Source organism: Lithobates pipiens, unplaced genomic scaffold, assembly GCF_037356315.1.
Source record: "Lithobates pipiens isolate NorthernLeopardFrog02 unplaced genomic scaffold, aLitPip1_a1.2 Scaffold_8, whole genome shotgun sequence".
Lineage (NCBI taxonomy): Eukaryota > Metazoa > Chordata > Amphibia > Anura > Ranidae > Lithobates > Lithobates pipiens.
Genome location: NW_027507903.1, coordinates 410608902 through 410680990, shown reverse-complemented (window position 1 = coordinate 410680990; position 72089 = coordinate 410608902). Strand labels below are relative to the sequence as shown.

General features: G+C 44.4%; 1 protein-coding gene across 1 annotated transcript; it reads left to right on the top strand.

Annotated features, from left to right (window-relative positions):
- The first annotated feature begins 13419 nt into the window (after positions 1-13419).
- On the top strand, positions 13420-67203 carry SLU7 (spliceosome associated SLU7). Its single transcript, XM_077474127.1, has 16 exons — positions 13420-13532; positions 19349-19514; positions 20379-20532; positions 20703-20783; positions 23277-23441; positions 33765-33833; positions 39947-39994; positions 43734-43865; positions 43961-44058; positions 44528-44595; positions 48501-48640; positions 51358-51519; positions 59917-60021; positions 61308-61379; positions 62034-62138; positions 66870-67203. The coding sequence occupies exons 2-16, from the start codon at positions 19363-19365 to the stop codon at positions 67047-67049; spliced, it is 1731 nt and encodes a 576-aa protein (XP_077330253.1). The 5' UTR covers positions 13420-13532; positions 19349-19362; the 3' UTR covers positions 67050-67203.
- The last annotated feature ends 4886 nt before the right edge of the window (positions 67204-72089 follow it).

The window sequence follows — 72089 nt, the reverse complement described above, 5'->3', positions numbered from 1 at the left end:
CTGCCATATAAACTGGTGGACTCGGAGGCCTTTTGCAAATTTGTGGCCATTGGAACACCACAATGGAAGGTTCCAGGAAGGAAGTATTTCTCACAGAAGGGCATCCCAGAGCTATATGGCCATGTTCAGCGGCAAGTGAATTTATCTCTGGCACACAGTGTCGGTGCCAAGATACATCTTACCACAAACACGTGGTCTAGCAAACACGGGCAGGGAAGGCATATCACTTTTACTGCCCACTGGGTGAACCTTCTGACGGCCGTCAAGCATGTAACCCGTGGCACCCATGTAGATTTGGTTTTACCACCACAGATTGCATGCAGGCCTGGCTCTTCTTCTCCTCCTCCTCCTACTCCATCCTCCTCCCTCTCCTTCTCGGCTGACTCCTCCTTTTCCGCTGCTAGCGTCTCTTCCACTGCGCCGCCCAAGCTCCCCAGAACCTATTCGACATGTCAGGTGAGGCGTTGCCATGCCGTGCTGCGTCTGTTGTGCCTGGAAGCCAAGAGCCACACTGGCCCGGCACTCCTTTCAGCTTTGCGTTCACAGGCAGATCAGTGGCTAACACCGCTCAATTTGACAGTTGGTAAAGTGGTGTGTGACAATGGTGTCAATCTGCTTAGCGCATTGAAACAGGGCAAAATTATGCACGTTCCATGCATGGCACACGTCTTAAACTTGGTCGTGCAGCGATTCGTTGTCAAATACCCTGGGGTCCAGGACATCTTGCGGCAGGCAAGGAAAATCTCGGCCCATTTCAGAAGATCTTACACGGCCATGGCTCGCCTTGCTGACATTCAGCGGCGACACAATCTGCCGGTCAGACGTCTTATTTGCGATTGCCCGACGCGATGGAACTCAACCTTCTATATGCTTGATAGGCTGCTCCAGCAGAAACGTGCAGTTAACGTCTACCTGTATGAACTCTGTGGCAGAACAGGTTCTGGGGAGCTGGGTTTTTTTTCACCGCGCCAGTGGCTGCTCATGCACGACGCATGCAGACTTCTGTGGCCATTTAAGGGAGATCACCAAACTGGTCAGTCGCAGCCATGGCGCCATCAGTGACATGGTACCTTATGCCTTCTTTATGGAGCGTGCATTGCGTCGTGTCATTGATCAAGCTGTGGAGGAGCAGGAGCGAGAAGATGAGGAAGTCGCAATGCTGGATGAATTCCCGGGGGGGCTACTCTATCTGAGACAAGTGAACAACAGCAGTCTGAAGAGGAGCCAGAGGAGGATGGTGCCGGGGCGGATGAGGAGGAGCAAGAAGAGCATGTTTTAAACCTTTCTGTGATCCCTGTTGTTGTGCGTGGATGGGGAGAGGAGAATGAAGAGGACGACATTATCCTGGATGATGAGCAGGAGCCAGGCCACCACACCGCTTCCAGTTTAGTGCAAATGGGGGCCTTCATGATCCAGTGTTTTAATAGGGACCCCCGTATAAAAAGCATAAGGGTCAAGGACCAGTACTGGGTGGCAACGTACTTAGACCCCCGGTACAAACACAAAATGGCGGAAATGTTACCGCCGTCACAGAGGGCTGGCAGAATGCAGCACTTCCAGGCCTTGCTTCGAGAAATGCTGCATTCTGCTTTTGCGTGCGCTGGCAGAGGAGCAATTCCCACTCCCAGAGAAGGAGTTGCGGGTACCAATCCAACAGCGCCTGCAAGAAGAGGCCGGTTTGAAGATGTGTTGGTGACTTTGGATATGAGGTCATTCTTTCAGCCGACCCATCGTCAGGTGTCACCCGGATCCAGCATCAGGGAACGCCTAGACCAGTGATGGCGAACCTTGGCACCCCAGATGTTTTAGAACTACATTTCCCATGATGCTTTGGCACTCTTCAGCATAGTGGAGCATCATGGGAAATGTAGTTCCAAAACATCTGGGGTGCCAAGGTTCGCCATCACTGGCCTAGACCGTCAGGTGTCTGACTACATCGGGTTAACTGCCGATGTGGATGCTCTGAGGAGTGATGAACCCCTGGACTACTGGGTGGGCAGGCTTGACCTCTGGCCAGAGCTTGCCCAATTTGCAATCGAACTGTTGGCTTGCCCCTCGTCCACTATCCTGTGCGAAAGGACGTTCAGCGCAGCAGGGGGGATCGTGACCGATAAGCGTACTCGCCTAGCTCACGACAGTGTTAACTACCTCACATTTCTAAAAATGAATGAGCCATGGATCTCGGAGGAATTCAACACATGTGACCAGTAGACCATGTATATGTCTATAAACAATTTTTTTAATCGAGCACACAGACCTTCTTTCTTCATTTGGCTCACTTCCTTGTCCAAAAAAAGCACACTGTACTATATGCCCGTACCCTCCTGTTTGAAGAGGTTGAGCGGTGTCATCTTTCTACTGGGGCTGCTTATTATGAGGGGCTCCCACCATCCCTGTGCTGTGCTGACTTCCTCCCTGGGTTGCTTATTATGAGGGGCTCCCGCCATCCCTGTGCTGTGCTAACTTCCTCCTGGGGCTGCTTATTATGAGGGGCTCCCACCATCCCTGGGCTGTACTGACTTCCTCCTGGGGCTGTACCTCTGCTGTGCATATTATGAGGGGCTCCCACCATCCCTGTGCTATGCTCATTATGAGGGGCTCCCACCATCCCTGTGCTGTGCTGACTTCCTCCTGGGGCTGCTTATTATGAGGGGCTCCCACCATCCCTGTGCTGTGCTGACTTCCTCCTGGGGCTGCTTATTATGAGGGGCTCCCACCATCCCTGTGCTTTGCTGACATCCTCCTGGGGCTGCTTATTATGAGGGGCTCTCACCATCCCTGTGCTATGTTGACATCCTCCTGGGGCTGCTTATTATGAGGGGCTCCCACCATCCCTGTGCTATGCTGACTTCCTCCTGGGGCTGCTTATTATGAGGGGCTCCCACCATCCCTGTGCTATGCTGACATCCTCCTGGGGCTGCTTATTATGAGGGGCTCCCACCATCCCTGTGCTGTGCTGACTTCGTCCTGGGGCTGTACCTCTGCTGTGCATATTATGAGGGGCTCCCACCATCCCTGTGCTATGCTCATTATGAGGGGCTCCCACCATCCCTGTGCTATGCTGACTTCCTCCTGGGGCTGCTTACGGTGCAGGTGTCAGTGCTGTATATCACGGTGCTGGTGTCAGTGCTTTATGTCACGCTGCTGATGTCAGTGCTCTCTATCACGGTGCTGGTGTCAGATCACTCTATCACGGTGCAGGTGTCATTGCTGTATGTCACGCTGCTGATGTCAGTGCTCTCTATCACGGTGCTGGTGTCAGATCACTCTATCATGGTGCAGGTGTCATTGCTGTATGTCACGCTGCTGATGTCAGTGCTCTCTATCACGGTGCTGGTGTCAGATCACTCTATCACGGTGCAGGTGTCATTGCTGTATGTCACGCTGCTGACGTCAGTGCTGTATATCACGGTGCTGGTGTCAGTGCTGTATATCACGGTGTTGGTGTCAGTGCTGTATGTATATCACAGTGCTGGTGTCAGTGCTTTATGTCACGCTGCTGATGTCAGTGCTCTCTATCACTGTGCAGGTGTCATTGCTGTATGTCACGCTGCTGATGTCAGTGCTCTCTATCACAGTGCTGGTGTCAGATCACTCTATCACGGTGCAGGTGTCATTGCTGTATGTCACGCTGCTGATGTCAGTGCTCTCTATCACGGTGCTGGTGTCAGATCACTCTATCACGGTGCAGGTGTCATTGCTGTATGTCACGCTGCTGATGTCAGTGCTGTATATCACGGTGCTGGTGTCAGTGCTTTATGTCACGCTGCTGATGTCAGTGCTCTCTATCACGGTGCAGGTGTCATTGCTGTATGTCACGCTGCTGATGTCAGTGCTCTCTATCACGGTGCTGGTGTCAGTGCTGTATATCACGGTGATGGTGTCAGTGCTTTATGTCACGCTGCTGATGTCAGTGCTCTCTATCACGGTGCTGGTGTCAGATCACTCTATCACGGTGCAGGTGTCATTGCTGTATGTCACACTGCTGATGTCAATGCTCTCTATCACGGTGCTGGTGTCAGATCACTCTATCACGGTGCAGGTGTCATTGCTGTATGTCACGCTGCTGATGTCAGTGCTCTCTATCACGGTGCTGGTGTCAGTGCTGTATATCACGGTGATGGTGTCAGTGCTTTATGTCACGCTGCTGATGTCAGTGCTCTCTATCACGGTGCTGGTGTCAGATCACTCTATCACAGTGCAGGTGCCATTGCTGTATGTCATGCTGCTGATGTCAGTGCTCTCTATCACGGTGCTGGTGTCAGATCACTCTATCATGGTGCAGGTGTCATTGCTGTATGTCACGCTGCTGGTGATCATCTCCTGCACCCTCTTCTTTGTCTACACTGACCTTCCCTCTCCTCCATTGCATTCATGCGCTCCACAGTCCTGAATTGTCAGAATTTCACATATAAAAAAAGAATGCTTGTAGTTGTCGATCCCAGATTCACCTCATACATGTGTTATGTCATTGGCCATGTGGTGGGACTATGTTTGCACAGCTAGTAATTATTTTGTGGCTGCAAATTTGACCTGTAGGTTTGCAAAGTTCACCTCCCATTGAAGTCAATGGGGCCCGCCACGAACGTTACGGTTCGCGAACTATCGGCCGCGTTTGAGAAACGTCCTGTCGGAAGTTTGTCCATCACTACTGGCCAGTAACTTCTGGCTCACTTTTCTGTCTCCTGGGTTTTGTACAAAGCTCTTAGCTTTTGTGAGTATGCATCAAATCGTTTTAATTTAAAAGTAAGGGCCCTTGCGCCCTTACTTTTGTTTGTCTAAATATTTACCACCGATCCAGTGCTGTCCTGGCTGCAGCACTGCTCTCCTTTTCCTTCTTTCATCGAAGACACTGAGAATAGCGGGAGCCATAGGATCCGACTGCTGTCAGTCAAACTCCTGTGATGAGGGCGATGGGGCTTACTGGTATTGTGTGTGTTTATGGACGCACACAGTTCAGATCGAGGTCACGTCCACACAAGTATCCCCTTAGCAGCTAGCTTGATAAGAGGGCACTCAGAAGAGGAAGGCGTGAACAGCGCCAGTGGGGACCACCACATAGCAGGTAAGGGACCACTCTGTGCAATATCATTTGCTGCGTTTATGGATGCACACAGTGTAGATCGGGAGCACATCCACACAAGTATCCCCTTGTGTGATCAGCAGTCTCGGATTCTGGGTACACCAGAACATGGGATTAGATTCTTTAGCAGTACTGGGAATACAGGATGCTAGCTGGAAAGCAAAGGATCATGTGGAGCATTGCATATTGGCTGGAATGTATGGGGTGATGGGGAGCACATAGTGCAGGCTAATGAAGTAGGCTGGAGTGCACAGGGTCTCAGGGGCATATATTGTAGGCTGGAGTTCACAGGGTTACGGGAGACTTGAGTACAAGAGGTCATAGGAACAAAGAATGCAGGCTGGAGTGCATGTAGGGTGATGTGCATGGAGTCATAGGAGCACAGGAGGGTGGCGTGCATTTGGTCACATAGGAATACAGAATTCTAGCTGGCGTGCAGGGTCACTTGGAGCACAGTAGAAACTGGAAGTCATTCAAAAGATTCACTGGAGGTACCAGGAGACAAAGGGAGGTCCAGGTGCTAGCATGTGGATGAACAACACAATGCAACCCCCCACCATGATTGGCTGTGGTGCCTGCAGAACCCCACACAAAATGAAAGATTTGACATTGGAGTATGGAGCAGGTGAGCGTGACATTCTGACAAGATCAAAAAGTATTCTTTTGCACTTATCAGAACAACAAAACACTCCCAATGATATGTTTAACAAAGCAAAAAAGCAAATAAAAGAAGATCACTGTTACGGTTTATGTACATTTTAATGCTGTTGGAACTCGTTTTAATGAACATTGGATACATGCTTTAGAAAGAACATGGAATATATTTCATGGATAAATTTAGTGATAACAAGTAAAAAAAGTTACATTTGATAAAAAGATGGTTGATGCCCAAAATGACATCATTCCTAGTAATGGAAGAACTCACATAAACTCGACTTGGATGAAACAAACATGTAACATAGCTGTGTTGAGTAAATAACATGACATTGATGAAGAGCAGCACATGACTACTTTTTTCTAAACTTTAACATTTTTTATAGTGAGTCAATCCATCACATATAACATCATATTAAATGCATAAGTGCAGTCTATATACTACCTGAGCATGTGTAACAATATTACATTTGTACATCTTCTTTAAACACCTCTTTTTGCAGCTCTGCATGAAGCTCACATGATGAAGGCAATATGCAATTTCATTAGCAGTCATAAACATTGTATAGGGGGGAAAATCAGGCATCAGGATGATAGCCTTGTTTTATTTTTTCATAAACTAACAAAATACAGCTTTCTTCAGTGAAATTTGAAAAGAAATAGTATTTTCAAACAACCCCCTTTAAGGTCCCTTTCACACTGGCGGAGTCCACCAGTGGATCCACCCATTCAGCAGGGGATCTCTCGACTGATCCCTGCTGAGTAGGTGGGTGACAGCCCGCTAATGTCCCAAACTTTTCCTCTTTGTAGCCTGCTGTTCTCAGATGGAAACGTGTCCGCTGACATCCGCCTTTTCATAGCGCATTAGATGATCCGATCAGGTCCGCCTGAAAAACTGACAGGCAGACCCGATCGTTCATTGGTGTGAAAGGAGCCTAATGCCGTGTACACATGACCGGACTTTCCGGCAGACTAGGTCCGAAGGGATTAGTCCGTCAGACAATCCGATCGTGTGTGGTTAGTCCGATCGTTTTTCGGGAAAAAAACATCTGCTGGACCTATAAATAGAACATGTTTCAAATCTATCTGATGGACTCAATTCTGACAGACTAAAATAGGGAAAACCATTTGTTTGTGTGCTGGTCCGACGGACAAAATACGACACAAGGGAAGCTAATGGCTATTAAACTTCCTTGTTTAGTCTTGTTTACGTCATCATGTTCAAAACAAATGGATTGCAGAATGGACATAGTCCGTTCGTGTGTCGCCAAGTCTGTTCGTTCGGAAAGTCCATCGGAACTCAGCCGAAAGTCTGTCGGGAAGACCGTTGGACCTAGTCTGCCGGAAAGTCCAGTTGTGTGTACACGGCATTGGTCTATAAGTAGATATTAGCCAGCACACTAAGGATCATCAATTTCGTACAAACATTTTTTATTCAAGAAAGATCACATCACAAAATGGTGTAGTGTAATGTTGGGGAGCCAGGCAGGACCCTTCGTCAGGCGATAATCATCATGAATGACTGTAAAACTGAAATCCTGGAGAGCGATGGAGTAGGTCGTGGATTGTGAGAGCTCCGCTTGCTGACTATCCTAAATACTAACCTGATCACTAAACTTGTGGATATATTTCCCTGCTTAGTCTCCTCTGGGTCCTGAGATTTGGATGGAACATTTCCCCATCCAAGAGAAACACGGCGACTGCTACTCAGCTAGGAAGGAGTGGAATACCGATGGCAAGACAAGAATCAGCAGGCCGAAGATGGCGCTGACACCTCTTCTGACTCGGTACACCACGTGACCAATACTGCCAAGGTGCTGGAGGCTATCGCTGCTTTGCATAATGCTCTTGATGATATTAAAATGGACATCTCACTTATCTGTCAGGAGCTCTCCAAGCTGAAAGACAGAGTTACTGAGACTGAAACCTGCATCGTTAGAATGGAGGACATCCTGCATCCATTATGACATATCACTGAAGAGGTGCAGAGGCAAATGCAGCAACTGCATGCACACCAAGACAACATGGAGAATCGCCTTCATTGCTGCAACCTCAGGTTAATTGGGTTCCCTGAGAAGGCAGAAGGGAATGACCCGGCGGAATTCCTTGATAATCTCCTCATTAAGGCCTATGGCAGAGATACCTTCTCCGTTATGTTTGCGGATAGAACGGGCACACCGCATACTGGCAAAACCTCTTTCTTAATTTTTGGGACAGGGATAGAATTCTACGTCTCCCTAGAGAAAAAGGCAACATCTCTGTGGGAAATGTTTACGTTGCGGTTTTCCCGGATTTTTCGAATGAGGTAGAGACGGAGATCCTAGTTTCAAGATGTCAAATGCCGCCTGCGCACCCTGCATCTCAAGTACGCAATGCTATTCTCAGCCAGGCTGCGGGTGGAAGAGGACGGTTGGGTACAATTCTTTGAGGACCCAGCCATGGCCTCTGCATGGCTGGATCAACGCGGATGCCCTGCTTAGCTGCCTGGTCGCTCTGCTGCCTCTGTGATTTCGGCTTGTATGATCACCTACCATTGTTCTTTCCGGTGTTGGAGCCCAATTGTTTGTTGAAAATGCCTCTTACTCACAGGGAGGGGAATATCTGTGCATCATACTGACCTGAATCCCTCCAAATGCTTACCCATATTGATAATAAACTGGCACACTCCTGGTGTTTCCGCTCCCTCAATACCTGTGTCCAGAGAAGACCCTGATGACAGGCAATTTCTACTCCACTACCCTGTTTTGATGTAAGTGATCCCCACGGAAAGAATTTTGTGGGGGACTGACCTCCCTCCATTACCTTACCACGCACTGTACAGAGCAACGTCGCCCCATAGTAATGTTTTTTTTTTTTTCCCTATAATGGGTGTAACGGCACCCCTAATATAAAGGGGGTTAACGCCGTTTACGATGTTCCCTCTCCTAGACACACATCCACTCGCTACCAATATCCACAGCTAAACGACCCTTTCCTATAGGAGCCGACCCCTCTGGCAAAAAGACGAGACGCACTCTGTCTCTTCTGTAGTAGGAATGACTTTATTATTGAGAAACATTGTAACTTTATACACAATTCAAGGCACATGCTTTAACATGAACAAGGGCCCAGCTCCACCCACACATCCCAAGACTCAACACCTCATCCTGACGTCTGCTAGGCTTCAAACGATCCCACCCAATACACATCTTTTCACAAAGGGTTGGCAGCCAGTCTGTCTGGCACTTTACAATACACACAAGGACAGACTTAAATGAACAATAGAAATGCAAAACAACTTAATTCCTCACAGCAATGATACTTAACCCCCATATACAGTATACATCCAATCCATATACAATGTATATACAGCCTTGAATATGGCTATCACAGACCATATCGGGGGTTTCTTTTATTCACCCTGTGTCCAAAGTGACCCCACTGTCACAATGGGGTTTAGCCTTCAGTCCCTGTTAGTAACTTTTGACTCACGTTCAGGTGTTTTAAGTCATGTACCTCCAGCCAGAACAGCCTGCTGGATGACCGCTCAACTATTTGATTTTGGGGATTGTATGCTCTCACCAGGTTAGGGGGAGGGGGGGGGGGGTTGATTTATTTATTTATTTTTCTATTTCATGTTCCACAATTGGATTGCACATAAGGATTTATGTTGGTACATTAAATATTGTTTGATACAATTCATACTGTTAAGGGTTTCTATCTGCAGCCCTACTACCGCCCTTCTGGTCCAATTGGCTAATATCGTTTCACATAGTGCCCATATCTCCAATGACCTCTGTTAAATTTTTGACATGGAATGTCCAGGGGTGAGCAATGAAGTTAAGCGTATAGCTGCCCTCGCATTCTTTAAATTACAAAAAGCAAACATTATGGTTCATGTTACGGGACACTTACAAGCTGCCCTAAAACGTCCCTGGATAGGATGGGCATATCATAGTACATACACAAATCTGTCTAGAGGGGTCTCTGTCCCCATTGCTAAATCTACTCCTTTTGAGCTGATTTCCTTACTGTCAGACCAGCAGGGCAGATATCTGTTCCTACATGGTGCACTGGATGGGTCTCCCCATTTGATACTGGCTTGTTATGTCCCATCTCCATACAGGTCGGAAGTAGTTAGGGAGGGACTAGCCTTTATGGCTCAGTGCCCAACGATCCCAGCTGTGTGGATGGGTGATTTTAACATGACCATGAGCCCTGCTCTGGGTTGTCCAGTACAGGCTGAGGCACATGCCACTGTACCGCAGCATAAACGTTTGTACCGCACACTGACTGAATTCGCACTGATTGATGTTTGGAGGTACCAAAACCCTAACACTAGAGCATATACATGTCACTCTACTAGCCACAACACAATGTCTCAAATAGATTTTATATTTGTCTCCAAGGCACTACTGCCCAAAGTGACAGGGACGGGCTTTGCTCCTAGAGCCTTATCTGACCACTCCCCCTGTTGGATGACGGCTTCACTACTAATGTCGTCTTCCACTCCCATATGGAGACTCAATCCCTATTGTTAGCTATACTGCCTGAATGCAATACTTTTGATAGGGAAATTCAGTTTTTCTTTGATGATAATAAGTTCTCCTCTACATATGATATAGTGTGGGATTCATTTAAAATACACGCACGTAGAATCATATCAACAAGAATAAATACAGAGAAGGCCAGATATTCTTTTGTAAACAGCGGGTGTTTGAACATGGGGAAAGATTAGGGAAACTGTTGGCGTACTTAGCCCACTTGGACAATAAAACTGCCAGTGGTCGTTCCCCTAATGGATTCAGATGGCACTACTCTTACTGACCCCCCCCTCCCCCCAAGTCATGGCCAAATTCAAATGTTTTTATAGTAATCTATATACCTCACAGTGCATCCACACCAAACAAGACCTTAAAGAATACCTACACAATCTACAGTTTCCCCACCTTAATGCCGAACAACTCACAATGCTAGAAGAGTCTATAACTCAGTGACATTACTGATGCCCTGTCCCAACTAACCAAATCCAAAGCACCAGGTCTTGATGGATTATCCCTAGAATTTTACACTACCTTTTCAGAAATACTCATTCCAAAACTGAAGGCCCTGTATTAATTTATTTTTGATCGGGGAATACTCCCATCCTCAATGCAGGAAGCTCAAATCATAGTGCTCCCTAAACCGAGTATCTCTTTGTTGCAAGTTGATATAAAAATATTGGCCAAAATTCTCGCTTCCCAATTAAATAAAGTCATACTCTCACTAGTCCACTCCGACCAAACCAGATTTATGCTTGGAAAAAAACACTGCTATAAACATCAGGCGATTGTTCATGAACATTCAGGCCTCTCATGAAAACTCTGGAACTCGGGTGGTGGTGGCTTTAGATACAGCCAAGGCCTTCAACTCAGTCGAATGACAGTACCTCTGGGAATGCCTTCATAGATTTGAATTTGGGCCTAACTTCATTAAATGGGTACAGCTCCTATACCAGTCACCTAAAGACCAGGTGTACATCAATGGATGGCTATCTGATCAATTCCCCCGTGAAGGGGCACACGTCAGGGCTGCCCCCTTTCCCCTCTACTGTATCCCCTGGTGGCTGAACCATTGGCCATTGCCATCAGGGCAGAGCCCAAAATATCAGGCCTTCAAATAGGTACCACTCTAGAAAAAATAGGCTTATACGCAGATGACACCATTCTTTATTTAGCTGACCAGGGACCATCTTTACAAGCCACACTGGAGATTATAGAGAATTTGGGAAAATTCTCTGGAATGCGCATTAACTGGAATAAATCCCAATTTCTTCCCTTGGACCAATTCCCTGCACCCCCCATACATCCTCAATTACCTTTAGCTAGAGTATCAATAATTACTGTAAATATTTGGGAGTGGTGGTTACAAGGAGTCTTAGGGATTATATTCCTTTTAACATAGAACCTTTATTTACCTTGATTAAAGCTAAAACGGAAGCATGGGCTAGGTTACCATTGAGCGTAATGGGGCGTATAAGTTTAAACAAGATGATTCTTCTGCCCAAGATTCTACATACTATGTGGCATGCCCCTCTCTATACCCCCCTAAAATTATATAACAAGATGGAATCTATTTTGAATTCTAGCTTGGGCTAGCCTTAAAAATCCTATGTCCATGGGAGGAACCTCCCTCCTGGATTTACAAGATTATTACTTAGCCTCTCAATTGTCCCATTTTATTATTTCAATACAACCGAGCTACAGCGTTATAGATCTCTGGTTTGCACTGGCTCCCGCCAACCAGCCTATACTCCTATCCAAGTCATTCTGCGAGGGGGGCAAACAAATCAACGATCCCCCTAGAATAATGACAGGATGTTTATACATCATCAATGAGTATAAGGATTAATCTTAAAAAGACACAACATAGGTCAGATCCACTCCCACACCCCTTTATGGCTCGATGGCCAAATGTCGGAAACTGCGCACCATCTTGGACCCTACAATTTGGGCCACATATGGCGTGATCTACCTAAACCAAGTCATGACCACTTCAGGGCCTAAAACATTCCAGTCACTTAAAGTGGTTGTAAACCCTTACAAACCACTTTGACCTACAGGTAAGCCTAGATTAAGGCTTACCTGTAGGTCCAAGAAATAAACCATGTAGGTTTAGGAGATATTTGCCCGAAAACAGGCACCGCTGTCTACAGCGCGCAGGCGCACTGAGCGCGGCATTCTCAACTACGGAGCTGCCACGCGTGTCGGCTCCCGTGTGCATGTGCGGGAGTGACGTCATCGCGGCTTCGCTGAATGACAGCGGCGGAGCTGCGAGACCCCACCAAGAAGATGGATGCAGCGGACTACAGGGGACAGCGGTGACTTCGCTGGCTCCTGTGTCAGGTAAGTGACACATAATGGACTACTATGCAATGCATAGTAGTCCATTATGCTTTGCCTTTGCAGGGAATGAAAGAGGAAGTAAACTCATCAGGGTTTACTTCCTCTTTAAAGCGGGAGTCCGCCGGGAGTTCCGCCGTTTTTGTTTTTTTAAAAGCCAGCAGCTACAAATACTGCAGCTGCTGACTTTTAAAATAAGGACACTTACCCGCCCAGCGCGCCCGCGATGTCGGCACCCTGAAGCCGATCTCTCGATCGTCTCTCGGGTGCTGCCGCCGCCATCTTGGGTATGGGAATCAGGAAGTGGAGCCTTTCGGGCTTCGTTTCCCGGTTCCCTACTGCGCATGCGCGAGTCGCGCTGCGCAATAAGGATGGTCCCGCTGCCTCTGGGATCCGTGTGTTTCCCAGCAGGCAGCGGGGGACTTTCGGAAAGGGGCGTAATCTATGATAGCTATGCCGGAAGTGGGTGCAGATACCTGTACTGTACAAGTACCTGCACCCCCCTCCCCCCTGAAAGGTGCCAATTGTGGCGCCGGAGGGGGGGAGGATTCCAATGAGCGGAAGGTCCACTTTAGGGTGGACCTCCGCTTTAAATATCCACAGCCTATATGAGAATAACTGGAAAAACGAATTAGCATTGTTTGTGTAGCTCCAGACTCATACTCAGACTTTTATGTGTATATAGAGAAGGAAGGACGCATATGTCCCGATAACACATGCAGCATCACAACAACACTATTGCCAGCCACATTCCTCCTGACTACTAGATAGACGCATCATTTCCAGCAGATCAGGGTTACGCCTACATGGGCGTGTCGAATGCGTATTCCTCCCAGTTGTTATTGGATTACCTCACTTCCGGGTTACAGTATTGCTTCCGCTTCTTCTTCCTAGGGAAAAGCGACTGGATATTGTGTCGGTGGTTGGTGTGTCCGGTGAGTTTATCGTACATAGGGGGAAATGTTTGTATATGACTGTGTAGTGTGAGGGGCATTGCCTGTACGGCTATAATTGTTTGTACGTAGGCGTGTCTTTATTTACACCAATCCTTCCTACACGAGGGGCGCACTGAGATATATAATACTCTGCTTCTGTCATCATCACATCCAATTGGCATTTACTTCCATAGCTATTTAACCTCTGGAAGAATTTACCCCCCTTCATGACTAGGCCATTTTGTTTGCGATTCGGCACTTTAACTTTACTTTAACCACTTCAGCCCTGGAAGAATTTACCCCCTTCCTGACCAGAGCACTTTTTGCGATTCGGCACTGCGTCGCTTTAACTGACAATTGCGCGGTCGTGCAAAGTGGCTCCCAAACAAAATTGATGTCCTTTTTTTCCCCCACAAATAGAGCTTTCTTTTTGTGGTATTTGATCATCTCTGCATTTTTTTTTTTTTTTTTATAAACCAAGAAAGTGCGACAATTTTGAAAAAATGCATTATTTTTTACATTTTGCTATAATAAATATCCCCAAAAATATATATTTAAAAAAAAAGTTTATTTTTTTCCTCAGTTTAGGCCAATACATTTAATATAGTGTTTACAAAATAGGAGATAGTTTTATGAATTTATTTATTTATTTTTTACTAGTAATGGCGGCAATCAGTGATTTTTATTGTGACTGCGACATTATGGCGGACACAACGGACATTCTTGACACATTTTTGGGACCATTGTCACTTATACAGCAATCAGTGCTATACAAATGCACCGATTCCTGTGTAAATGACACTAGTTGGCAGTGTAGGGGTTAAGTGTGTCCTAGGGGAGTGTTTCTAACTGTGGGGGGTGGCTGTGTATGACACGTCACTGATCTCTGCTCCCGATCACAGGGAGCAGAGATCAGTGACACTGTCACTAGGCAGAACGGGGAGATGCTTGTTTACATTAGCATCTCCCTGTTCTTCCTCCCCATGAGGCGATCGCGGCTGTCCGCCTCTTAAAGTGCAATGTACAGGTACGTGATTCTACCTGTATGAGCCCTTCTGGCGACGTATATCGATGTGAAATACTGAAGCTGCTGACTTTTGATAATCGTACACTTACCTGTCCCAGGGTCCAGCGATATGGGGGGAACGAAGCCCGCTCATCTCCCCACTCCTCTCTGTGGCGTCAGCATTGTAACTGGGGGAGCTTGGCTGTGGCTTCGCAGCCAGGCACCCACTGCACATGCGCAAGCTGCGCCGTGACTGGCCGGGCAATCATCTGGAACCTGTGACGTGTCCCAGATAATTGCTGAGAGGGTGGGGTGAGAGGGGATCTCCCTTCCGGCCCCTGGGAGGAAGTGGGAGCTGGGACTCTCTAAAAAGGTATGTCTGGGGGTCATCTCCCTTAAAGCCGAAGTTCAATTTTTAGGGCTTTAAAGATTTCTGACCCCCTGACATACTACATTTGGCTTGTCCATTTATTTGGGGGGGTTTAATTTTGACAGGTACCCAGCTCCCACTTTCGCTCACGCCGCCTAGGCGATTTCTCTCCCCCCTCCCTCCTTGCAATCGTCTGGGACACGTCACAGGTTCCAAAAGATTGCTTAGCTGTTCAGGACAAGCAGCACGGCTCGCACCTGGCTGTTACAGCCGGGTACCCACACTAGTGATGCCAGAGCGGCGGGGGGGGGGGGGGGGAGAACCCAGGCTTCAGGCGGCCGCATCACAGGACCATGGGACAGGTGAGTATGTGTTTTATTAAAAGTCAAAAGCTTTTTGTAGCTGCTGACTTTTAATAAGCACAAATGGTTGGAACCTTTTTATTCTCCCACAAATGGAGCTTTCTTTTGGTGGTATTTTACCACCTCTGCTTTTTTTTTTTTTTTTTTTTTTATTGCGCTATAAACAAAGAACAACTGACAATTTTGGGGAAGAAAAACCCCACTTTTTTACTTTGTGCTTTAAAACATCCAATACATTTTTTTTTTTTTTAAATTGATCGAGAATAATAGAGAATAAATTGATTGAGAATTTGCCAATATGTATTCTGCTACATATTTTTGGTATAAAAAAAAATCCCAATAAGCATATATTGATTGGTTTGCACAGAAGTGAGATGTTTTTATTTATTTTTTCTTACTAGTTATGTCGGCAGTCAGCGACTTACCAGCAGAGACTGCAGTATTGTGGCGGACAAATTGGACATTGACACTTTTTTTGGGGACCAGTGACATTATTACAGTGATCACTGCTAAAAGATATGCACTGTCACTGTACTAACACTGGCAGGGAAGGGGATACCTGTGTGCCAAGCTTATGTTTCCATGTAGTGGGAGATGCTTTTACTAGTGGAAGGCATGGATCGGTATTCCTGCTTTACCAAAACGCAGGATCTATGTTGCCTTCTGTACTGACAGAACAGCAATCTGCTTTGTTTACATTCTGTCAGTACAGAACGATCAGAGAGTCCCAGGGGACGTTGGGTCCGTGGGACCCGCTGATCATCTCCCGCTGTGTAAAATCACAGCAGGAGCAAGCCGCCAGCGGTGCACACCCAATACCCGGAAAGTTCAGGATCACGTTTATATTCATGATAGTGCGTGGCCACCCTGTAGCCGTAAATCTGCTATGGGGCGGTCAGCAAGTGAATCTACTTCAATGGAATCGTGTGTGTGTATGTATGTATGTATGTGTGTGTGTGTGTGTGTGTGTGTATATATATATATATATTATTTATATATTTATATTTATATTTATATTATGCATTTTCCAGCATGACATCAGACACCCCCTCCTAACAACATCAACACATAGCTTGCCATTGACCAAAAACAAAAAAAAGCGAATTGCATGGAATACTCATCAAAAAAGCGTGAAAAATGCAAAATATGTGCATAGATATACGAATCGAAAGTCTGTTTTTGGTGTGCTTTATTGAAACAGGGCACTAGCGATGGGCTCGGGCGTGTTTGGATCGAGCCCCTCAGGAAGCCGGTACTGCACACCGCCAAACGTAAACAGCCTGTGTATGTGCAGCTGCCAGTCGTGAAATGCCTCACTGCCTACGATTGGCGGTGTGCAGTGATGGCTTCCTGGCTTACTCCATCCGAACATGCCCGAGCCCATCACTACAGGGCACCAAAGATGCAGCATGCTGGACTTTTAAAAATACAGCGCAGTGATGTGAACCGTTATAAAGGATTTAAGAGTGGACTTGTTTTCATGTGTTTTTGTTGTGCTGATGAGATGCGTTGTAACATGGCTAAAGCACACTAGTGTAAACAGGGCCTATAGCATTCTGCATCGAAACTGCACATGAATGCATGTAAATGTAACCTATTAAAGAAAATAGATAGAAAAAAACTGCACTGAAAATACAATGCAGACGCATGCAGAAATGCATAGTGAGTAGAGGTCGACCGATATATCAGCCAGCTGATATATCGGCTGATATTTGCCCTTTTTTAAGATCTCGTTATCGGCCGATTGTTATGCAAAAATCGACCAATTAACCTCCCTTCCCCACACTCCACTGACAGTTTCACACACTGAGCGGCTCTGTGCTCAGTGTGTGAAATTGAATTTCAACTGAATGCAGAGAGAGGTGCTGTCAGAATTCAGCGTGATGTCGGGGGTAGGCGGGACCCAGATATCAAACACCAGTCAATGGGATGAAATCTGGATGAGCCGCTACGTGTATGTGGCCCCGCCCACTTTCTTAAGCAGCCCAATCATTGGCTGGTGTTTGGTAGCTGCAGGGCCCCACCCACCCTCAACATCACTCAGAATTCTGACAGCTGGTCTCTGTATTCAGTTACATATAGTGAAACTGACAAATCGGCTCAGTGTGAAACCTGCCAGTGCCACCTGCCAAAAAAAGAAAAATTAGCTTAAAATATCAGCTGCAAAAATCGGCATCATAAATCGGCCATCGGCCGGGCCGATTTCTAAATATCGCCATTGGCCAGCGAAAAACCCATATTGATCGACCTCTAATAATGAATGCAGAGTTTATGGTGTAAATGATCACTTCGTTAAAGCAGAGCTTTACCCAAAAGGGGAAGTTCGAATTTTTTCCTCAAATTCAGCTAGCCAATCAGGGGAGAGAGGGGGTGGGGCCAGGTCGGAAACGCCGTGTCTGAATGGACACATGGAGCTGTGACTCGGCGCGGGTGCCCCCATAGCAAGCTGCTTGCTGTAGGGGCACTGAACAGGAGGGAGGGGCCAGGATCACAGAAGAGAGATTCGAAAAGAGGAGGATCTGGGCTGCTTTGTGCAAATCCACTGCTACAGAGCAGGTAAGTATGACATGTTTTATTATTATAGGGAAAAAAACAAGAAAAAAACAATCACTTTAAGCAGACAATAGTTGAGTTAAATTTTTTATTTTTTTTCAACCCACTGGTTGTAAAAAAAAAAAAAAAAAAAATTGATTTCAACCATCCACACATTTGATGTGGATGGGGGAATCCTCCTGAGCCTTTGTGTTCTGACAGTGGGGAGATTTCTCAGTCTTCAGAATGCTGATCAGCGTTGCCGGTTATAGCCAGCAGCACGTTAGAGTGGCGACATCCGACAGGGCGTTTGTACAGAAGTTGATCAGTAGATGGACTTCTTCTGTACAAACAGCCTGCCCCATACATGGATCGAAATCCCACTGGTCCCTGTTCAGTTGGTTGAATTTTGTTCCATGTATGGCCGACTTAACATCTAATCTGTTTATAAAGGTTAGTTCTTTAATGACACGTGAAAAAAATCCATATATGCACATTACAGCTTTTTCTGTACATTAAATCACTGTCCTCCTTTTAAGAAAAATGACCCTTACTTTTGATGCTGCTTCTACAGTGAGCAACCACCTCTTCGTCCTGTCTAGATATCAGGACAGACCGGCCATTGGATGTGTGGCCTCAGCACTTATGAACAAGTACCCAGCTACAAGAACCCAATTTGCTTAACTGGTACACAAATCGCCAAGTAAATCACCAAGAGTACAACCTTATGGGACTGATGCACAAATCAGAACACAGTCCGTTTACCCTTCGGAGATTGGAGCAACTGCCTGCTTGTCATTGATTTGAACAGGTTGCCTGCATGCAGTTGCGCAAACAAGAAAAAACAGCCCTTGGCGGGGATGTACAGATTACTATGTCTGTGTGAATGAGGCATAAATGAGGCTGAAAGTGCCAATAATGACTGACAATAAATTCATATTCCTTTAAATTCATGATAATAAGTCGAATATAATATAATTATATATATATATATGTGTGTGTGTGTGTTTATTAAATAAAATATAATAATTTTTATTTATTTTTTTAAACAAATTTTTGGCCAAGTGCATCCTGTGTTATCGGCACCAAAATTTCCATTTGATGCACCTCTTTGTATGCATTCGTAGAATACAAAGCTGCCTATAAATTGCTGAGTACTGCTCAGCCTGACTCTATTTTGTTCCCTGTGTATGAGAAGGGAAGTTCTCTTCTCACAGCCAGAATACAGTGTTGTGTACTGTATGTAGCTGAAGCTACATGCGCTTCATACAGTGCTGAGAAGAGCGGCATCAATTAGCAAAGGAAATAGTTTAGTTACGTGCAAATTGACTTTAATCCTAAACTAGAAAAAAACTGTTTGGGTTGGAAGTATGCTTTGAATGCTAGGCGACTAATCAGATATGTAGAAAGGATTAGAACATAAAGGCATTTTTGGAGCAGATCATTTTGCAGAGTGTGATACCGAGAGTCATATGCTGACTTGAAGTTCTGTTGGGTTAGATAATGCCATTCATGTTGTCCTGTTCCATGTTTTGTTTTATTTTAGACAATTACCCCAAAATGTCGGGTGGCACAGTCATTGCTGTGCCAGGTGAATCTTCTGGCATGGAAGAGCCAAAAAAGATGACGAGGGAGGACTGGAGAAAGAAAAAGGAACTAGAAGAACAGCGTAAGTTGGGTAATGCCCCGGCTGAAGTGGATGAAGAGGGAAAGTAAGTATTGTTAAAAATGAAAACTTTTTTTAGTACCTTTTTATACCTTGAAATGGATAATTTTCCCTTAAACCTAAAAAGCACATGTGTGTGCAGCTCAGTATGCTGAGCTGTAAACATCATCCACAAGTCCTATGTAAAATAAAGAGTGTACAGTTTAGTTTTATTCCACGTCTGGTATTCAGAGGCACTGATGACGTAGCCAGTGCTTCATAGCCTCCCCCCTTGGAATACTATACATCAGGCATATGCAATTAGCGGACCTCCAGCTGTTGCAGAACTACAAGTCTCATGAGGCCTAGCAAGACTCTGACAGCCACAAGCATGACACCCAGAGGCAGAGGCATGATGGGACTTGTAGTTTTGCAACAGCTGGAGGTCCGCTAATTGCATATCCCTGCTATACATCATCAGTGCCTTCCTGGGTGATTTCATTTATAAACTGTGAGATCTCATGTAAAAACACAGTTTTAAAATATTCTGCCCGATCTTGTACAGTACATGTGCGAGATCTGGTTCAGACTAAAGAAGCAAGTAATTATAAGTAACCTTGATTTTTCTACAGAGATTTCTTTAGTGTTCTTTTGTTTACAAAATAAGCGATGGAGGGTGTTTTAAGTGATAATAGAAAAAATAATTAAAAATTGACACCGTCTTTCAATCATCCTTGTTTAAAAAGAAACATTGATTTTGCTCTTCATGCTTATGGCTTACAATAAAATGTATTGGTGCAAGACTACTGTCTGTACTGTATATGTAACCTTGCCATCTCATGTGCTGGATATGCTTTATTGACCTTTATCTTGATAAAATTGGTTCTACAAAATAAGTCTTTATTTTTATTTTTTTATTTTATGTTTTCAGGGACATTAATCCTCACATCCCTCAGTATATTTCCTCAGTCCCCTGGTATGTGGATCCTTCCAAAAGGCCCACTTTAAAGCACCAGAGGCCTCAGGATGAGAAGCAGACAGAGTTCTCGCAAATGGGAGAATGGTTCAAGAAAGGTGTTAAGGAGGTAAATGGAAAGTATTCTTTAATTTTATAATACACACAATATGGTGTAATATCTGAACAAATTATATAATGTGTATATATATATATATATATATATATATATATATATATATATATATATATATATATATATATATATATATTATAATTTTTTTTTTTTTTTTTTTGAAGGGGTCAATTGCAACAAAATATCGTCAGGGAGCTTGTGAGAACTGTGGCGCTATGACGCATAAGAAGAAAGACTGCTTTGAGGTTAGTGCCTTATTTTGCATGTATTACATTATTTGGATTAATTATGAGGATTTGTGCTATTTCTGTTTATAGATCAGGGGTGCTAAACTCTTTGAAGAGCAAGGGTCACTTAAGTGGTTTGGTAACCAGTCACAGGCCACACTGAAATACAATGGTTCTGAATTTAAACAATTTTCTGTTCAACCTTTTTAATGGTGTTATAAAGAAGAACATGAAGAATACTCCAATGTAAAGTGTGATATACAATGTACATAGATGAAAAATCATCAGTACAAAGCTTTCACGATTATATGCATCGTGAAAATGGAGGCACAGGGCCTTCAGAGCATATAAAAACCAATGGTAGTGGAATCAACAACAAAACTATTGCAAAAGTCATCAACAGTATTGAAGCAGTATCCCCTAAAATCACATTACCGGTTGTCTAAGGTAAGGAGTTTGGAGGAAAGAAAGAAAAGGTAAAGTGTAGGAGAGCAAGAGAGAGGCCAGCAGCTCCGGGCAGACACAGGACTCGGGATATAACAACTGCTAAGGATGGGAACTGGTAGGAAATGGTCCACTCAGGGTTGCCAGATTTTAAGATGTTTAGGAATTTTGTCTTGGATACTACATTTTATTGGGTATTTCTATGCTTGGCTTCAACTATATAGAGTTTAGGGGACTTCCAAGCTCATGCTATGGATTGTTTAGCTGCCGTCATGACCTGCAAAATAAGACTGAACCTGAATTTTAACAATAATCAAGATAATCATTTTCTGTGGGACCAATCCCTGTTGAATGTTTACACACTGTTTAATCACAAAAAAAGAGTGGATGACACTAGTGTGAACACTGACTGTTTACTTTTTACAAGGACTCTGTCTATTTAAAGTGTTTGCAGGAGGAAAATGGAAAGGATCAATTCCTGTATATGCTGCCCATCCCCACCGTCCCTCTTGTCTAAGTGTGAAACAGAATGTGAAAGGGTGGTAGCATGGGCCGGGGTCACCATTGCAACCCCTGATGCTTCCCTAGTGGTTGGGGGTGTGGTAAGAACAGGTCACCCCCCAAACTGCAAATTTAAACAAGCCTTTGCTGTCCTGAGCCCCCCTATAAGGCTGCTTTCACACTGATGTTTTGTGGGTTGCCATAGACTTCAGTTATATCTTGCGGGTGTGGTGCACTTTCTGGACACGTGCCAAACCTGCAGGATATAATGAAGCTCTGTGGCTCAGTGCAGTTAACCCGCGGTTCAGTGTGAAAGCAGCCTAATAGTTGTTAACTCATTTGGAGTTAACAGCTATTAGGCTGCTTTCACACTGATCCGCGGGTTAACTGCACATAATATGCCCATCGCAAAAGCACTGCATATGTGTTGTTTAATACACTGACCTTCTTTTCCTTTTCCAGCTTTTGCTGGTATCTCTGTCCAGGCTGCTAGAAAGGTCCCAGGTCAAGTCCAGTTGGTATTCCTCCACCTGCGACAGGAGTTGGCGCTACAGAGAAAGCATCAGTTTATTCCGCTCCTGTTCGCTCCGCGTCCATCTGCTTCCTCCGCTGGCTCAATGCGCTGTTGATGCTCTGGGATAGGGTGGGGGGGTCGGCAACCTGTTGATCGCTATCTGGGCTTGCCAAGTCGTCATACCAGAGCATGGGGCATGCGCTTCCCTGATTTTAGGTTGCGGGCCACAGGTTTAACACCCCTGTCTTAGATGTTCCACTGTTGACTTATGGCAAATATGTAGTGTGCTGCAAAGCAGATGCTGGAGAAAGTGACTGTAAAATCTAAATTACTGTCACTTTCATGTCATCTGGCCATGTTTGGTATAGGACATTTTGGGAAACTTTTAGCTTCAATCAAACTTCACTCATTGGTACTTCCATGCAAGTCGGATATATTCCATTCAAATGGCTTAAAGCGTACTGTATCTAAATGATAACAGTGAATTTCTATTGCTCCCTTTTTGTATTCTAAATCTACCATTGAAAGTGATCGGCTTAAAAATGTGCTGATCTTGCTTAAATCCAGTGAGCTCGTACATTCCAGTGCACTCTGCAGTGTTATCCGTGTGTTTTTGGCCTGCCCAGTTCATGTCTGTTAACTCAGGACATCTTCCATCTAAATTATGGAGATGGGCATTTGGTCTTAACACACTTCCTGTCTTAGGGAGTAAACTCTACTTCACCATAGTTACAGTACTTGAGTGTTGTCGTCACCATAGGGTAGGAAATGTTACTGGCAAGATAACCGAGTAAAAACATAGGGGCAAAGAAGCCTGTAAATAGAAAAACGATTGCAGCCACCACAGCTAAGGACTGGTAAGCGGCAATATTACATTTTTGTTCTTCAGTTTCAATACACTTTTAGAAGTCTGCAGTTAAAATGACTGTATAAGAAGTTGTGTATGTTCAATCGCTGAAAAGGTTTATTCATGACATGACAACTTCTTTTACCAGAAAGTTTATTTATTGTGAGTTCTTGTCAGTTTGAGGGATGTTTTGTTCGCTTTGCAGAGACCTCGTAAAGTTGGAGCAAGATTTAATGGTATAAATATAGCTGCAGATGAGTATGAGCAACCAGAGCTTGCATTGGATTATGATGGGAAGAGAGACCGGTGGAATGGCTATAACCCAGAAGAACACCAGAAGATTGTAGAAGAACATTCCAAAGTGGACTTGGTATGTCATTATTGATTTTCATACACTAAAGGGGGATGTTTAAAAAAAAAAAAACAATGTTATTTAACATTAAGCATTTTTATAAGCAGTTTCAGCAGCTTGTTTAACCCTTTCACCGCCAGAGTAGTTTTTGCCTTTTTTGCACACATTTGAAAAAATATTTTAGGCCCAAAGATTACATAAAACCCCCAAAGCATTATTTTCTGAAAGACTCCCTAAAGAATAATAGTGGTAGTTGCAATTTGTTTATGTCACACGATACTAGCACAACAGTTTATGAAACACAAGTTGATTTTGGGGCACACAAATGCAATAAATTACCCAATTTTGTTGGTAAAATATAAGGTTGTGCCAAGTAAACAGCCAACGTGCCAAACCCTAAAATTGTTTGTGCCCGTGAAAATGACGACAAACTTCAGCACCCTATATTTTCCATAGACGACACTTTAAAAGTACCAGTCATCAGTTTGGCAATAACCGTGAATAATGGGACTAGAACAACTCTGGTGTTTGGGGTGATATGTAATGTGTAGAGCAATGGACTTTTTCTTTATTGTACATCACGGGACACAGAGCAACCATAGTAATGACTATATGAGTTATACGCCACATACTGGTGGATGGACACTGGCAGATAGTCAAACAGAAAGTCCACCCCTGTATAACCCATCCTACACAGAAAAGACCTCAGTTTTTTTTTCACTAGTGTCTGTAAGGTGGAATGGTCACTGATGTGATACATGTGCTCTTGGAGCATTCTTGGAGGTCTGCACGGTTCTATTTAGAATCATGGACTTCATTTGGATCCATTCGAAAAAGCTGTCAGCCAAAATGGATGGTACCGGGGCCTCATTGGAAGGAGAGAAGAATCCTTGAGGTTTGTCTGTAATGCGGGCTTATGGCACTGGACCCTGCATAATGGAACCCTGTGCAGTGTTTGTTCTGGCCAAGGTGCTTTCCTGCAGGGTGCAGTACAGGTCCAGGTGAGTGGACCCCACATTAAGGGTGACCCAGTCCCTGAAGGTCTTTTATGACAGCTCACTGTGATGGGAGAAGATTGGACTTCTGTTATGTTCAAAGTCCTGGAGCGGGAATGGTAAGTCCTGCAGTTTTGCTGTTTCTTTTTTTTTTTAAAAAGAGAGAAATCTGACTGTCTATTCTCCCTGGGGGCAGTGTGCTGTTTAACCACATGCCGATATACGTTGGCAGAATGGCACAGACAGGCAAATGGGCGTACAGGTATGTCCATTTAAATTTGCCGCCGTGCCACCGCGTGTCCAAATGATCGGGACCTCCGTGAGTCTGATCGCGGGTCCTGTGGACTCGACCCCGCAATCGCATCACGGGGAGGAAGAAGGGGGAGATGCTAATGTAAACACTCATCTCCCCGTTCTGCCTAGTGATAGTGTCACTGATCTCTGCTCCCTGTGATTGGAGCAGAGATCAGTGCCCTGTCATACGCAGCCACGCCCCAGGGCTCACTTAACCCCTACACTGCTACCTAGTGGTTAACCCCTTCACTGCCAGTGTCATTTACACAGGAATCGGTGCATTTGTATAGCACTGATTGCTGTATAAATGACAATGGTCCCAAAAAATGTGTCAAAAATGTCCGATGTGTCCACCATAATGTCAGTCACTATGAAAATCGCTGAATGCCGCCATTACTAATAAAAAAAAATTCATAAAAATGGCATAAAACTATCCCCTATTTTGTAATCGCTATAACTTTTGCGCAAACCAATCGCTTATTGCAATTTTTTTTGTTTTGTTTTTTACCAAAAATATGTAGAATATGTATCGGCCTAAATAGGAAAAAAAAAATTTTTATATATTTTTGGGGGATATTTATTATAGCAAAATGTAAAAAATAATGCGTTTTTTTTTTTTTTTTTTTTTTTTTTTTTTTTTTTAAAAGCAGTCCGGCGGTTTCCATTTTCACTGTGGGCGTTTGAAGCCCACAGGCATTTACTTCCTGGATGCGATGACGCTGAGCTCCCAGCATCCACCGCTCCATCTCGCACATGCTCATTGAGTGTCCTCTTTGTTTTCCTTCCTTATGCCTCGTGTGCTATAGTGGTAATGGCTGATAGAGCTGCCTGCCCACTTTCAAAATGGCAATTTCGGCTTGACTGTGTCCCCCACGGATTCCTGGGAAATAGCTAAAAAAGTTCCCAGGGACCATTTTTTTTTTTTTTTTTTTTTTTTTTAAAAGCAGTCCGGCGGTTTCCATTTTCACTGTGGGCGTTTGAAGCCCACAGGCATTTACTTCCTGGATGCGATGACGCTGAGCTCCCAGCATCCACCGCTCCATCTCGCACATGCTCATTGAGTGTCCTCTTTGTTTTCCTTCCTTATGCCTCGTGTGCTATAGTGGTAATGGCTGATAGAGCTGCCTGCCCACTTTCAAAATGGCAATTTCGGCTTGACTGTGTCCCCCACGGATTCCTGGGAAATAGCTAAAAAAGTTCCCAGGGACCATTTTTTTTTTTTTTTTTTTTAAAAGCAGTCCGGCGGTTTCCATTTTCACTGTGGGCGTTTGAAGCCCACAGGCATTTACTTCCTGGATGCGATGACGCTGAGCTCCCAGCATCCACCGCTCCATCTCGCACATGCTCATTGAGTGTCCTCTTTGTTTTCCTTCCTTATGCCTCGTGTGCTATAGTGGTAATGGCTGATAGAGCTGCCTGCCCACTTTCAAAATGGCAATTTCGGCTTGACTGTGTCCCCCACGGATTCCTGGGAAATAGCTAAAAAAGTTCCCAGGGACCATTGCGAAGCCGATAAACATGCCTACTCCCACGGGAGGAGAGCCCGGAAGTCAGCATAAACATTAAAAATAAAAGGTAAATACTGCATATTATTTTATTTCAATGGTCATAACTGCATCTATGTTCCAAAGCCATTTGAATAAGATGAACTTGCAATTTTCTGTACAAAACCGCTTTAAGAGCCATGTGGTCGACAGCTTCCGCAGGGCCTCTTGAGACATAACAGCAGCGCATAGATACTAGTGAAGTGTGAGTACTTGCTATGGGAGAAATGTGTGGCCATACAAGTCATGATTATATATTGCATAGTTACTGCTTAATTCGGGGGGGCAGTGCATTTTAAAGTGTTGGGCCTCCAGAATACTGTGCATTTGGCACACAAAATGGTATGAGGCCTGATGCAGTTGAACAGGTGCATACTTGCAAACTTCAGAATAATGTGCATTTGGTTTGCAGAAGCTTACTTTTAGGCTGAAGCAGGAAAAGGCTGCATGGCATGCATATGTGCTAAACTAGTAAAAACTAGTATGGGGCCAAGTGCAGTTGGACAGGTGCAGCATAGTATACATGCTTGCAAGCTTGTTGCCTAAACGCATGCTTGAATAAACAAGTTTTGCATAGATGTTGCATACATATATACGGCATGAGCACGTGTTTGGAAGACCATGAGCATCGGTGTACTTGAAGGAGTTGTGTCTCCAGTATAGAATGCATTGGGTCTGCAGGAGCTTAGTTTTGGGCTCCCTTTTCACACTTGTGCGATTTGAAAGTTGTGCATTTTGGCCGCAACTTTTAATGCAATTTTGCAGTGACGTGAAGCAGTGCCTTTGTAGTCTTGAGGTCTATGGTCCTCACGTTGTTTTGGATTGGAGTGGTGGAGGGGCTGCTTTAAGGTCGCCGCGACTTGAAGTTGCATTGATGTGAAGGGTACTCATTGGAAATCATGGGGTTCTAATTGTCAGGGACCTTGCAGTCCCAAGTCATAGGATGGGTTGCACAGGTGTGGAAGAGGTCTTAGGCTGTTGAAGCAGCATAGAAGCTGCATTGGATCCCTAAGTACTTGGATAATCTTGACTATAACTAGTATGGGACCAGGTGCAGCATAGCATACATGCTTGCTTGCTCACTTGCATAGAACATAAGCCTCCATAGGCACATGTTCGCAGAGGGCCCCGCCGTGTGGTCCTTGCACAAGGGGGCAGCACCCAGCATGCAGCCTTCCAAGGCTGGCTGTGACAGGACGTTTGGAAATTTAAATAATTACTGCACTAACCCCAAAAAAAATGTGAGGAAGAAGCAGCTACATACTAATGTGACAAACATAAAATGGATACAAGTGCTAAATAATGTAGTGCTAACAAATATACTCAAATATTGTGATATATATGTGAAAAAAATACCAAAAAAGGACAGTGATAATGAGAAAAAACTCAAAAGTCCATCTGTAAAAAATAAATAAAAAAAAATGACAATGTAAATGCTCTTACCAGAACAGGTGGACTCTAATGTCTGCAACACAGGGTCTAACAGGCAGAGTGCCACAGACGGCAAGTGTGTGGCACTCACGATGGTCCAAACATCCACAGCGGGATCCGGAAGGACTGTGGTTAACCTCCGAGTGGAATTCCAAATGATAACCGTCACAGCTAGATATAGGTGATTGGCTCAAAAAGGACAGCACATCCATTCACATACAGATAATATGTGGTAAAAAGGAAAATAGCTTCCACATGGTGTAGGTCAAAAAAGGTTATTTATTTCTAAAAACCGGCATACAAATAAAAAAAGTGATCACGTATAAAGGCAATGTGGAGAGTAGTAAACCAGGCCCTGTGTGTTTCGACCAATGGGTCTTCGACAGGGGCATATGTCACCTCTCCCACACTCCCGCCAGTATATAAACTATACTAAATTAAAATTTACATACAAGACCAATCAGAATGCGTGACCCCTAAAGACCTTTGATTGGAGTAAAGATGGTCATCTGACCTATGAAATCCAAGCCTCACTATGGGGTCCAATGATAAGAAAAAGACTATAAAAATTACATAACTTGAGTATACAATAAAATGTGAAAAAATTTGTTGTGCTAAAAAGCAAGATAAATCTAAATAAAACAAAAATAGCTGCTAACACAAATATTGCTGGAAACAATATATAAAGATATATGGACAATGATATAGCGCTCTATCTAAAACAAACATAATATATAAAAAAGTTCATAAACAAAAATATAATGAATGGCTTCAAAATGCGATATCCTCAGATATGGTGATCACATCCAAAGGCAGAAGAAGGAATAGTCATGATCCATTTCATACGCAGAGGAGGAGGGGAACCGTCACCAACACCCAAATACACTGACTCTTACCATAAATGTGCAGATAAAAACGCATGTAGTAAATCACCAAGGGGGAGGCAGTTTTCTATGCTGATTTCCCTTCGTCTACAGGAGCGCAATCATCACAATGGCAGTCGTCCAATGGGAAAAGAGGATTCCTACTTCCGTTTAGTAGGCACTTCACTTCCCAGGAACTGCTTAAATCTCCAGACCAACAATCCTCCCAAAAACCATAGAAAACATAAAACAAAATGGCCTCATTGCGCAGGTTTACTGATAAACCAATAATCTTTTATTCTCTAAAACCGTAGTTGAACTCACATTTAAGATGAGGTATACAAGCATCGAATGACAATCGGCTACAGATGAAAAGAACGAATGAAGACCACTCCCGTGCTCCTTCTGATGTCACAAGGTCCCAAAATACGCCCGACGTTTCGCCACCAACGTGCGTCCTCAGGGGCATGACCGTGACAGAAGAAGGAGAGCTATAAATACAGATAACTATCAAACAATTAGTGGCCTACCTTGTTTCAGGTGTCAATCTGTGGCTGCAATGTGCAACCCATTAGAAATCACCGCCGTCCCGCCATGTTGCCAGCCCATTCAATTGCATTCTAACAGGGGGAAGGTAAACTAGGTAACCACTTCCGGTGCGCCGTGCGTGTCAAAACACCGGAACTTCCGGTCTAAAGATGTGCTCCAGCGGAAAGAAAAAACCCCAAAGGAAAACGAAAAAAAAATAAAACGGTGTCCTGCATAGGAAAAAAAAAACAAACGGACTATATTAGTCCACCCAACGACTGCCTCAGGGCATCCAGCTCCTGAGGTGACCCCGTCAGGTCACTCAGCATACCCGGAAGTGAAGTGCATCACACGGCGCATCACTTCCGGTGTATACATGCGTTCCACCTCTCAGAGCCACCACATGGATGACAGACTTCCGGTCCTGCGCAGAACACTCAGCAGTGAGGGAACAATTCCCTCAATGCTAATGCGCTCTGCAGGAGTAGAAACTGCCCATAAACAAGCAGTCCACAACGAAAATGCCCAATGCAACCGGCCCACACAGAAGCAAACGCACAAATCTGAATGGAAACGCCCACACCCCCCTTACCATGACCAAAGCCAGGGCACAATGCAGCATCCAATGGCCACACAAAAACGGAGAACTGCTTAACCAAAGCAGCAGTATGAACCAAACAAAAAAAATTTTTTTTTTTTATACAATAAAATGGTAACCCGGAAATGTGTATTCATATACTCGCATCACATGGCAAACAAGGCATATAACTTCTTGTGAAAAAATGGGTCTTGAGGGTCACATGACATTCACACAACACTCAGCACATGATCCATGAAGGTCACATAACCGGGACCGACTACATATGAGCTGAATGAAAAGGGGAACAAACCTACTAAAATGGAAAACCTTTGTAGCAATACAAAATATCATAGACACGTGGGTATAGAATAATCGAACAGACCAAAAATGACCCAGTCATCGGAACCTAAAAATGTAAAGACTCTCTGCGTCACGGGACCGCGACCGGAAGTGACAGTCGCGTGACCGGAAGTGGGTCATATCCGAAAGTGGTCACAGACACCGGAGATGACCCATGAACACATGTCCAAACAAAGTCACATGACGATGAATGCTCAGTGACACGGGAACACTTGTCCAAATAAACTCTCCTGTCGTCGTCCCCTCCGCAGCCTCTGACCTCTCCTGTCGTCGTCCCCTCCGCAGCCTCTGACCTCTCCTGTCGTCCCCCCCTCCGCAGCCTCTGACCTCTCCTGTCGTCCCCCCCTCCGCAGCCTCTGACCTCTCCTGTCGTCCCCCCCTCCGCAGCCTCTGACCTCTCCTGTCGTCGTCCCCTCCGCAGCCTCTGACCTCTCCTGTCGTCGTCCCCTCCGCAGCCTCTGACCTCTCCTGTCGTCGTCCCCTCCGCAGCCTCTGACCTCTCCTGTCGTCGTCCCCTCCGCAGCCTCTGACCTCTCCTGTCGTCGTCCCCTCCGCAGCCTCTGACCATCTATTGTCGTCGTCCCCTCCGCAGCCTCTGACCATCTATTGTCGTCGTCCCCTCCGCAGCCTCTGACCATCTATTGTCGTCGTCCCCTCCGCAGCCTCTGACCATCTATTGTCGTCGTCCCCTCCGCAGCCTCTGACCATCTATTGTCGTCGTCCCCTCCGCAGCCTCTGACCATCTATTGTCGTCGTCCCCTCCGCAGCCTCTGACCATCTATTGTCGTCGTCCCCTCCGCAGCCTCTGACCATCTATTGTCTTATATCACATCTGCAGTCTGGAGAGGAGTCAAGAGTGGGAGTGCCGCCAGTATGAGGGTCATGGGAGAAGTCAGACATGTATGGACTGTGGAGAGGAAACTATGGAATAAAACCAGAGCCACCAAGCTGGAGCCGACTGACTGAGCCCTGCACGGTGGACCTGAGAGGAGGTCCGTGACAGCGCTGCCAGGCCAGTCTGAGGGGGGGTCAATACAATATTGTAAGGGGGCATTGATTTAAAGGTTTTCCCCTTATGAGTAAACCCCCTTACCTTAGGAGCAAGTGTTGCAGCTGCTCTTAACACTGCAGCCCCTATGTATATCACCCAGGAGGTTTTTTCTTCAACTATTTTAAGCTTGGAGCAAAAAATGTATGCTTTATTTGCATTCCAGACTGGGGCTAAGCATAGCAGGTCTCCGTCCATTGCTCATGACCCGCATACTGAGGAACAAGGAGCAAGAGATGATGCATTTCTTTCAAACGACCAGGAAGAGGCTAATGTCTCCTCTTCTGAAGAACCTGATATGGATATGTCAGGTTCACAGGAAGGGTTATTGGTACAATCTCTCACTAGGTTGGTCCGCTCCACATTTTTACTGCCGGAAGCGCAGTCAGCCGATGAGTCCACTTCTGCTTTGGGTTCACTAAAGCCTCTCCAATCTGATCATTCTTTTTCTATCCATTCATGGCTAAGGAAGCTTATGTATTCTGAATGGGAGCACCCAGATAAACAATTTTCTCTTATATTCACCGACCGACACGGCTCCTCTTTGTAACTAAATGGGTTGTATAGCCTGCCATTATGAGAAACTAGGCAAAATTGTTACACAATACACAGAACTTTAATCCCGCCCCTGGGGGCGGACCCTGTGCTATCAACCCTTCCCACTACTCCTAGTAGCTTCAGTTTTTTTATTTTGCCTAGCAAGGAGAATGACCTAGGAAACCCTGCGGGCCTCTCGGTCCATATTTTTACTGCAGGTTTGCTGCTTTTTGCGCAAGATGAGAGATCCTGAGATCTTCTATCAACTGCTGGCTGGGTGACAGGCTGGCTAATTATATCCTTGTAGTCTCCCCAGTCCGGCCATCGAGCGTGAGCAGGCCGCAGCTACGGCTCGGCAGGCCATGACATACCTCATGCATGACATTTACCAGATTCTATCAAGTAGATGTAAAAGGTCAGGAGGATATCGTCTTTGGGCGCAGTGTACTGCAGGTTGCATTATAGGTCCTCTAGTCTCTTGGTGCACTACTTTTGTTGTGTCTCCCTCCCTTCAGTTGCCATTGCTATGGAACATCCCACATTAGTAACTACTATGGCTCTGTGATGTACGATAAGAAATTAGGATTATTATAACAGCTTGCCTGTTAAATCTTTTTCTTTTGAGGTACATCACGGGACACAGAGGTCCCTCCCCTTTGGTATACAAGTGTATTACTTGGCTACAAAACTGAGGTACTCCCAGTAGTGGGAGGGGTTATATAGGGAGTGCACTTTTTGTCTTGGGGCGTGCCAGTGTCCATCATCTGAAAGTGGCCTGTAACCCACATAGTAACTACTATGGCTCTGTGTCCCGTGATGTACCTCAAAGAAAAGGATTTTACAAGTAAGCTGTTAAAAAAAACAAAATTAGGATTTTTTTTTTTTTTTTATGGCATCGGGACAAAAAATCCCCTATGTGATGTATTATTGATGATGGGTTCTCTTTAAAAAGACATTAGGGGTCTAAAAGACCAGAAGTTTACTGATCTCGCTCCCTTCTACCCAGTGGCTCCTGCCATGCTGGTTTGGTCGTCTGCTGATAGACGTGTGGAGCTCAGGAAACATTACGGGGACGTAGGTGGACACACAGTAAATGGGGTGTGCAGAAGCAATGCAGTGGCTGCACAGCTGGCAGGTCACTCTCGCCTGACAGCAGGTAGTCTGCTTGACAGATTTTAAACATGCAGCTGGCAGGAGTGTGTGTAAACCACCACCACCACCCCCCACCACCACTCAATCGCTACTGAGCAGCTTCTTTATCCCTTAATCTTTGCCTATGTCCCGGTTTAGGCTGGTGTCATGACTGTTGCCTAGGTTTCCTGTTTCAGGGTGGCTGCATTCTTTTGCAACATGTTATGGAACCACCTTTGCATGCAGAGACTACAATTGTCTCCCTACACTGTGTGCATTAATAGAAGCACAAACCCCAATAGCCTAGGATGGCAGGGCACTCCATTCCTCCTCCCCACCCCCTTCTCTGAGCTAAGATACTGGCTTATGCTAACTCTGTCCTGTGAAGACTGAAAGTTTATTAGGGAAACAGCACAGAGAAAGCAAGGTCCAGCAGCTATGAAAGTTGTAATCTACATATACTGGGGTAGGAACTTCGTTTACTAGGAAATGTTTTTTTATTTATTTTTTTGTGTGCTCTGTGTGTTCAGCTTAAAAAAAGCTGAGAGTTTAACACTACAGTCTATTATTTATTATTAATTTTTTTTTCTCTGAAAATATATATTTGGTAAAAATGTGCACAATTCAGCAGTGAAAAAAAATGCAACTACCTTTCTAAAAATTCTGTTGGAGTTTTAAGTAATTGTGAAACTAAAAATGCATTTTGAAATAGAAACGTGGTCCATCAAGCCTGCCCCCCTTCCCCCTTTTATTTATTTATTTTTAATTTAAGTATAGATCGCTTAATGTTGGCTGACTCATTACCTCTGCCAGAAATCTGTTCTAGGCATCGGCTACTATTTTGTTAAAATAATGCTTTCTAAGGTTAGTTTTAAACACACACACACACACACACACACACACACCTGTCCATGTGTGTGAAAAATGAAAAGGGGGGGGCGGGGAAATAAGGTCCGTCAGTGAAATAGGTAAACGTTAACCACTCATCATGATGAATATCAGATTTTACTGAAACTATATGTCCTTCTAGGCAAAACGTACATTGAAGGCTCAGAAACTTCAAGAGGAGCTGGCCTCGGGAAAGCTTTCAGAACAAGTGGTGAGTATTTTATGATGGGCTGGTCATATGTGTGATGTGCCACCAATAAGCTTAAACCTATGACTGCACATCACCTGTGACTTTTTCATATATTGTGTATAAGTACAAAGTTGATTTGTTTGCTAACAGTGAGGATGTTTTAACAGTATGAAAGTATGTCAGGTTCAGCAGGGTCTTAAGTTATTTGTATCCATTTATTTATTACCTCCTCCTTCCTTTTATTATCTGAAAGTCCTAATTACATAGTTAGGCTTCATGCACACGAGACGCAGATGCAAACGCTGCTGGACACATGTTGAAACCGGCGTTTAGAAACGCGCGTTTTGCCGCGATTTTTACCGCGTTTACCGTGTTTGCGTCTAGAAGCGTTTAGTTAAGCTAACATCATAGACCCTCCCCAGCTCAAAAATTAACTATTTCAGCAATTTTGTGAGACCAGAGTGAGTAGCAGCAGCTGTGAGAGCTGCAGTGTACTTGTATTTAGCGTGTCACTTGCCACGGCACCTGCCACAAGTTGTGGATTGTCCACTTGCCACGTCACTTGCCACATCACCTGCCACGTCACTTGCCATGTCATCTGCCACAAGTTGTGGATTGTCCAACTGCCACGTCACCTGCCACAAGTTGTGGATTGTCCACTTGCCACGTGACTTGCCACATCACCTGCCACGTCACTTGCCACGTCACCTGCCACAAGTTTTGGATTGTCCACTTGCCACGTCACTTGCCACGTCACTTGCCACAAGTTGGGGATTGTCCACTTGCCACATCACCTGCCACAAGTTGTGGATTGTCCACTTGCCACGTCACTTGCCACATCACCTGCCACGTCACTTGCCACGAGATGTGGATTGTCCACTTTCCACGTCATCTGCCATGCCACCTGCCACAAGCTGTGGACTGTCCACTTGCCATGTCACCAGCCACATCACCTGCCACAAGTTGTGGATTGTCCACTTGCCACGTGACTTGCCACATCACCTGCCACGTCACTTGCCACATCACCTGCCACAAGTTGTGGATTGTCTACTTGCCACGTCACTTGCCACATCACCTGCCACGTCACTTGCCACGTCACCTGCCACAAGTTGTGGATTGTCCACTTGCCACGTGACTTGCCACATCACCTGCCACGTCACTTGCCACGTCACCTGCCACAAGTTTTGGATTGTCCACTTGCCACGTCACTTGCCACAAGTTGGGGATTGTCCACTTGCCACATCACCTGCCACAAGTTGTGGATTGTCCACTTGCCACGTCACTTGCCACATCACCTGCCACGTCACTTGCCACGAGATGTGGATTGTCCACTTTCCACGTCATCTGCCATGCCACCTGCCACAAGCTGTGGATTGTCCACTTGCCACGTCACCAGCCACATCACCTGCCACAAGTTGTGGATTGTCCACTTTCCACGTGACTTGCCACATCACCTGCCACGTCACCTGCCACATCACCTGCCACAAGTTGTGGATTGTCTACTTGCCACGTCACCTGCCACATCACCTGCCACGTCGCCTGCCACGTCACCTGCCACAAGTTGTGGATTGTCCACTTGCCACGTCACTTGCCACGTCACCTGCCACAAGTTTTGGATTGTCCACTTGCCACGTCACTTGCCACGTCAGCTGCCACGTAACTTGCCACAAGATGTGGATTGTCCACTTGTCACATCACCTGCCACATCACCTGCCACATCACCTGCCACATCACTTGCCACATCACCTGCCACAAGTTGTGAATTGTCCACTTGCCACGTCACTTGCCACATCACCTGCCACGTCACTTGCCACGAGATGTGGATTGTCCACTTGCCACGTCACTTGCCACGTCACCTGCCACGTCACTTGCCACGTCACCTGCCACAAGTTTTGGATTTTCCACTTGCCACGTCACTTGCCACGTCAGCTGCCACGTCACTTGCCACAAGATGTGGATTGTCCACTTGTCACATCACCTGCCACATCACCTGCCACAAGTTGTGGATTGTCCACTTGCCACGTCCCCTGCCACGTCACCTGCCACAAGTGGATTGTCCACTTGCCACATCACTTGCCACATCACCTGGCACAAGTTGTGGATTGTCCACTTGCCACGTCCCTTGCCACGTCACCTGCCACAAGTGGATTGTCCACTTGCCACGTCACCTGCCACAAGTTGTGGATTGTCCACTTGCCACGTCACTTGCCACGTCACTTGCCACAAGATGTGAATTGTCCACTTGTCACATCACCTGCCACATCACTTGCCACATTACCTGCCACGTCACCTGCCACAAGTTGTGGATTGTCCACTTGCCACGTCACTTGCCACATCACCTGCCACGTCACTTGCCACGAGATGTGGATTGTCCACTTGCCACGTCACTTGCCACGTCACTTGCCACGTCACTTGCCACGTCACTTGCCACGTCACCTGCCACGTCACTTGCCACGTCACCTGCCACAAGTTTTGGATTGTCCACTTGCCACGTCACTTGCCACGTCAGCTGCCACGTCACTTGCCACAAGATGTGGATTGTCCACTTGTTACATCACCTGCCACATCACTTGCCACATCACCTGCCACAAGTTGTGGATTGCCCACTTGCCACGTCCCTTGCCACGTCCCCTGCCACGTCACCTGCCACAAGTGGATTGTCCACTTGCCACATCACCTGCCACAAGTTGTGGATTGTCCACTTGCCACATCCCTTGCCACGTCCCCTGCCACGTCACCTGCCACAAGTGGATTGTCCACTTGCCACATCACTTGCCACATCACCTGCCACAAGTTGTGGATTGTCCACTTGCCACGTCACCAGCCACATCACCTGCCACAAGTTGTGGATTGTCCACTTTCCACGTGACTTGCCACATCACCTGCCACGTCACTTGCCACATCACCTGCCACAAGTTGTGGATTGTCTACTTGCCACGTCACCTGCCACATCACCTGCCACGTCGCCTGCCACGTCACCTGCCACAAGTTGTGGATTGTCCACTTGCCACGTCACTTGCCACGTCACCTGCCACAAGTTTTGGATTGTCCACTTGCCACGTCACTTGCCACGTCAGCTGCCACGTAACTTGCCACAAGATGTGGATTGTCCACTTGTCACATCACCTGCCACATCACCTGCCACATCACTTGCCACATCACCTGCCACGTCACCTGCCACAAGTTGTGAATTGTCCACTTGCCACGTCACTTGCCACATCACCTGCCACGTCACTTGCCACGAGATGTGGATTGTCCACTTGCCACGTCACCTGCCACGTCACTTGCCACGTCACCTGCCACAAGTTTTGGATTTTCCACTTGCCACGTCACTTGCCACGTCAGCTGCCACGTCACTTGCCACAAGATGTGGATTGTCCACTTGTCACATCACCTGCCACATCACCTGCCACAAGTTGTGGATTGTCCACTTGCCACGTCCCCTGCCACGTCACCTGCCACAAGTGGATTGTCCACTTGCCACATCACTTGCCACATCACCTGGCACAAGTTGTGGATTGTCCACTTGCCACGTCCCTTGCCACGTCACCTGCCACAAGTGGATTGTCCACTTGCCACGTCACCTGCCACGTCACCTGCCACAAGTTGTGGATTGTCCACTTGCCACGTCACTTGCCACAAGATGTGAATTGTCCACTTGTCACATCACCTGCCACATCACTTGCCACATTACCTGCCACGTCACCTGCCACAAGTTGTGGATTGTCCACTTGCCACGTCACTTGCCACATCACCTGCCACGTCACTTGCCACGAGATGTGGATTGTCCACTTGCCACGTCACTTGCCACGTCACTTGCCACGTCACTTGCCACGTCACTTGCCACGTCACTTGCCACGTCACTTGCCACGTCACCTGCCACGTCACTTGCCACGTCACCTGCCACAAGTTTTGGATTGTCCACTTGCCACGTCACTTGCCACGTCAGCTGCCACGTCACTTGCCACAAGATGTGGATTGTCCACTTGTTACATCACCTGCCACATCACTTGCCACATCACCTGCCACAAGTTGTGGATTGCCCACTTGCCACGTCCCTTGCCACGTCCCCTGCCACGTCACCTGCCACAAGTGGATTGTCCACTTGCCACATCACCTGCCACAAGTTGTGGATTGTCCACTTGCCACATCCCTTGCCACGTCCCCTGCCACGTCACCTGCCACAAGTGGATTGTCCACTTGCCACATCACCTGCCACAAGTTGTGGATTGTCCACTTGCCACGTCACCTGACACAAGTTGTGGATTGTCCACTCGCCACGTCACTTGCCACATCCCCTGCCACAAGTGGATTGTCCACTTGCCACGTCACTTGCCACGTCACATGCCACAAGTTATGGATTGTCCACTTGCCACGTCACATGCCAGTCACCTGCCACAAGTTGTTGATTTTCCACTTGCCACGTCACCTGCCAGGTCACTTGCCGCGTCACCTGCCAGGTCACTTGCCACGTCACCTGCCACAAGTTGTGGATTGTCCACTTTCCACGTCACTTGCCACTTCACCTGCCACGTCACTTGCCACAAGTTGTGGATTGTCCACTTGCCACATCACTTGCCACCTGCCATGTCACTTGCCACAAGTTGTGGATTGTCCACTTGCCACGTCACTTGCCACCTGCCATGTCACTTGCCACAAGTTGTGGATTGTCCACTTGCAATTGCAATTGTTTAAAATATTTTTCTAATGGTTTTTCATCATTTGCAATCATTTTTGAGATTTTTAATGTAAAAAAAAAGGTCACCTTTAAAAACGCATATAAACGCAAACGCAGCTAGACGCGGTAGCGGCGTTTTGCCGCGTTTTACCGCGTTTTGCCGCGTTTTGCGTCTGAAACGTGGAAAGTTTTGTTTCTGAACGCATTTTTTTGCTTCTGGAAAAACGAGACTAAACGCAACTGCATAAAAACGGAAAAAAACGAGACTGTGTGCATGGACACATAGGATAACATTGAATGAGTTCAGGGGCAGTTGAAAAAACTGTCCAACTGCATCTGAACGCGCGTTTAACTGCGTCTCGTGTGCATGGGGCCTTAGTCTGGTTAAAAAAAGACACGCGTCCACCCAGTTCAACCAATAAAGTCGCTAATCTATTAGTCAGGTTTTTTTTTTTTTTTTTTTTTTTTTATCTATTTTTAGGAAGAAAGGTTTGAATTTCTATCAAGTTTTTATTGCAGTCTGACTCTTCTGGGAAAATGTAACCTCACTTCCTTTTACTAGGACAAGAAATTAGGGGAAATAGGAATCAGAAAGACACAGTAAATACCGTACAGAGATTCTAACCTTTTTACTAAATATTTGGTTGCTCTCTCTACATCGGAGAGCTTTCCACCACCTCCATGTCTAGAATTCAGGGTATCACAAGGACAGAAGTGAGTGGAATTCTCTTCAATGGACACACAGATGGCAGTACTGTATAAACGTAACCCTTCCCCCTTCTGTCAAAAACTAGCTAGAGTTGGGCTTTAATGTTATCCAGGTTTTCAGTTAGTTGTATGTGTGGGGTGTGTGTGACAAATTTAAAAGATCTACACTTTAATGTTTTTACTTATTTCTCTGACAGTAGCAAATAATTACACCTTTTGAATCAATTTTTTACTATGTATTATCACACCTGTATTCCACCATACACCATAGGTCTCAATTATCATGATGTTGAAATGTGTGTATTACACTCTGAAAGGTGGTGAATCTTCTTATAGATGCAGTGTGCGGGTGAAAGTCCTATTCTGTTGACCTTTTCCACCAATTAGGTTTTTCTGAACACATAGATGTCCTTTATAACATTGCTGTCTACAGGCTGGTTTATTAGACAGTTTAACTAAAAGAATTGCTGTGGTGTCTTGGACATCTCTTGGGTCCTGGTAAAAAATGTATTCATGGATCGTGGCTGTCAGTGGCATATACCCTTCAAAAGTGATGATCCTGGATTCTTCTGCATGCACAGCAACATAAGAGGTCATCTAGACTCACAAGTCATAAGGGTCATGGCTGAAACCTCTTTTACCCCTATAAATACTATCTTGTTTACTTGCCTCAATAGGGTAATGGTCTGACTCTTCACTAAGCTGTACTCTGTTTCCTTTTTCACCCATCTTACTTTCTTTACTCCAGAGCTCACCAAGACACCAGTGGGGAGAAGAGGAACAGAATGCTCAAACCGTAAGCTTTTTTTTTTTTTTTCCCCCTCCTTGGATATGTATACTTTGACCATGTCACAATCATATTAAACTTGCATTATCTTTATGGCGCACATAGCCCCATGAAGGATGTATTTTAACTTCAAGGAAAAGTTACATAATGAAGAGTTATTGCACGAGCAACAGATCTTTCAGCTTTTGAGCAGATCTGACAAGATTCCTGCTTTTGGCTTCCTGCCATATGGTAGAAGGTACCGAAGTATCAAAACCAGGACTGTCAGACTGCTCAACAGTTTTTTTTATTTTTTTATTATTTCCCCCCCCCCCCCCCCCCCCAGGCTGTGAGAGCCCTCCAATCCTCTTTGAAACCTCTTCTGCAACCTATAAATTGTTACCAGGAACGTCTCACGTCCCCTCCTTTTTAATCTTGAATATGCATTAGACACTTGTGAGCGGCACAGTGGTGTAGTGGTTAGCACTCTCACCTAGCAGTAAGAAGGTCACTGGTTCATATCCCCACCACGACACTACCTGCTTGGAGCTTGCATGTTCTCCCTGTGCCTGCGTGGGTTTCCTCCGGGTACTCCAGTTTCCTCCCACAATCCAAAGACATGCAGGTAGGTTAATTGGCTTCTGTCCAAAATTGGCCTTAGTATATGAATGGGGACCTTGGATTGTGGGCTCATTGAGGGTAGGGACTGATATGAGTGTCCAATGTACAGGGATAAGCACAATTGTAGCCACTCACTCAGGTTGAACTGGATGGACTGGTGTCTTTATTCAACCTTGCTAACTATGAAACTATAACTATGAAACTTTTATAAACACTTGCTGCTACAAAGACTTTTAGAAACACATAGTATATGTACAGTTAGGTGGTTCCCAGATGTGTATAGGTTTTCTTTTATTGGTGTTTTTATTCTCTGTATATATTATATATATTTATTTAGTTATGTTTAATTTGTATGTAGCACCGTGGCCCTGTGAGATACATTTCGTTCTACTGTATGTTCTTACGTGTAGTAGAATGACAATAAAGTTTGACTTGACTTTACTTTCTGTGCCTTGTAGAGCTGAGATCTCTCCCCTGGGGTCTCTGCTGTGCTTGCTTGCACATTGAATGTGGGGAACTCTGTCGGAGAAATCTCACTTTTGAATTGGGCAAGATACTGGAAACAAGTTGATGATTTAGTCTGGTAGAATCCACTTACTTTATATCTGAAATACTCACCTTTTAAAAAATCCTAGACTGATGTTTGGATCCTGAGATAGCAATTTGGAATCCTACTCCTCAAGAAAAAAGGGGAATGAAAAGATGTCTGGCAGCAGCCCATATGAGATGTCACATGAACTGGGGCAGCCAATACCACCCTAACCAGCAATTGTACCACACCTGAAAATTGGTGTGGGGCAGGTGTACATCATTTCCCCACCGAATGAGACACAGGTCTCAAAATATCCCCGCAGATATCTCCCTGTGCCGGTCCGGGCCACGGGTGATGTCAGTTCTGGTGCGGCACACAGGTCGACGTAATTTCTGATGTGGCCGGGCACAAACGTCACCTCCTTCTCTTACATTCAGGGATAGGTACCCTTAATATTGGGCTTAGGAGCAGATATATATAATATATATGCAAATATTAGACTTTAAATGTATTTGCACTGAAAAGCGTGCTGTTTACAATCACTTCCAAACAGTCTCATCTCCTGCTTATGACTATTAAATTGAATATGAATTTGTAATCCTATTGATAGTGTGCCTGTTTTTGTATTGGCACCTGAGCAGTGTGGCCAAAATTGTGTTTGGCATAGTTTTATTTGTTGTCTTTCCTTTATGCTACTCCAAACATCCTATTTAAAGTAGCACTTCGGCTTTGTCAGGTTTTAATTGCGATGTGCACTTGTAGAGGAGGGTTTCTCTTTATTTTCTGACTGTGATTCCAAGGACAGGAAGTTAGAGAATATTTACTACATGTACAGTACATTGTTCTGCCAATAAATATGCCTCACTGTGCCCAGAAAGTACTGTACATGTAGTCAGTGCTATGCACGGGGCCCCACCCCCCTCTCCAAGCTCCGCTCTATCTCTCCCTCCCAGCAAGTCTCCGCCCGCTTGAGTCCATAATTTTTCTCGACCGCTAAATAAATATCCTGCGCATGCGCTGTTAATAGCAGCTTGCGTCCATAATTTTTCTCGACCGGTAAACAAATATTCCACGCATGCGCGATTCAGGGGCATGTTAGTGGGGTGGGCGGGGCTGCTGCTGATGTTCTAACCATCTGTCCAGCTCCGCCCGCCCGCAAGTCTCCGCCCGCTTGAGTCCATAATTTTTCTCCACCACTAAAGAAATATCCTGCACATGTGCTGTTAATAGCATTGAAGTGGCGCATGCGTGGTAAAGGGCCGCCGTCAGCTGTTTCAGTGACGGAGCCGCACCGGAGTGACGGGGTTAGTTTTTTTTTTTCATGGGTCGCAGAAAAATTTACAACAAATCTAACCTAATAACTAACTACTATCTATTAGATAGTAGTTAGTTATTTAATCCTATCTAAACCTTTCCACTTGCTCGGCACAGCCACATTGTTTATTTAAATAAAAGGTATAACACTATCTCCCCCAATAAAATGCAGCTTATTACAAGCATATCCCTGATGATTTAGGCGTCATCCCGGGACTCATCACAGCGGTCTGTTTGGAGGAACTTTGATCGGTGGTGAGCTTGGCGCAAATCATCAGTGATATGCTGACTATGTTTTTATGTTTGTAATAAGCTGCGTTTTATTGGGGGAGGGGGGGGGAGAGATAGTGTTACTCCATCATTGGTGTTTTATTCTGCAGTTTGAGTTTTAAGGCCCCTTTCACACGGACGATCCGTTCAGGTCCGCCTGTCAGCTTTTTCAGGTGGACCTGAACGGATGCTCCATAGAGGTCTATGAAACGTCGTATGTCAGCGGTGACACGTCCGCTGACATCCGCTCCGATCCGAAAAAGTGTGACGGAGGAAAAAGCTATTTTTCCATCCGTCATTGGATCGGGTGACGACAGATACTACGGTCCGTCGTCGCCTGATCTCCCATAGGGGAGAGCGGCGCTGTGACAGGTCCGTCCCTGCGCAGTGTGCAGAGACAAACCTGTCATCTTCCTGCTCAGCGGAGATCGATACGGCGATCTCTGCTGAGCAAGCGGATATCCACGGGGCGGATCAGCACTAATCCGCCCTGTGTGAAAGGACCCTTGCACTCAGTTTTTTCATTATTACTTTTAAATAAATGGAAAAATGGCATATTACGTGTTTTTTATTTATTTAATTTTTTTTATATAATTTTATCCGATTAATCGATTATGAAAATAATCGTTAGTTGCAGCCCTAGTTGTGTCTCCACTTTGAGAAATACAGCTTTCATAGCATTTTGTAATAGTAGAAATTCTGTATATTTCAATGCTGGGATACCCAAAACGTGCCAGTGTGTACAAGCTTCTCTTTAGTTGGTTGTAAGCAACTTAAAAAGTTGAGATAACGCAGTCATAGTATCGGGGAAAAGGGACAGAATCCAGGGCGGAGTGCAGGAAAAGATTATATGGCTAGATGGTGGTATCTTAAAAAAATGATTTTGAGTGGAGCTTCTGTTTTAGATTCCTGTATATCTAAAAAGAGTTATATAATCAAATGTAAGAGTAATATGACTCCAAATGTTAGATACTCCGTATATCCATGATGTTGATAGCTTGGTCCTAATAATTTTTCTATCACACTTTTTAGGACAGAGACCGCAACAGTGAAGATGAGGATGAAGATAAATACGCAGATGATATTGATATGCCAGGACAGAACTTTGATTCTAAGAGACGAATTACAGTCAGAAACCTGCGTATTCGTGAAGATACTGCCAAGGTAAAATCTGAGCGTTTCGAAAACTGAGCAGCAACCCTGTTTTATTTGTATGCTTTAGTATTTTGATCTTAATATTTTTGCTTGTATCCCTGTAGTACTTAAGAAATCTGAATCCAAACTCTGCATACTACGATCCCAAAACCAGAGCCATGAGGGAAAATCCATATTCTGATGCAGGAAAGAATCCAGATGAGTATGTGAAGAGATTAAATTGTGTACTAAAGATTTAGCCTGTCAGAGGTTATTGAGCTTTTGGTCACACCACTGAGCTGCTGCACACTGTGTGTTTGGAAAACTGTACATTGATTTTTAATGTGCTATTGCACATTGCACTTTTAGGCTAGTAAAACAGAAATTTAAGTTTTTTTTGGATTTTCTGCCATGAATGCAAGACAAATCTTTCTTTTTTTACAGGAAGAATGCAGATTAAAATTTTAGAGCAGATCATGTTTACAATGTTCTTCGGCATACGTTAAAAACTTGAAATCTGCAATAAGCCTCAGGAGTGTTTTATAGACCAAAATCGTATTTATATTGTTGAGCTGCAATTTAGCTGGGAAATGTATAAAGGACAAGTTGTTGGTTTTATTTAACAGTTTTTTTTATTTATATTTTTTTTTGTCATTTTTTCTCTTATTGGTAAACCTGAACTTTCTCTGCAGGGTCAGCTATGCTGGTGATAATTTTGTACGTTATACTGGAGACACAATTTCTATGGCACAAACTCAACGTAAGTAAAGTTTCTATTTCAGTCATTATTCTAATTTAGAATTATGCATGTTAGGGCTCATGTTGACGAGTATTGTTTTTCTGCTTTGATATGTGTTTAGAAGGCACCTCAAATGCAGGTTAGCAAAATCCCTTTAACTTTAATTACAGTGGTTGTAAACCCGTCATGGATTTTGAACTAAGCATATACACTATATTGCCAAAAGTATTGTGACACCTTCCTTTACATGAACATGAACTTTAATAACATCCCAGTCTTAGCCCTTGTACACACGGTCGGAGATTCAGACAACCAAATCCGTCGGAGTAATTCCGACGGATTCATTACGGAAGAGGTCCGGAAGTGATGTTGCATACACACGGTCGGACTAAGTTGTCGGAAAATCTGATTGTACATAACGTGATGACGTTATTTCGTTACGACGGGACTACATTCAGGCTAGTAGCCAATAGCTTTGGTCTAGGAATTTCATCTGAGCATGCGTGGCACTTTGTTCGTCGGAGTAGGCTACACATGATCGGAGTATGTCCGATCAGAGCATTTTGTCTGAAAATTTTACCGGCAAGTTAGAAAAGTTGGTCTGTCGGATATTCAGACGGAAACAGTCCGATGGAGACCACACACAGTCGGAATATCCGACAAAATGGTCCGATAGGAAACATTCCATCGGAATCTCCGACCGCGTGTAAAGGGCTAAGCCCGTAGGGTTTAATATTGAGTTGGCCCACTCTTTGCAGCTAAAACAGCTTCAACTCTTCTGGGCAGGCTGTCTACAATTTTTAGGAGTGTGTCTATGGGAATGTTTGACCAGTCTTCCAGAAGCACGTTTTGAGGTCACTGTGCATGCCAGTCAAGTTTTTCCATCCAAAACTCACTCATCCATGTCTTTATGGACCTTGCTTTGTGCACTGGTGTTCGTAGTCATCCCCAAACGGTTCCCACAAAGTTAGGATGATGAAATTGAAATTGTCTAAAATGTCTTGGTATGCTGACACCTTCATTGGAACTAACACCCTCACACCATAATCCACCCCCCCTCCTCCACCAAATTATTTTGACCAGTGCACAAGGCAAGGTCCATAAAGACATGGATGAGCGAGTTTGGGTTGGAGGAACTTGAGTGGCCTGCACAGAGTCCTGACCTCAACCTGATAGAACACCTTTGGGATGAATAAGAGCAGAGACTGCAAGCCATGCCTTCTCATCCACATCAGTGCCTGACCTCACAAATGCACTTCTGGAAGAATGGACAAGCATTTCTATTGACACTCTTAAACCTTGTTGACAGCATTCCTAGAAGAGTTGAAGCTGTTATAGCTGCAACGGGTGGGCCAACATAATATACAACCCTACTGACTAAAGCCCAATACACACTATTAGATTTTCTGCAGAATTTTGTCCTCAGATTTACCAGAACCATATAATATGAGTTCAATTTGTATGCAATCAGGCAGGTCCTTGCACTACATGATTTTGTTAAATCTGAAGACAAAAATCTGCAGAAAAGCTAATAGTGTCTATGGGGCTTTAGATTGGGATGCCGTTTTAAAGTACATGTGCGTGTAAAGGCACGTGTCCTAATACTTTTGGCAATATAATGTATATCTGTAGTTTTTACTTATCTGTCTGCAAAGCTCTAAGTGTTGCGTCTCTCTGGTGATTTGTTCCTCAGCTATCGGCATGAGTCACTTCTGAGATGTTTTCCCGACCCATGAGATAAATTTGTGTCGGAAGGGGAAGCCCAGAACGGAGCTAGACTATTCACAACACAGTGCTGCTGTATGTGAAGGAGGTTGTGTGCCGTTCCTCCAATTAGCTCTCACACAGTGTAACTGCAGTCTCCCTGCCCCCTCTTCTGTGCTGAGACAGACGAAGCATGCGCAGTAGGGAACCGGGAAATGAAGCCGAAAGGCTCCACTTCCTGATTCCCATACCCAAGATGGCGGCGGCAGCACCCGAGAGACGATCGAGAGATCGGCTTCGGGTGCCGACATCGCGGGCGCGCTGGGCGGGTAAGTGTCATTATTTTAAAAGTCTGCAGCTGCAGTATTTGTAGCTGCTGGCTTTTAAAAATAACAAAAAACGGCGGACTCCCACTTTAACAAAATCTGCACTTCTGGAAGGGTGTAGAGAGGGGAAGAGTGCAGATAAACTAATAAAACCTACGTAGGAGGATTTGTTTAACCCCTTCCCGCCGAGCGTACGCAGATCTGCGTACTCGTCTTCCGGGGGTATACCGGGATGATGATGCCCGCACCTGCAGGCATCATCCCGGTACCGTTTTTTCCAGCGGGCAATTGCCTATCCAGCCATAACAACCGATGTGGCTAAAAGCCGCTCGGCTGTTATGCCGGAGGAGACGTCCCCCCCCCCCCCCCCCCCCTCCCGCCGCTGTTACCGGTGCTCCCCCTGATCGGGAGCACCGATTCCACATCCGATGCCTCCGGCTGCTGGGGAGGAACTGGAACGAAGCCGTAATCGCCTTCGTTACAGTATCCTACTAGTAAACACGGAAGCGACGTCATGACGCCATTTCCCGTTTACTCGGCTGCCAATGCCAATACATTTAAGTGTGAAGGAGGGATGGGGGTCTTTTAGACCCCCCATCCCTCCATAAAGAGTACCTGTCACCACCTATTACTGTCACAAGGGATGTTTACATTCCTTGTGACAGCAATAAAAGTGATCAAATTTTTTTTTTTTTTTTTTTTTTAAACAATTTAGTCATTTAAAAAAATAAAATAAAATTTTTTAAAGCGCCCGCCATCCCCATTCTAGCACTAGACCTCCTCTGTAACGCTAACCTGGTAAACTTGCCGCGTCGCCTATTGAGATTTTTAGGTACCATACTTTGTCGTCAATCCACGATTGCGTGCAATTATAAATTGTGTGACATGTTTGGTATCTATTTACTCGGCATAACATTATCTTTCACATTATGCAAAAAAATTGGGCTAATTTTACTGTTTCGTTTTTGTTTTTTGTTTTTTAATTCCTAAAAGTGTCCCTTTTCCCCAAAAGTTGCGTTTAAAACACCCTTGCGCAAATACTGTGTGACATAAAATATTGCAACAATCGCCGTTTTATTCTCTAGAGTCTCTGCTAAAAAAATATATATAATGTTTGGGGGTTCCAAGTAATTTTCTAGCAAAAAATATGGATTTTAACTTGTAAACACCAAATTCCAAAAATAGGCTTAGTCATGAAAGGGTCTCTATCAGGTGAGGTTGTTCACTTTGTATGTGTGAGGGTTCACAACCACTTTAAGCTGTATGCCTGGCAGTTCAAAGGTGGCATTTGACCTGCTTTGCATCGGGCAATGTCTCTTTGGATGAAGAAAGTCCTTTTGAGGTGCATTTGAGCCGCAGGCAAAGCAGGTCAAACACAATCTTTTGCCAAATATTGCATTTTCCGTTCAAACACATGCTTTTGCGTTTGATTCACAAATGCAGCTTGTGAAGAGATTGCCCATCAACGTCGGCCCTTACTGAAGATTAGAGGTATTGCGCCTTTTCTTATGGTGACAGCCATTTGGACAAAACTTGCCTATTGGTAGTGCCTCTTTATCGTAGCAGGAAGGAATCGCTGCTATTTATACTGCTTAAAAGACTGACAAGCATGCATGTCATCAGTAAAAAAAAAAAAACTGAAGACTCACTTTATACTTGTGTATTGCCTGTGTTATGCCAAGTGAATAGAAACAAGTCAATATAAAGTAGGTGTCATCCCAGTTTGGCTGCAAAAGGGAAAATACAGAAATTTCTCTATCCATCTCTATTTCTGATCTTACTAAAATGAGGAATAAATGATATATAGTAAATCTTGTTCTTGACAACATTTAATAGGCGCAATAGGTAATGGCTATAGTTGCTATTTATTTATGACAATGTTTTCTTCTTTTGCAGTGTTTGCCTGGGAAGCCTATGAAAAAGGTTCAGAGGTCCACCTTCAGGCTGATCCCACCAAACTGGAAGTTTTATGCAAATCCTTTAAAGAAAGGAAAGAGGACTTTAAAGAAGACCAGAAAAAGAGCATCCTGGAAAAAGTATGTTGTTTATATGGATGATGCTGAAAGAGCAGTATTTGTTATTGAGAAGAGATGTGTATAAATAAAAAAAAAAAAAAAAAAAAAATATATATATATATATATATATATATTAGGGGTGTTGAAAATGATCGATGCATCGCGATTCTGCCCTTCCTGATTCGGCAATGATGCAGGGAGCCAGAGTAATCGATTATGCATGATGTCATTTCGGCTCCTCCCCCTTCCCCCCCATAGCAGTGTCTTTGCACCGATCGGCTGCAGCCTAGCTCTGTTCCTCGGCTAATGGATGATTTAACCTTAGCATGCTGCCCCCACCCAGGCTCTCCCCCCTCCTCAGGATTCGTAGCTGTGGACACGGGACACCCCTCATCTCCCCAATGGGCGGGCGCAGAGCCGCACGGAACTGCGAGACAGATCACAAGCTGTCATCACATCCGTGGGATAGCAGTGACGGAACAATCAGGGTTTGCCGAAGTCTAACTTGAGACTGAGCCCTGGAGATCCTGCACTGTGGGGGAGCCATGCAGTGACAGTTTGAGAAAACAGACTGATTTCTCCCATCTGTAGGACAGGAGAATCAGCCTGTACATTTAGGGGCTGGTGAGTGCAGCTGAGCAGAGTGTCTCTGACACTCGTCTCACACAGCCCAGAGAAGTTTACCCCCCCCTCTCAGCAACGGAGATGAACCATGTATTGATTACAGCTGCCCCTCCTCCTCCTCCTCTCTCCCCCTGTGTCTGCCCGGTCGTCCACTCTCCTATCCCGAGCTATCGGCTTTGAAGGAGAGAGAGGAGGAGGGGAGGTGTGCACGGGAGATATGAAGAACAGTCAGCAGATACGCATTCCAAGCTGTGTGAACTTCCAGCCTCGTCCCTAAATGAGTAAGAACTGCAATTTGCATTAAACATTGATCACTGAACTGTCCCTTTCTCTCCCTATCTGTCTCCCTCCCCCGCTCTGTTCTTTCAAGATCCAGTAAGCACTAAGGCACTTATGCAGCCCATATATTGATTGCTTTTTTTTGTTTGGTCACTACACTGTAACAAAAAAAATGTCCTTGACAGTGCTGGTCTTGGCGCCCATTGCAGGAGCAGCGCAATAGAACCCAATGCTGGCTACTTGGCGCATCAAGTCTGCAGTCTCTGATCATCTCCTGTACTATTTCTGCAGTCTCTGATCATCTCCTGTACTATGTCTGCAGTCTCTGATCATCTCCTGTACTATGTCTGCAGTCTCTGATCATCTCCTGTACTATGTCTGCAGTCTCTGATCATCTCCTGTACTATGTCTGCAGTCCCTGATCATCTCCTGTACTAGGTCTGCAGTCTATGACCATCTCCTCTAGTATTTTCTTTGGGGGGAGCTTGGAACTCCTCTAAGTTGTCTGCTGGGTTTAGACTTTGCTGCATGCAGGGAGTGTTGTCTTATTTTTTTTAAGAGCATATAAAATAAGAAAATTAAGTTCTGCTTGAATTTGAATTTTGAATTTGAATTTTTCATGAAAACCGCACGCAGTAATCGGGATGCATCGCGGAATCGAATCGTTAACATGATAATCGTAATCGAATCGTGAGGCCGGTGAAGATGCGCACCTCTAATATACATATATATATATATATATATATATATATATATATATATATATATATATATATATATATACACACACATGCGCACACACACATTTTACTGTTTATTGGGGTGTTCATAACAGACCTTACAAATAATTACAAAGGAATCTGATGTACTGCAAAAGTTGTGCATGAGAAGTTCGATTCACTTGTTCTTAGCTAAAGCACTAGATCATTCACAGGACAATATTTTGATACATTTTGCAGTTTTAGTAATTGGATCAGTTTGATAGCAAAGCCCTAACTTTTTAACTGAATTACTAAAAAGTGCATTTTATTACAGAAAATGTATTGAAATGGAAATAAAGTAGCCTAAAGCAGTGTTGCCAACTACCCATTATTTTACGGACAGTAAGGGAAAAAAAAAAGTGTATCCTTTTGATGTTCAAGGATGGAAACGAGCACCTGTAAAATGTTTCTCTGCTGGTTAAAACCTACAGCAGCTCGTGCAGTTCCAAAACAAGTTGATTCTAGATTGGCTGGCTGAGCTGGGGCATACGTGCATCCTGAATTGTAAGCTGTTGTGCGTGATTTATTTATTTATTTATTTTTTTTAAATCTGAATTCATTTGCTCTCTCCCCCTCCAATGATACCACATATGGTGGGACATTTTTTCTTCTACCACTTTTAGTGCCATATTTTACTGCGGCACACTTGTGCTTCACCCCTCATTTTGCTGCAGCACATTAAACGTGCTGCACAAATGGGCACTATTTTGTTGCAGCATATGCATCACGATAAATACTCCATTTGACTTGCAGCATGCTGCTTGTAACCCTACTCCACCTCAAATCTTAGGCTCAGTAAAGTAAAAAAAATTCCAAGGTATAATAATCCGTGTAACAGAACATAAAATAAATAGGCTAAAAATTTGATCTCAATAATGGGTTCAGGATACCCAAGTAACCATTTAATTGTGCTAAGTTTTTTATACACTCACTGTTCGACTTTATAGTAGGCCTTGTTGTCATATTTAAGATTGTTGGTAAAAATGTGTTTCATAAACTTTGTTTTATTTATTTTTTGTCAGTAAAAAGATTTGGCCACCCTGACCTGAGATAACTTTCTCTTTGTTTTTACAGTACGGAGGTCAGGAACACCTTGATGCTCCACCTGTGGAGCTGCTTCTGGCACAGACTGAGGACTATGTGGAATATTCCAGACATGGCACTGTTATAAAGGGACAGGAGAAAGCAGTAGTGCGTTCCAAATATGAGGAGGATGTTCTCATCAATAATCACACAGTAAGTGTCTGTAGCCCTCATCATACATCACACTATAGTGTTTATAAAAAAAATACCACCTCTTGGATTTGTCTAGAAATAGTGAAAAATTCTAATTTCAATTGTGATAATGAGACTGGGTCGTTATTTTGGTAGAACATGGGGTCTTGCATGTCCATGCTTGTGTGGTAATACTGTTGAACTCTGTGCATTATCTTGTTCATTAAAAAAATAACTGAATTCCATATACACTGTTGTAAATTACATCTACTGGATCACTGCAGTCTCTAGTGTGCTATATAATGCACACTGCACTATATGCTGCATACCCCAGACCCTATACACTGTATATGCACTGCACCCAGACATCTGCATGCTCTCTATTGCATTGTACAATCCTACTACAAAGCTTGTTGGGAATTTTACACTCATTGACCAGTTGGGCTCAATTTTTGCTATTTTATTTTTTTAAACCATTGTAAATAAATTGATAGCGGTTATGACGGTGGAGACCACCGTGAGGGGTGAAGATTGGGTCTGTTGGTTTTACCACAGAAATCCCTGCAGCGGGAAAAGTAAGTGGAGATTTCTAAAGAATTTTTAAGTTTCTTATGAATTGTCTCCTTTAAAAAGTAAATGTAGTCAAGCCTAAAAGTCACCACTGGGGGGCTGTATAGAGCACATACTTTGTCATGCTTTCCTCAAAGATCACGCTGTGTCAGCAGAAGATGCAGATTCCCTCCAGCTAGCAGCCCAGGCCCCCGGTAAGATTGAGGGGGATTTTCTTCCAAAAAAAACACCCCCCACCTGGACAAGCTCTCTCCCTGAATAGGGGGAAGCCAGAATGATCGGTGACGCCTCTCCATTTTTTTACCGCACCTGAGCGGCGGTTTGTCACCAGGTTGGAATTCCTATTAAAGAACACTTTTATTTTTTTTTCTCTGGCAGGTTCAGTAACTCAGCCTGCACTGGCAGCATTTGGTGTATGTCAACCCTTGAGAGACCAGTTTAGGCAGGTGCTCAAGGTTATGCCTGATCAGCAGGCCCAAGATTTGGCCGAGCTACCAGGAGCGTTATGTTTTGTAATAGACGCTATGAGAGATTCTGTTCTCCAGGCCTCACGCCTTCCACTTGGGCTGGTGCATATGTGTAGAATACTATGGTTAGAAAATTGGTCAGCCGAAGTGCCATGCAAAAAGCTCCTGACTTTCCTTTTCGCAGGGAACGGCTGTTTGGGGATGATCTGGATAAATACTTCCAAAGAATTTCTAATGGGAAAAGTACCCTTTTGCCATTTAGGAAAAGTAGTAAGCGTATTTCATTTTAACGAGCCTCTTCTCCAGTGCCAAGAGCATCAGCCTCCAGGCAGTCACGGCAGCCTCCACCACCATATTCAAGAGGTAAACAGGGTCAACCCCAGGGACAAAAGAAGTACTGGGGAAGGAAACCTACAAAACAAAATACTAAAGCCTCCTTATGAAAGGGCGCCCCCTGCTCACTCACTTCTGCAGTTCTCAAGGGTCTGGCAGAAAGAGTGTCAAGACAAATGGGTGGCTTCCTCAGTAACTCTAGGGTACAACCTAGAGTTCAGAGAGTCCCCGTCTCCTCGTTTTCTCAGATCAAGCGTTCCCAGAGGCCAGAGAAAAAAGTCTCTCTTTCAAGCATTGGTCCATCTTTTGTCTCAAAAGGTGATATCGGTGGTCCCCATGGAAGAGCAGGGATTGGGGTTTCATTCAAACCTTTTCACGGTACCAAAACCAAATTGAGATGTCAGACCTATTCTAGATCTCAAAGATCTAAACCAGTTTTTGAATATCCGCTCTTTTTGCATGGAGTCAGTCCGATCAGTAGTCTCGATCCTTCAAGGTGGAAAACTTCTGGCGTTAATCGACATCAAGGATGCATACCTCCATGTGCCTATTTTTTCCCCCTCACCAGAAATCTCTACATTTGGAGATATAAAATTTTCAGTTTTTAGATCTGCCTTTTGGTCTAGCTACTGCACTGCGAGTATTTTACAAAGGTTCTGGCCCCTCCTCTAGGCAGATTAAGAGCTCAAAGTATAACTATTTTAGCTTACCTAGACAATCTGCTCTTGATAGATCAGTCGGTAGCCCACTTAGACCAATGTATGGTCACCACAGTCAACTACCTGGAATACCTAGGTTGGATTCTCAACCTAGAGAAATCTTACTTAAAAACCATCAAGGAGATTGAAATACTTGGGTCTGATCATAGATACAGCCCAGAAGAGGATATTCTTACCCCAAGCGGAGATCAGTGCCATAAGGCAACTGATTCGGGAAGTCAAGGCAAAGAAGAATCCTTCTATTGGACTTTGCATGAGGTTGTTGGGAAAGATGGTAACTTCATTCAAGGCCGTTCGTTATGCTCAGTTTCAGTCGAGACTGCTGCAAAACAGTATCCTATCGGCTTGGAACAAGAAGGTCCAAGCTCTAGATTTCCCAATGTTTTTGTCTCCAAAGGTGCGCCAGAGCCTCAGTTGATAACCAAGAATCTGCAGAATGGAGAATCCTTCCTACCAGTTACCTGGAAAGTGGTAACAGGTGCCAGTCTTTCGGGTTATGGAGCAGTCCTGGAAGAGGCGACTGTCCAAGGGAAGTGGTCCAGATCAGAAATTACCTTGCCCATCAATATTCTAGAGTTTCGGGCAGTGCGCTTGGCCCTGAGGGCCTGGACGTTCAGGTTACGGAAATTATCCTGTCAGGATCCAATCCGTAAATGCCACAGCAGTGGCCTATATCAATCACCAAGGGTGTACCAGAAGTTGTGCGGCCCAGAGAGAGGTGAATAATATCCTATCTTGGGCAGAAAACAATGTACCTTGCCTATCAGCAGTCTTCATTCCAGCGATAGAGAATTGGCAGGCAGACTGCTTGAGTCACCAGCAGTTATTCCCGGGAGAATGGTCTCTTCACCCCAAAATCTTCTGGACAATATGTGAAAGATCAACAACTTTGTGTCAAGAACAAAAGATCTGCTAGCTTGTGGAACAGATGCCTTGGTATTCCCATGGAATCAGTTTTCACTGATTATGCATTCCCTCCTGTTCTGCTGCTTCCACGACTTTTTCGCAGGATCAAGCAGGAAGGGAAGTTGGTGATTCTTGTGGCCCAGGAGATCTTGGTATGCAGAGATCATAAAGATGGTGGTAGGGGACCCATGGACCCTACTACCACATCCAGACCTTCTCTCATAAGGTCCGGTATTCCATCCTACCTTACAAATGCTAAATTTAACGGTTTGGCTAGTGAGACCCACATTCTGAAGAAGCGTGGGCTGTCAGGTTCAGTGTTATCTACCTTTTGTTAATGCAAGGAAGCCGGCCTCCAGAATCATATATATTATAGAGTCTGGAAGGCATATGCCTCCTGGTGTGAATCTTGGGGTTGGCACCCCAGGAAGTATGTCATAGGTAGAATCCTTGACTTTCTGCAAATGGGGTTAGAAATGAAGTTGGCCTTAAGTACTATCAAAGGCCAGGTCTCTGCCTTATCGATTTTATTTCAGTGACCACTTGCTTCGCATTCTTTTGGTTTTTAGCTTTATTCAAGGGGTAACTCGGCTTAACCCTCCAGTTAAAGCACCCCTGAACCCTTGGGAGTTGAATTTAGTTCTGTCGGCATTACAGAAATGGCCTTTTGAGCTGATACGACAGATTCCCTTGGTCCTTTTGACAAGGAAACAAGTTTTCTGGTAGCCATATCTTCTGTAAGTTGGCTGCTCTTTCTTGAAAAGAGCCATATTTAATTATTCCCAAGATAAGGTAGTATTGCGTCCTCATCCTAACTCTCTACTGAAGGTAGTGTCAAGTTTTCATTTAAACCAGGATATTGTTCTACCAGAACCCGGTTCTACGGAAGAAAAGTCACTACATTCTCTTAATGTGGTGAGAGCAGTCAAAGTCTAATTGAAGGCGAATGCTCAGATTCGAAAAAGGTATATTTTGTTTGTATTGCCCGAAGGTCCTAAAACAGGACCGGCAGCATTGAAATCTACTATTTCTAAATGGATTCCACAAGTAATTGTTCAAGCTTATGGTTTAAAGGGGAAGATTCCACCATTTTCAAATCAAAGTGCACTCCACAAGGGCTGTTAGTGCTTCACGGGCAGTGCATCACCAAGCCTCCATGGCTCAAATCTGCAAGGCCACAGCTTGGTCTTCAGTCCATACATTTACCAGATTCTATCAGGTGGATGTAAAAAGTCATGAGGATATGGCCTTTGGGTGCAGTGTGGGGTGCAGTGTGCTGCAGGCAGCAGTATAAGGCTCCTGCCCACTATTCAGTGCCACCGTGTCTCCAGTTCTGTGAGCCCAAATAAGATAGCAAGGGGCAGAGCTGTGGAGGCTGTATTCTGATGGGGGGACAGAGCTGGGAGGTTAAAGCGGGAGTCTGCCGGGACTCCGCGTTTTTTTTTTTTTTTTTAAAGTCAGCAGCTACAAATACTGCGGCTGCTGACTTTTAAAATAGTGACACTTACCTGTCCAGCGCGCCCGCGATGTCGGCACCCGAAGCCGATCTCTCGATCGTCTCTCGGGTGCTGCCGCCGCCATCTTGGGTATGGGAATCAGGAAGTGGAGCCTTTCGGCTTCATTTCCCGGTTCCCCTTCACATTACACAGCCCCCTCCATCTCTGGGCCCCTTCACATTACACAGCACCCTGCATCTCTGCCAGTTTCCCATCTTAAAGCGGAGGTCCACCCTAAAGTGGACCTTCCGCTCATCGGAAACCCTCCCCCCCCCCCTCCGGCGCCACAATTGGCACCTTTCAGGGGGGAGGGGGGTGCAGGTACCTGTACAGCACAGGTATCTGCACCCACTTCCGGGATAGCTCTCTGCGGAAAGGGGCGTAGATTACACCCCTTTCCGAAAGTCCCCCGCTGCCCCCGATGGACCCACTGCCTCTGGGATCTGTGTGTTTCCCAGCAGATTTTTTTTTATAACAGCTTACGTGTAAAATCCTTTTCTTTGAAGTACATCAGGGGACATAGTGCCATAGTAATTTACTATGTGGGTTATAGGCCACCTTCAGGTGATGGACACTGGCACACCCTAAGACAGGAAGTCCACTCCCTATACAACCCTTCCCACTACTGGGAGTACATCAGTTTTTGTAGCAAAGAAATACATGTGTATACCAGAAAGAGGGGAGGGACCTCTGTGTCCCGTGATGTACTTCAAAGAAAATAATTTTACAGGTAAGCTGTTAAAAAAAATAATCCTATTTTCTTAATCATACATCACGGACACAGAGCCATAATAATTACTATGTGGGATGTCCCAGAGCAATTCCAACTGAAGGGAGGGAGACACAACAAAAGTAGGGCACCCACCCCCCTGCATCTCTGGGCCCCTTCACATTACACAGCACCCTGCATCTCTGCCAGTTTCCCCATCTTAAAGCGGAGGTCCACCCTAAAGTGGACCTTCCGCTCATCAGAACCCTCCCCCCCCTCCGACGCCACAATTAGCACCTTTCAGGGGGGAGGGGGGTGCAGGTACCTGTACAGCACAGGTATCTGCACCCACTTCCGGGATAGCTCTCTGCGGAAAGGGGCGTAGATTACGCCCCTTTCCGAAAGTCCCCCGCTGCCCCCGATGGACCCACTGCCTCTGGGATCTGTGTGTTTCCCAGCAGGCAGCGGGGGACTTTTGGAAAGGGGCATAATCTACGCCCCTTTCCGCAGAGAGCTATCCCGGAAGTGGGTGCAGATACCTGTGCTGTACAGGTACCTGCACCCCCCTCCCCCCTGAAAGGTGCCAATTGTGGCGTCGGAGGGGCGGGAGGGTTCTGATGAGCGGAAGGTCCACTTTAGGGTGGACCTCCGCTTTAAGATGGGGAAACTGGCAGAGATGCAGGGTGCTGTGTAATGTGAAGGGGCCCAGAGATGCAGGGGGGTGGGTGCCCTACTTTTGTTGTGTCTCCCTCCCTTCAGTTGGAATTGCTCTGGGACATCCCACATAGTAATTATTATGGCTCTGTGTCCGTGATGTATGATTAAGAAAATAGGATTATTTTTTTTAACAGCTTACCTGTAAAATTATTTTCTTTGAAGTACATCACGGGACACAGGGGTCCCTCCTCTCTTTCTGGTATATACATGTATTTCTTTGCTACAAAAACTGATGTACTCCCAGTAGTGGGAAGGGTTGTATAGGGAGTGGACTTCCTGTCTTAGGGTGTGCCAGTGTCCATCACCTGAAGGTGGCCTATAACCCACATAGTAATTACTATGGCACTGTGTCCCGTGATGTACTTCAAAGAAAAGGATTTTACACGTAAGCTGTTCTAAAAAAAAATCCTATTTTTTTTATTAAAGGGGTTGCAAAGGTTAGTTTTTTAAATGACAAACCTGTCATATTTGCCGCCTCCTGTGCAAGAGTTTTTTGCACAGCGTGGCCCCTATTCTCCTCTTCTGGCTTTCCACAGGGGTACTTCTGGCTCCTCCTCTTCTCGAGTGCCTCCACAGAGGGCCACATTCCATGGGGGCACTCGTGCGGCCACGCTTCCGAGTCCTGCTTCTGCGTCCATTGACCCAGACAGCAGGACTCTGCCCCAGCTCCCATGTCACTAGATTTGATTGACAGTAGCGGGAGCCAATGGCTCCTGCTGCTATCAATTTATCCAATGAGGCCCCGAGATAGCTTGTCCCTGTTGCTGGAACGATCGGGTTCAGGTAAGTAAAAGGGGGGAGGGCTTTGGGGGGGCTGTTGCACTACAGAAGGTTTTTCACCTTAATGCATAGACTGCATTAGGATGAAAAACCTTGAGGGTTTTGCAACCCCTTTTAAAGAATTGTCACTACCTGCCTAAGTGGAGCTGCCTGTGGCAGTAATAATGCTGTATGTGAATTGAATGTGTTTTTTCTGTGATGCATGCATACAATGGATTTAAAAAGTATACACACCCCTGGGTGAAGTAAAAATAGAAAACTAAAATGTGGTTGCATAAGTGTGCATGCCCTCTTTTTAAACTGGGGATGTAGCTGTGTTCAGAATTGAGCAATCGCATTCAAAGGCATGTTAAATAGGAGTCGGTACACACCTGCCATCATTTTAAAGTGCCTCTGATTACCCCCAAGTTCAGCTGTTCTAGTAGGACTTGCCTGACATTTTCTTAGTCACATCCTGCAACAAAGGCCATGGTCCGCAGAGAGTTTTGAAAGCATCAGAGGGATCTCATTGTTAAAAGGTATCAGGAGAAGGGTACAAAATAATTTCCAATGCATTAGCTATACCATTGAACACAGTGAAGACAGACAGTCATTATGAAGTGGAGAAAATATGGCACATCAGTGACATTGCAAAGAACTGGACGTTTCTCCAAAATTGATGAAAAGATAAGAAGAAAACTGGTCAAGGAGGCTGCCAAGAGGCCTACAGCAACATTAAAGGAGCTGTGGGAATATCTGGCAAGTACTGGCTGTGTGTTACATGTGACAAAAATCTCCCCTATTCTTCATATGTCTGGGCTATGGGGTAAAGTGGCAAGACTTGAGAAAAACACCCAGGTCCAGCTAAATTTTGCAAAAACACACCTGAAGTCTCCAAAAAGCATGTGGAAAATGTGTTATTGTCTGATAAAACCAACTTTTTGCCCATAATTCCAAAAGATATGTTTGGTGCAAAAACACTGCACATCACCAAAAGAACACCATACCCACAGTGAAGCATGGTGGTGGCAGCATCATGCTTTGGGGCTGTTTTTCTTGAGCTGGAACAGGGTCTTGGTCAAGGTAGAGGGAATTATACACAGTTCAAAATACCAGTCAATATTGGCACAGAACCTTCAGGCTTCTGGCAGAAAGCTGAACATGAAGAGGAACTTTATCTTTCAGCATGACAACAACCCAAAGCATACATCCAAATCAACAAAGGGGTGGCTTCACCAGAAGGAGATTAAAGTTTTGCAATGGCCCACACCTGAATTTGATATGAAAATCTGTGGGGTGATCTGAAGAGGGCCTTGCAATGTGACAGATTTGCAGTGTTTTTGCAAAGAAGAGTGGGCAAATATTGCCAAGTCAAGATATGCCATGCTGATAGACTCATACCCAAAAAACACTGAGTGCTGTAATAAAATCAAAAGGTGCTTCAACAAAGAATTTGTTTAAGGGTGTGCAAACTTATGCAACCATATTAAAGATTTAAGTTTGTTGTTCAACTGAGTTATACAGTTTTTAGGTCACATTAAAGGTGGAAAAAGTTCTGAAATTTATCTTTGCTCTTCTTTTTTTTTTAACATTACAGAAACCTGACATTTTAACGGGTGTGTAGACTTGTATCCACTGTATTTATTATAGTGCTTAAATGTCTGGGTTATTCAGTTGTTTTGAACTAGTACATTTGAAGGGAGTTTTGATTTTCTTTTTCTTTTTGTTCTTGTTCTTTCTAGTGTATTTGGGGCTCATATTGGAAAGATGGAAGATGGGGATACAAATGTTGTCACTCATTTGTTAAGATGTCTTATTGCACTGGAGAAGACGGGAAAGATCTCAGTGTGAGTATCTGTATTGTATGGTTGTTTTTACAGATGTGTTTTCTACTGGAAACGTGTGACCTTCCACTTTAGGGTCATTTGTAAAGTAACTCTAACCTGAAAAAAAAATATCATTATTATTATTGTATTGTCATGTTACACCAAGGGTAGGGAACCTCGGCTCTCCAGCTGTTTTAAAACTACAAATCCCCTCATGCCTCTGCCTCTAGGAGTCATGTCTGTGATTGTTATGGTCTTGCAGTGTCTCTAGGAGTCATGTCTGTGATTGTTAGGGTCTTGCATTGACTCATGGGACTTGTAGTTTCAAATTGGCTGGAGAGCCGAGGTTCCCTACCCCTGTGCTACACTGTACCCAAATTAAATTTTTATCATTTTGTTCGCACAAATAGAGCTTTCTTTTGGTGGTATTTATTCACGACTCCGTTTTTTCTTTTTTTGTGAAAAAAAGCGGCAATTTGGAAAAAAACTATATTTTCTTTATTCTATTTTAAAAGAAATCAAAATCTAATTTTGTCATAAATTTAAGCCAAAATGTATTCTGCTACATGTTTTTGGTAAAGAAAAAAACTCAGTTTTAAGTGTATAATAATTGGCTTGTGTGATCACGGACATATGTACGCAAATGATCATGTACAGATGTGCGCAGGTGATCACGGACATATGTGTGCAAATGGTCATTGGGACATATGATTTTACTGTTATATGTGGGAGACGTGTGTTTTGGGAATCATTACTATGTGGGGAGATGTGTTTTACTTGTGTGGTGACACTAAACTGGTGATCAGTGAGTGAAAAGCTGTAAAAAACAGCTCATACTCGCTGATCACCAGCTGGCTGCAGAGATCCGCTCTCCTCTCCTCACCGACAACTTCCGTGTGAGGAAAGGAGAGCTGATCGCCTAGCAACTGGCTCTTTGTTTACATCACATGACGGCTGTCATGTGAGCAGGAGGGTGAATCACAGAGCCCTACCGCCGATCAAAGATGGTAGCCATGTCTGGGTGACACGAGCGCATCGGGATCGCGTGCGAGCGATCACGCTCCTGAGGGACGTTCCTGAATGTCCACTCAGAAGGAGAGAGCGCCCACCCGGCCGTACATATGTAGTGGCCGGGTGGGAATTGGTTAACAAACATTTGTGTTGCCGTGCAAGTATGTTTTTTGGTTCATTGACACCAAAAACGAATGTCAACATGTGCACAAGTGTCATTGGGCCCTCAAAATGGAAAAGATAGCATGTTATTTAGGAGAAATGTCTGATCTTGTATTATCTGCTGGCTCTCCTAGAATACTGATCTTTGTGAAGAGGATTTGAAAGAACTAGAAGAGGAGATGTCTAAACCAAAGACCCTAGTGGAGGTAAGTGTAAAATGACAAAGGCCATTGTGACGCTTTTTCACTGTATTGAGTGAAAGCCAACATTGTCCTTTTAATTACTCTGATTGGGAAGTAAGCAACACCCATCCAGGCTTGAAATGTCCCAGATAGGTGTTTTTTTATTTTTTGTTTTGTTTTTTCCCCAACAAAGCATAAAGAACAAGCCAGAACATGAGGGGGACTCTATGGATTCCCCTTTATTGCAGCTTTATGTACTGCAAAATTATAGTCTTTAAAATGCTGGACCCAAAATAGTTACTTTTGCTAGGGCTGCTGACACTGGCTGCCAAATCTTTGTTTTTAAGCATTTCATACATTCCATGTGCACACATTTCACAGGCAGTAGAAAAAAAATACAGCTCAGCTGCTTTGCACTCACAGCTGTTACCTAGGCATGTAGAAAAAATCTGATACTGTAATTTAAGTTTAATGGAAAAGAGAATTCCCACTCTGCTCTTGAAGCATTTTGGGATTTTCGGGACAAACATTTGAACAGATGTCCGTGGATATTGTTCAGATTTTCCTATACCTGGCAAAAAAAAATCTTCTAAGTAACATGTATAATCGCACACATAGGTTGGACTTAAGTCTTTTTTTCAACCTCACTTACTATGTAACTCCTATCATTGTCCACAGATTCATCAGGAAAAGATGAAAAAGAAAAAGAAGAAAAAGCACCGTAAGAGTGGAGATTCCGACAGTGAGAATGATGAGAAAAAGAAGCAGGAAAAGCTAAAGAAGGTAGATGCAGAGTTTATATCTAATACAGTCTACAATCTGAAATGCAATTGTTTGTGTGTGTGTGTGTGTGTGTGTGTGTGTGTTCCTTAGAATATTTATGAAGAATTGTCTACTGGGAAAAGAAAGCGCTTTATAAACAAGCTGTAGCAAAGACCAAATATATGCTTGCCCTCTAGTGGTAGCATTATACATTTTCATGCATAGCATAGTTATTTATCATCCATTGAGAGACATAGGAATTCTTAGGTTATACCTCTGCTTACAGGAGAAATGGACACTATAAACCCAGGGGTACTTAACCTTTTGAAAAGCGAGGGACACTTATTTGATAACTGGCTGGGGGCCACAATGAAATTAAATGGTTCAGAATTAAAAAAGTTTTATTTTGAATAGCACAATGAAGATTTAAAACCACAATCAGGATAATCATTTTCTCTGTTGAATGTTTACCCAGTGTGTAATCAGGCACAAAATGATCAGCTGCTGTTTACCTTCACTGCAGGTGAGCTGCACTTGGCCATATTGACCTAAAGTGGTAGTAAAGTCACAAACAAAACAAAACAAAAAATCCCCTGCAATTTATAATGGGCTAGCATGCATCGCCTATGATGAAACTCTTGCCTTAAATTAAAGCCCTTCAGTGGCACGCTATTGGTGCTTACAGGGCTTCCATCTTTACTCGGCCATCCTTACGGGTTTCGGGGGCTCATTCTAGCGCATGGGAGGCATGGCCATGCACAGCACTTTGAAGGGATGGCATGCTGTCCCTCCAGAATGCAGTGCACATGCGCCAGTGACATCACCGGCTGCAGAAGTAGTGACTATCTCCTAAACTATGCATGTTTAGGAGATATTCCTTATACCTACAAGTAAGCTTTGAATGAATGAATGAAATACTTGTATAGCGCACAATGCGAACTGAATCGCCGCTTTGTTATGTTATAAGTTTACCTGTAGGTACAAGTGAGGTGTTTACTACAGCTTTAAAAGCTGTGTTGCTAAGGGCATGCTCAAGGACCTTGTGTTTTATTTCTATCACCAAGTGACAGAACATTGGACGTTACCTGATTGATCCTTTTGGCACTCCAGGTGTTGGATTTTTAAGTGCTAAGGACTTGATGTACCACCAAATATTAAAGGGTTTCACTCTTTGATTTAAAAAAAAAAAAGACATTTTCTTTATTAAAAAATAAAGATAACAAAGTTAAATATAGACACATTCCGGCAGCATTCAGAAAAAGAAATCTACAGGAAAAACAAAACATTTTTCACAACAGGATTACACCAAGCATTGGCATAAAGAAAAGACGGGAACATATAGAATTATAGCATCAAAGGGCACATTCTTGCCCTCAGTTTAATGTAACCTGGGTATAACCTTTGAGTCAGACCAAAATAACCATACACGAGCTACAGTCAAGACCATATATGGATCAGGTTGGGCAACCAGGACGCTGCAATAGCCGCATCTGTATAGGGCATCCCCTATGTTGAAAAACATATCTTTCAAATATAAGGGTATTTCCCATATGCGTCACCCGGCCTTAACTGGTGTGAGGGGGGGATCGGAGGACTTCCAGAGGAGAACTGGTTTTTGAGCCTGGAAGAGGGCACAATTAAATGCTACCCGTGTGGGTTCCTCTGGGATGGTATAACTTAAGTTGCCCAAAAGACCACATTTAGGCTCGAGTTTGGAACACCCTGTTAAGGGTACCCAGGACCTTCGTCCAATAATGGTGCAATTTGGGACACCTCCCGAGGACATGAATCAGGTCACCCTTGTCCTGTTTGCACCTGTAACAGAGAGGATCTGCCAGGATTCCCATGCTGTGAAGGTGGACAGGCGTGTAATGGGATCTCAAAACTATATAAAGCTAGGATAGTTTTTGTGAGAAAATTAAGGAGCTAGTAACCACTGCCTGCAACACATCCTCCCATTGGTCCCCTGAAAGCTGACCAAGGCCCCCCTCCCATTTCCCATGGGCCTTGGAGGGATAGCCATCCAGATAAGTACTCAATAACATACTATAACACTAGGAAATAAGATCCTTGGCATGGATAACTGATGGCATTAAATGCAAAATTGAGGTTGGCGATGAGGTCCACACCTTATCCGCTCCCTGAGCTCTAATGGCATGTTGTAATTGCAGGTAGTAAAACTTCATATATGCGGGAAGGGAAAATCTCTCCTGGAGAACTGAGAAAAGGAGCAAGGAAAGAGTTTCACTCTTAAAAATTGTCAATTGACAAAAATTGTCCATTGCTTGTGATTGTACTGTGACAATGGCGTACATGTGGGCAGGTAGCTGTCATTTTTGCATTCCATCTGTGCTGGTTTTCTGAAAGCTTCTTGGTTTTACTATTGCATGGTTCTTCTGACAGTACTAGTTAAGATACTGGACTATGAAATTCTTCTCAACCTTCCTGCAAGGTTTAGGAAAGTCAGCCACATTCTTAGACAAGCATTTTGTGGCATGCATTTGAGCCTCCACTTTCAAGAGTGGGGAGACACTTGGACAAATTGCATCCCTAAAACGTAGGTGCATTAGCTGGTATCCCCGGGGCTAAAATCTGGTCTGGAGTTCTGCTCCCTGTTCCTTCTTTGGTATCGCTCCACCAGCCTTCTTGTGTCACCCCATAGATTAGTAGATCCTCTATCAATGCCTCTCAGATCTTCTAGATCATGATGTCCTGGTCCCAGTTCCTTTTCTCCAGCATATTCACCATTCCCATACACGGTTATATTGGAAAGCAAAAAGAAAAACAATAAAGCATAATCCAATTTGCTCCAGCGGGGGGAAAAATTCTTCCTGATCCCCCTGGAGGCAATTGGATATTCCCTGTATCAACGACCCCTTGTGTCATTCAGCTTGTCTTTTTAAAAACAATCTACCGAGCTGGCCAGAACAACTTCTTGAGGGAGCCTGTTCCACATTTTAAAAGCTCTTGCTGTGAAGAAGTGTTTCCGTAGTTGGAGGTTAAATCTATTTCCTTCCAGAAGCAAAGAGCTCTCTCTTGTCTTCTGTAATGACCTGAAGGTAACACCACCGAGTTCACTATATGGACCACTAATATATGTATACATGTTTTTCATAACCCCCTTAATTTATTCTCTCCAGAAAAGGCGATTCTTCGTTCTTCATGCTTCTTATCAGTTAGGTTGCCCTTCTCTGCAATTTCTCCAGTTCCCCAATATCCTTTTTTGTGAACTGGTGCCCAAAACTGAACTGAATATTCCAGATGAGGTCTTAATATTGATTTCTACAGGGGCAAAATGATATCTCTTTGTAGTCCATACCTCTTTTAGGGCTCATGCACACAGCTCTTAAATATCGCCTCTTTTACAGGCGTGGTTTTTTTTTTTCTCCATATATTTTTTAGCCTGTACTGGCTGAAAAAAAAAAATGGGCGCCTGCTATGACTCCTGAAGGAGCCAACATACGGGTACATCGATTTTGCGGGAACTAACCACTTTGCTAAGGTATATGTGCATGAGCCAGCCGGCAAGTGGTTAAAAAGAGACTCCCTTCTATTGCTCTTGGCCTCCTCCAGATCTCCAAATACATTTTTTCCCCTGGTGTAAGCTGACTGTTAGAGGATGGCTGTGTTCATTCATAGTGGTATGTAGGAGTACAGCCACCTTCTCTTGCTCACGCCTGCAATGTACTATGGTCTAAGGGTTTTGTAGCAGGCTTAGAGCAATTCCCATGACCACAACAAACTAGAGTGTGGGGACGGGGGAAATCGGAGGTTCAGGAGCTCACATGGATGTTTTCAAGAAGGGAGAAAAACACCAAAAGAAACAGTTTCTTGAAAAATAGATCCCATAGCCATTAAGTAGTGAATGTGTGTGAATTATTTTTGGGAATAAAAGTATAGTACATGGGTCACCTTTTTGCCTGTAATTAACATTTTTAAGACTTTATCTTATCAGCAGACTAAGCAGCTAGCCTATTTTTTTCTTTGATAAAATACTTATGCCTTTTACTAGGAAACTAATAGGATAAGCACAGTGGACAGCATTTATTAGCTGTGAATTTTACAAGGCGTATTTCAATTAGTAGTCTGTATTATTTCAGCTCGCTCCCTTCAGTTCTCAGTCAAACAATATTTATTGTGCCAGCATTTCCCAAACCTTAGTCTGTCTTTTTCAACACCACCTTCAAAACTTCTGTAGGGTCTTTGTAGCTTGACATCTGGCCTGCCCAGATCATCCTTCCTCTGTCAGTTACTGGAGGGCCTTCCCATTATTTCTATCCCAAGATAACCCATATATTATGCAGTCTGGAGGTGTGTCTGCTTCTCTAGGCTCTAAGTATCCTGTATAGAGCGAAGATATTATAGGTGTAATGTGCTCCCGCTAATACTTGCCATTGGCAGCCATCATGAAAACAAACATTTTTGAGGACAACACATTTTATAGTGCTGGAAATCTGGCATTGGTAATTTTGAATGTGGGACTTCTGGCAGCAGGAACAATTTAACTGTCCTAACTTAACCTAAGCCCTTACAATAAAGTCCTGCTGTTTACTCGTCTTGAACCAGGAGTCTGAGCAGGGAACATATAGAGCATTGGAATCTTGGTTTTAGGCAAAGCAGATATGTACAAGGAGTACTGTAAGAATCCAGAGTACAAGTAATGGTACACATTTTTTCCCAAACCTATATGAAAATGTCCAATGACTATGTATAACATTGCAGTGTTTCTATAACTTTCATTTTTAAATGCAGGCTTTGAATGCGGAAGAGACACGTCTAAAGCAGGTACAGGAGATGTTGCAGATGGATGAGAGGAAGAGAGCATACAACAGTATTTATGAGACACGGGAACCCACAGAGGAAGAGATGGAGGCATACAGAATGAAACGCCAAAGGCCAGATGATCCAATGGCCCCCTTCCTGGGGCAATAGTGAAGGGCGTCTTTGCATGTTTTGTACAATTTTTATTGTAAGGAAATAAATCTGTTTTGTTACAAAACATCATAGAAATGTGCAATACATCTATTGATTATACTGTGTATAGTTGTAAATTTTGTTTTCAATAAATAGTCATATTTACACTTAACTGTTTTTTTTGTTTTTTCTTTTATGAGGTAATTAACTGCCTTTTAATTCTTGTGGAGCACTGAACTAAACATTTTAAAATATTTTACTGGACACAGGCTGAGTATTCATAGACTAGTATTCATGGGTTATAGAGACACACTTCCAGGCGATTGAACACCAGCAAACCTTTGAGGGCACACCCTCTGGGTGCCTCCCCTATAATGTTACACCAGTCTGTCAGTGTTTCGTTTTTTGCTAGTGTCCTAAGGTGATGGACCCCCTCATCCCTTACAGAGAAATCATTATTGGCTTAACTAGTTTATTAATCAACTCTTCAATCCATTTGCAGTCTTCCAAAACCACAATAGAACCAGTGCATCTGGATTGGTGCAACTGTGGTAAAGCCCTGGGAGCCATGGGAATGGCATGTTATTTTGCTTTAGGTACTGGATCCTGCACGAGTGCTGACTTTGGCACTTAGTGCAACATCTGTAGACAGCCGAAGGGGTCTATACAGGTCCAGGGCCATCCCTATGGAACCCAGATTCCGAGGACCCCTTTAGGGGGTATGCTCACCAGAATGGGCGATGCCTTATCTGTCCACAACACTGGACCATACATAGTCACCCTATACCTCTAACCCTTACTGTAAAAACAGGATATGCTTGTATGTATCCACTTTATTAAAATTCAACCACTCAGAGCTTAGTGTAAGGAGGAGTACCAGGTATAACCTCATACCACTGGTCACATACCTTACGACCACTTTTTGCCTAGAGCCCTTATAAGTTACTAAATTGCTTCTCGCCACCTTTTCACGACAAGCACTTCGCTACAAAACAGTCTATACCTGGGTTGCTGAATACTTCTTCTGGACATGCTTGCCCTATATTCTGCACCCTATGCCATGAGTATCCCTCACAGAATGTCCTCTCCCTTAACTATAGCAACAAAAAGGAGCCACAGCAAAATCTCAGGCAAACATTCGCTCTGCCAAAGGCCTGCAAAGCACTCAATCTCAGAATGCTGAGGCTTCCCTTGCACCAGAGCAGGACTCAATATTGCCACTGGTCTCTGCATCTAATGCTAGTTCCATTTCAGGCACCCAGCAAACGACCTGTCTGACAAATGCAGATTTTCCTGCATCTATGTCAAAATTCCTTGGAAAACCAGCAGCTTCAATACAGCTGTCCAGAGCGCCATAATACCAACTCCAGCTCCTCTGTCTTTATTTGAATTGACCTCAATATGCCCATCCTAGAGGAAGTGACTATAAAAGGGAACCAAGAAGACAAGGGACAATGTTGGAGGAAGTTGCAGGGGATTTCTCCCCCCACTCCTTTACTCATTAAGCTGCTGCTTCATGTAACATGCTTGCTAAGGTGGATAATGCTCAATTCTGCTGTGCACAGAAACCTTGACATTGTTGCGCTTGATTCTCTCTGTACACAAAGCAGATTTACAATACTAAGAGACCTGCTAATTATGCATAGGTATTCTTCGTTCATGATCAAATAGAATGGGCAATTTATGATGATTGGATCCCTCCAGAAGAGAATTTCAGTCCTCCAAAAATCTTTGCTGAACTCAATCCAGTGAAAGAGTTAAATAAAAAGTGTTCTTTTCCAGTAGCTGATCTTGCTGTCTCAGTCTTAAACAAACATACCTCTAGCTGTACCCACTGAAGATGTCCCTTCATGCAAAGATTCTGCAGATAGACTATCTGAGGTGCACTTAAAGATTCTTTACTCTTGAAGGCTCAGCTTTGCAGCTGGTTTTCACTGCAATTTCAGAATGTCAGACGCAGCTAACTGGATTAGAACAGTGAACACAAACCTGTATTCCAGGACCATGCCTTAAAGTGAAATTGGTTTAACAATCTGAAAAAAGTTACATTCCTGGCATGTGTCAGGAATGTAACTGTCACATTGGTTGTGCTCTCATCAAACTGTCAAACCCATCCAATGACTGGTGTCTTAACTGATCACATGTTCAGCATCATGGCAGTTGAAGATCAAACAAAAGCCAAAATGACAGCTTCCTTGGCTTAAAACGATAGGGGAGTTTACTTGCACTTTAACTGAGCAATTATAGCAACTACCTTCTGCCTTGCTCTGTGTGGATGCCCTAGACCAGTGTTTCTCAACTCCAGTCCTCAAGGCGCCCCAACAGGTCATGTTTTCAGGATTTCCCTCGGATGAAACCGCTGTGGTAATTACTAAGGCACTGAAACTGATCAAACCACCTGTGCAAAATAATGGAAAGCCTGAAAACATGACCTGTTGGAGTGCCCTGAGGACTGGAGTTGAGAAACACTGCCCTAGACTAAGTCCATTTAGTTCAACCATAAAAAAAAAAAATACAACCCCATATACACAATCCTTCACCCACAGTTGATCCAGCGAAAGGTGAAAAACCCCAGCAAAGCATGCTCCAATTTGCTACAGCAGGGGAGAAAATTCCTTCCTGATCCCCCAAGAGGCAATTGGATTTTCCCTGGATCAACTTTACCTATAAACGTTAGTACCAAGTTATATTGTGTACATTTTAGGAAAGAATCTAGGCCTTTTTTAAAGCAATCTACTGAGCTTGCCAGAACCACCTCTGGAGGTAGTCTATTCCACATTTTCACAGCTCTTACTGTGAAAAAACTTTCAGTGTTTGCAGATGAAATCTTTTTTTTCCTCCTAGACGTAAAGGGTTCCCCCTTGATTTCTGATGACCTTAAAGTGAATAACTCAACACAAAGTTCACTATATGGTAGAGCTGCATGATTAATCGTTAAAAAAATTGCGATCTCGATTCACCATCCCCCCCCCCCCGATGATCTCTCCTGCTGGGTTGTTGGGAAGAGGCCCTTGTCCTCATCAACATGGGGACAAGGTGCTTTGGGGTGGGGGGGCCACGTGGTCCCCCCTTCCCCAAAGCACCCCCCCCCATGTTGAGGGCATGCGGCCTGGTGTGGCTCAGGAAGGGGGGCACGCTCGCTCGTCCCTACCCCCTTTCCTGACCGGCCGTGTAGCGTGCTCGGATAAGGGTCTGATTTGGATCCGTTTTTTCGGCGTAAGTCCATACCATGTGACGGGGCCAGCGACGTGTCAATCTTGCCGCCAAAGGCGGTGACATTGACTTCCTTCGCTAGTCTTGGCTACCTGGAGACGCGTTCAAAATGAACGGACTTTCCTCCGTGTGTGGGCAAGTCCGTTTATTTCAAAAGTACGGCGGACTCCCCAGGAAAAGTCTGTTCGTGTGTGGGCAGGTCCGTTAGTTCGGAAAGTCCGGCGGACTTTCTGGCGGTTTGTCTGCCAGACTAAGTCCGCCGGATAGTCCGATCGTGTGTATGCGGCATAAGAGTCCTTAACCACTACCTTTAGCCAGTTTCCTATCCAATTACATGTGTTGGAAACTGTGCCAAATTCTTTTGCAAAATCCAAGTATACCATGTCAACAGCCACCCCCTCTGTCCAAGGTTTTACTTACCTCCTTATAAAAAGAAATCCTGTTCGTTTGACAACTTTTGTCTTTTTCATTAATCCATGCTGTCTGTTGCTTAAAATATATATTTTTTCCAGCAAGAACTCGTCTATGTGGTCTTTTATTAAACTCTCCAGTATCTTCCCAACTATAGAAGTTAAACTAACAGGTCTATAGTTACTTGGTAAAGACTTTGATCCCTTTTTAAATATAGGCACTGCATTGGCTCTACGCCAATCCTGTGGTACCATTGCAGTGATTAACCAGTCCCTAAATATTAGAATCAATGGCCTTGAAATGACAGAGCTCAATTCTTTTAGCAGAAAATAGTAAAATAAAAAAGAAAAAGGTTGCAGCCCCCCTTAAGCACCCAAATGAGAGTCCTAAGATCAATAAAAATGTAAAGACAGGGGTAGTGGTGCTACCTGTAGATTAAAGAGCGATCTAGCAATTCACTCTTTAAAGGCTGTAAGGACCTCCTCATGCAATATAATTGTGAAAAAAATATATAAATGTGAGAAAGATGATAATAATAAATCCCAGCACTGGGATAACCACCTGTATCCTGTAGGGTCAATTATGTGGCAAAAAACCTCCTCATAAAACTGACCCCTCGTGGATACCACAGGGGCTTATGTCCTCAGAGCGGTCTGGTGCTAAACCAACAATGGTAAAAAGTGAGTAAATCCCAAAGATAATTATAACATGACATAAAAAATGTTAATTATAACATAAATCCGAAAGAAATCCATAAGTGAACTCCCATGTTTAGGCAATAAACCTAAACGTGTTTGTGAATAGTCATATGACTAATAAACATGTGAAAGTTCCACGGTAAATAGAGTCCCACAGTACTGTGCAACAAAAAAAATATATATATATATATATATATACTCAATTTTTACCATTGTTGGCTTAGCACCAGGTACCAGACCACTCTGAGGACATAACCCCCTGTGGTATCCGTGAGGGGTCGGTTTTATAAGGAGGTCTTTTGACACTTCATTGACCCTACAGGATACAGGCGGTTATCCCAATGCTGGGATTTATTATTTATTATATTTCTCCCATTTATATATATATTTTTTTCACAATTATATTGCATGAGGAGGTCCTTACAGCCTTTAAAGAGTGAATTGCTAGATCGCTCTTCAATCTACAGGTAGCGCCACTACCCATGTCTTTACATTTTTATCAATTCTTTTAGCATCCATGGGTGGATGCCATCTGGTCTAGGTGCTTTATCCAAATCACTTTTGAGCCATTGTGGATCATTTGGGGCTGCATCACTACCACCCCCATTATGGACATGAGCTTCCCCATGCTCCTTTGTATACACAAAGCTGAAGACAGTAGTTAACCACTTGCCGCCCGCCATATAGCAGAATGACAGCGGCAAAGTGGTTTCAATATCCTGACTGGGCATCATAC

Excerpts from the sequence above, each read along its gene's own strand:
- SLU7 (XM_077474127.1), top strand. The coding sequence starts at position 19,363 with ATGTCGGGTGGCACAGTCATTGCTGTGCCAGGTGAATCTTCTGGCATG. Across the intron at positions 19,515-20,378 it reads GAAGTGGATGAAGAGGGAAA|GGACATTAATCCTCACATCC; the intron begins GTAAGTATTGTT and ends TTATGTTTTCAG. Across the intron at positions 43,866-43,960 it reads TTCGTGAAGATACTGCCAAG|TACTTAAGAAATCTGAATCC; the intron begins GTAAAATCTGAG and ends GTATCCCTGTAG.